General features: G+C 44.0%; 1 protein-coding gene across 4 annotated transcripts; it reads right to left on the bottom strand.

Annotated features, from left to right (window-relative positions):
* Positions 1-7,059: 7,059 nt before the first annotated feature.
* LOC123439274 (palmitoyl-protein thioesterase 1-like) lies at positions 7,060-54,322 on the bottom strand. 4 transcript variants are annotated; one of them, XM_045116017.1, is made up of 12 exons: positions 54,034-54,319; positions 53,848-53,932; positions 51,255-51,306; positions 51,153-51,173; positions 51,014-51,067; positions 50,629-50,679; positions 50,168-50,230; positions 48,904-48,969; positions 48,769-48,807; positions 48,468-48,590; positions 47,362-47,454; positions 7,060-7,265 (listed from the first exon to the last, which is right to left on the bottom strand). In XM_045116017.1, the coding sequence occupies exons 1-12, from the start codon at positions 54,140-54,142 to the stop codon at positions 7,077-7,079; spliced, it is 945 nt and encodes a 314-aa protein (XP_044971952.1). In that variant the 5' UTR covers positions 54,143-54,319; the 3' UTR covers positions 7,060-7,076. The 4 variants fall into 4 exon arrangements, with proteins under 4 accessions (XP_044971952.1, XP_044971966.1, XP_044971945.1 ...); XM_045116010.1 differs by lacking the exon at positions 7,060-7,265 and adding an exon at positions 46,660-47,169 and having other exon boundaries at positions 54,034-54,313; XM_045116031.1 differs by lacking the exon at positions 47,362-47,454 and having other exon boundaries at positions 54,034-54,322.
* Between the last annotated feature and the right edge of the window lie 17,767 nt (positions 54,323-72,089).

A 72,089-nucleotide genomic window follows, 5' to 3' on the forward strand; every position in this document is an offset into this window, starting at 1 on the left:
AGACATACGTGACACTTCAATTTTGTCAGAAATCGTTAAGATTTATGCAAACCAAAATAGACAGAGATTAAGACGCGTGAATGAAGTGTAGAGATGGTACACGTGTGAATGTTATCATTTGGGTAATTTATTTATCTTAACATACAAGCATGGTATATCATCACATATTTATGGATGACATAAAAGACCCACCTCAATATGCAAGCATGCATGGAAAAAGACCCGTCATCACATGCAACCATGCATGAAAAATATTTTCATTCAGTTTTTTATTTGTATTCAATAAATATCTTAGAACTATACATAATCAAATATAATAAATCATACATATTTTAAATTTTGGTTCATATATTACTAAATTAAATATTTATATTTCACACAATCAAATCAAAATTTAAAAATATACTACAACCGACTTCTGCATCAATGTGTGAAATATCATCTAGTAGTCATAACAATCCCAACTAGCTCCTACCCGCAGGAGAAAAAGAATAATTTTGCTAGCTATGCGATGTTATTTGGAAGAAGAAAAATAAGTTGAGAAGGAGAAATAAAACTGAATAGCAAGAAGAGCCGCTAGAACAGGCAGCCAGCGTTCCGTGGTGCTCGCACACCGGCACGAGTAGACGGAGGCCGAGAGCTAGTTAGGGCGGTTCTGTGACTCTTAGTGATTAGTGGTGCTTATTATACTATCTAAACAATAACTCCCACATATGTGACATGAAGTAACATGGTTCACATGTCTTCATAATCATTCATCTTATCACATCAAACATATGACATTAGCTAAATATTTTTGATTATTTTAAACTTAAAAATGGTTTATCTCTTAAATAAAAAATTCAATTAAGTAATTGTTTTCATCATTAAATCCGTCTCGACGATATCTTCAAAACGAGATCTCATATTGATAAGTTCCGACGACCTTTTAAAGTTCATGATGTTTACATTGAAGTTGTCATAGTGTTTACAATAAAATTGCCACGACATGTTTCATCTAGTTTTTCTTCTAGATTTAAAACTACCATTGTATTTCAACTATTTTTAATGGCAATTTTAATTAATTGATCATCACAAATTTTAGTAATTAACCACGACAAATTTAATTTATGGATCATGGTAATTTTTAATGATTTGTCATGGAAAATTGAGTTTACAGATCATGGCAATTTTAATATTTTGAACATAAAAAATATTTTTTGTATGAACCACGCCAAATTTTAGTGCATGTATGATGGAAAATTTAAGTAATTCATCATGGCGATTTTAGTTTATTGTTCATGGCAATTTGAATCATTGACCATGCATTTTTCAAGTGATTATCGACAAATCATTGACCATGCATCAAAATTATTTCATGGATCATGACAAATTTTAGTAATTCGTCATGGCAAGTTTAGTTTCTTAATTTTCTTTTTTATACCATGTCAAAATTTACTTTAGACGTAGAAGAAATAGTAACTAAAATATATCATGGCAACTTGAGTGTAATCATGATGGCAATTTATGTGCAATGGTAACATTTAACGAACAAAAAAAATCAAAGAAACATATCGACATGAGATCTAGTTTCAAAAATCTTGCCGCGACGGATTTTAACGATGAAAACGGTTTTTCAATCAAATTTTTTATTTAAGGGACAAAACATTTTACAAACTAAAAGGACAAAGCATTTTTGTTGGCATCATTAGTTTCGTTATTTATGCGTGCATGCGATGACATGACCCAATCTATGATCATGGAATGTGTGATCGGGTGTTACTCTCGTCACAAATGTGATGGTTATCGACGTTCTTATACTAATGTTGAGGTCCTTCCATCAGAAGAAAGCTTAGCCCACCACCATAGGATGTGCACTGGTCGATCAGAAACAATGAAGAGCAATATGCACTGTTATTTTTATAGGTTGCTTATATGTGCTTTGTTGTCCTCCGTTTGATCAGTCTATTATTTCTCTTAATAAATACAAGCTCTGTGAAGAAATATAAAGGCGTTTGGAACACTACTTTTTATAGAGAAAGTAGTATTGGAATCTTTATATTTGGTTACAAAGGGAGTCCCAGATACAAGTTGCTCTTTGATGTCTTTTTCTAGAGGAAGGAAAAAAGTTGAACGCTTCGAATCTAGGATCCAAAAAAACTAGGTAGCAATCTTTAATCCCTATAACTAAAAGGTACAATAAAATACTTTGGAGGCATTTAGTCCGTGGCTCCGTGCTATCAATCTTTACAAGATGAAATACTGTTAAGATTTCAGTATCTGTAGAGAACCTTTTTCTAAGCTGGTGCCACCATTTGAACCTATATATGCTGTTTAGTGTTTACTGCCGCGAAAGACGATGTTTCTAAGGCGGTGCCACCAATTGGATCTACTTTCTGTTTGTTGATGCGCTCTTTTTTGCTTCTTCTTCTTCTTCTTCTTGCTGAGGATGCACCTAACAGGGATGTTGTCATTGTGGATGCAAGACGCCTCCTCTAGCGCACTCATCTTGACCTCCAAGCCCTTGACCCAGTCATCGCCGCGAAGCGTCCTCTCCTCGTGGAACACGGTGCGCTCCCAGCTGTCATCTAGGATTTCTATGGAGACGGTGATGCCAGAGGGAGGGTATCCCTTGACCGCCGCAACGACGACACGGACGGACCTAGGCACTCCCTTGCTGAAACCCGTCGGATCAACCGTGACCTCCCAGACGCGGTCGCGGAAGCGAAATTTCCGGACCAGAGTCCACGGTGCTCCGGGGGGCATCAGCTTCAGCTTCGAGTAGCCGGGGATCGCGAACAGCTCCGTGATGGATTCCGCCATGGTCTTCCGTGATCTGCAATCGGTTACAGAGGTACGTAATACTAGCGGCTGTTTATACACCAGTATATATACTACTCCTACTAAGCCTGCCGACAAAAAAAAAGAGGAAACCAGATCAAATTCTGACACGATCTGTCCCCAGCAAGTCTCTCCATCCAGCACGGCCGTAACTGTCTGCCTTCCACACGGTAAATCAGCCGACGTGTCTCACAACCAACCATCATTAGGAAACTGGCATTACATTAATCACCACGTGTCTTTCATAAGGATGGTCTAACTCTCCAACAAATTAGACCTGGACTCATAGGGGGAAAAAATCCTTCACATCTGCTCCCTTTTTGGGGGGAAAGACTCATTTTTCTCTTGAAGAACAACATCTGTATAGAAAAAGTTCAGAAAACAATGTTTCCACACAATATGTATTCACGCAGATAAGTGATGTTATGATATTCCGTTTCCACAGTAGCTCGACCCCATGCTAGGATCAAACTGCCAGTCACAGCATTTTCGCATACTGATTCCATGATGACCGGAAAATGAGATCATTGCTGCAAACTCGCGAGTCTATTTACCCCGAATGCAGCAATGTCATGGTTCCACTCTGTTTCGCCAATGCATTTCTATACTACTAATAAAAGATCAAACGAAAATTTCTCTAAGTACAGACAACTATTACCCTCAGAAAAACAAACACCAATCACCACCACACCATTAGTCAACAAATTACAATCTAACGGCCTTCCACCATCCATTCAGCCCGACGGTGTGCAGTTACCAAATTAACAAAGGCTGAACGTGCTCCACCTCCTCCTACAGCGAACAAGTGTTGCGAATTCGGCCGCTCGGTCCGCCCCCGCCTCGCTCAACCGCCGTTGCCCCCGCCACTCGCACCCGTCCGCACCTCCCGCCCGGCCCGTCGCCGCTCGCCTCCGCCTACATCGCTCGCTCGCCCGCTCGGCCCTGCCCCTGCCTCGCGCAGCCGCCGCTCGGCGGTCTCCCCCGCACCGCCGGATCGGCCCATCCTCGCCAGTTCTGCCGCTCGCACCCGTCAGCGCCGCCACGCGCCAGCGCGCCCCGATGTCCCCGCCACCGTCGGCGTTGTTCGATCCCCCACTCTGGCGAGCCTGCCGCACTTCCCTGCTTACTCTTCGTAAGCAACGCCGAGCGCTCGTATCTGGTAACTGCGGCATCCCAGCTAGCCTCTCACGCCGCTTTCGCTGTCCGCCCTCCTCTGCAGGAACCCGAATCGCTGGCGACGCGGCGGCCGCAGCTCTCGCGGGAGGAAGATCGGTGCGTACTCCTCGTGCTCTCCCGGGTAATCCTCTAGCTTGGATTTTAGAATTTTATTTACTGCTGCTTTACATTTTCCGTTCTCCCGTTCTTCCCATGATTTTTTTAGACTTTCCGTTCGTTATTAATTATATTATAGGTAAATAAGGCAATTCGAGGATGGGACCACGACAAGGTGGACGATGGGGAGCAAGGGTGCGCATCGAATCAGGTATTGCTTCGGATTTCAGTTGCTTATGTTTTGGTCCCTTTTGACCTCTTCGAGTACTACACATTATTCTGAAGCTTCTGAAACTCAATGACTCTGAACTGAAAGATGAATTCATTTGCCTGTCCATTTATCATATTCAGAAGTTACATTGGGATCCTGGTTACCAATTCAATGCGGGGAAAGTTGTAAGCCTTGTCACGGATGACCGACATAGTTTGAGTAAAGATTCTGCACAGTTTGGAATTGTGTCAGGCAGTCTCCTCCAGCTCTTGTGCTCTTTAGTTGAGCAAAGTGACATGGAAGACATGGACCGACGAGATGTATTTGTGAAACTTGCAGATGTCATTCCTAGATTAGCAACTTACTTACAAGAGCAACAGCATATCCCAAAAAGTCTCTCTCAGTATTCAAATCACAAAATATTGGTAGTTTTCATACATCCAACAATCTTTTGTTACGAAGTTGAAACAATCTGTAACCAAGTACTCATCAGCCATTGCTTTCTCAATGCAGATGTTAATGATAAGGCTTAAGCCTCACATACAGCAGAACTGCTCACATATTGTTTGTTTGCTGAAATTACTTCGACACCACTTTCAGAGTCTACTCCATGAACCTATGTTCCAACATAGCACTAAACTGGAGAATTGTTTAGAAGGATCCCCATTTTTATTGAGTGGTGTAGGTTTGGGCGAGCTTCAGGATAAATCTACCCGACACTTACAAAGACAGGCTATGTATTTGTTTCTTAGTTGTTCGATATTCTTGGCTTGCAGTGGAAATGATAGTAGACTGAATTGTTCATGTAAGAGCGATCACAAAGGGCAAGGCTGCACTGATAATTGCAACTATTTTGGCTTGTCAGAAATCTCGGTTTGGACTCAAAATCATCAACAGACATTGTTTTATGCTTTCTGTAGTTATATATGGAGGAGGTATGCTTCTGCTCTAAATACCAGAAAGCTTGTTAACTTTGTTCATTGTTCAATGGCAAAACGAGCTTCTGTTTGAGTAGGTCGATTTTCATTATGTCTTGTAGGTACTAGATAATTTGAGTTTTATCTTCATACTCATGCATTTCTGCTTCTGTTTGTCTTCATAAGTGATTGTTGTCACCTTTTGCGGGTAGTTTGTTTCTTTACAGTAGAGTATTTGGATCTATATTAGTGCACATTGCTAGGGAGTTGCTTTGTATGTTGAGTACATCTTGAGCATCAGTCAGATATCATGCTCATTATACCTCAGATTTGCTAATGTTTTTTTTCACATACAGTTCCTCTCCTCTCTTGTCCCCGTTTGTACAATGTAAATTGTACTTCAGGCCAAATGCTGAAGCCTTTATCTTCTCAATGCTTTGTTTTTTAGTGTTAACATGTATTCCTTGTGTTTGAGCAATTTTTATAGTATTGGGCATATGCTCCTTCATATTGCAGGACGATATGTTATTCATCATTCTCTTGCAGCTTTTGGATGCTCCACTTATTTCGTTGGCAATGTAAGCAGAAGATATACCATGCAACATTTCATAATGGAAAGTTATCCAGACTGTAGGTATGTTTATATAGTTATGACCTTCTGTCCAAATTTGCAGAGATAAGATGAAACTAAATGGACGTCTGAAATGATTGGTGCCAAACTGTTCTCCACCATTTTTGACCCAGTTTATATTTTTCATCAATGGCTTTCATTGCTGAGTCAGTCAACATGTTATACGTCTTATTCTGTTAGAGTTGCTAGATGTTTATTGATCTCTGCAAAGCAGTATTATGACAATCAGTTCTTGTTCATTTGATTGTGCAAATAGCTTCATACTGTCACGGTTTCTTGGTGTTGTGTTATCAAAGATGTAGCAACAAACTTCCAGTAGTTTATGCAGTACAGGATAGGAGATGCCATCCTATAATGATTTTTTGGTCGAGGAATTCTGGTTACTGCACTTCATAGAGTAAATTGGCAGTAATTCATTAGGGCTCTAATAACAATCAAGATAATAGGTCTGGGTAAGTGTACATCAGCTACCATAGCTAGAGGTAAATCATCTCTTGTTACTATCTCGGGGCTGTGGGCGGCGCGAGCCCCAGGGACCGCCGGAGAAGCGCGCCCGCGGCCCTCTGCGCCATGAGCTTCGGTGTCCGGGGTGGCCTCGAGAGAGGAGCGCGGACGGTAGGGGAGCGGCGGCGGCCGGTGGGGCTGGCTAGGGTTTCGCGCGGAGCACACCGGAGTGGTCGCAGTGCACTGAGAGGAGAGGATAAGGTTCGGGTGGGGAGAGGGCTGTGGTCGCAGTGCACTGAGAGGAGAGGATAAGGATCGGGTGGGGAGAGGGGGAGTGGGTGAGATTGTGTGTTTTTTTATATAACAGCGTGGGGAAGACTGTGAGGTTATTTTTTTTTTGAGGGAATTGTGAGGTTATTTTTGATAACGGGAGTGGGTGAGGTCTTTTTTTTTATAACGGGAGTATGTTCTTATTTTTCTTTTGTGTACTTTTTCTGTGTCTACCATGTTTATTTGTACAATACTTAAAAATATATTTAGGCACGGAGGGAGTATACATACAATAAATATCCCATATGTTCTTTACGGAGAAATTCACCATGTTGATTGTCTTGGATGTGTGATTTTTGCAAATTATGAGCAGGGAATTTTCACTGTACGGTTACTCGTGCGTTGCACGTGCATGCTTACTAGTATAAGGTAATAATGCAAAGAGACATGGTTGGGCTTACAAAGATCCAGAACAAGTGCAATTACAGCTGCAAGCGTGGTTTACCTATCCTCAATGTGACCAGATTCGACGAATTCTTTGCTTGGATGATCCACCTGACGGTGTCAAATAAGGCACTATGTACTTCTTCATGTCGCTCCTTGATATGCGGAGGTGACCTCCTGGCACCGACACAAACTTAACACGCCCAGCCTCATCCAAAGTCCTCAAGCCGATCCAGTCTTCAGTATATAGCTTTGTCTACACACGAGGCATTTTCTTAGCAGGCAGACACAAATGGTAATAACCATACGAAATAGCTAGAGCTTTTTTATGGCCCCCAGTTTGTGCACTACAAATCTAAAGTTGCTTTTCAAGGAGTTGATGCAATGCGAGGAATGATGAAGTACTTTTTGGTACAAAGAACGATCCAATTCGAAAGAAGCACGGTGCCTCCTGAGGAGGCAGCACGGGATTAAAGGCACCATCAGGATAATAACCAAACCATGCTGTTTCCCGAGGTATCAAGACTGCGTCGTCTTCAAACTGTTAGCAGTTTGGAAAGGCAAAGCGTGAGCTCCTCAGCAGACGAAGTGCCTCACAATGTGGAATCCAGAAGACAAATAGGGCAATTCGAGACAATGGAATTTTTAGTTGTCATTTTGTTATATCATGTACTATGATTGTTTAGTAGTATTGACCATATGTTCACTCTAACTCTTGTTTTGCACATTGAATATCGCCAAGAGATTAACCTCCGTGTTGTTAATCAGGGTTCCCTCAGTAACCTGGTTCTTGAACCAGATCTCGTATTCCGCATCAAAGGTATGCAAGGCTTTGACGATGATGTCGACAGGATTAAAAGCAATCTTGCGAAGGGAAAACCCTCTTGTTTCACTGTTGCTGATGATGGCGCCTTGTACTTCAAGGGTCGTTTATTCGTACCAACAAAAACGGAAAATCACCGAATGTCCGCAGCGGTGATGAAAGAAGCTCACGACACACCATTGTCTATTCACCCGGGTAGTACCAAGATGTACCAAGACATCCGTCAGAGATTCTCGTGGCCCAACATGAAGCAAGAACTTTGCAACCTATCTCTATTCCTGAGTGGAAATGGGACCATGTCGAAATGGACTTTGTCACTGGTTTTCCCAAATCTCAGAAGGGTACTGATGTTATTCTTGTCGTCATTGACCGACTTTCCAAAGTTGCACATTTTCTGGCCGTTAAAGACACAATTAATGCTAGTCAACTGGAAGATCTTTATATGCCCAGGATTGTTTCACTTCACGGTATTCGGTTGGTAATTAGCTCGGCCCGTGGCAGCTTGTTCACTTCAAAATTCTGGAAAAGTTTTCAGAAGGCTATGGAGACTCATCTGTCCTTCAGCACCGCATTTCATCGTCAATCCGAGGGACAAGTTGAACGAGTCAACCAAATTCTCGAGGACATGCGTCGAGCTTGTGTCATTTCTTTCGGTAAGAAATAGGAGGAATCTCTCCCGTATGTCGAGTTCTCCTACAACAATAGCTACCAAGCTAGTCTCAAGCTGCCCCCTTTCGAAGTATTGTATGGACGAAGGTGTTGAACTCCTCTGAATTCGTCAAAAACTGGGGAATGATCACTCTTCGGTCCGGATATTATACAACATGCCGAAGATCAAGTCCGCATTATTCATGAGAATCTGAAGGCTGCTCAGTCTCGTCGGAAGAGTCAGTATGACCTGATATGGTCTATCAACCTGGCAAAAAGGATTATGTTCGTGTCACACCAATGAGAGGCGCACACCGTTTTGGGATCAAGGGCAAGTTAGCTTCTCGCTATATTGGTCCTTTCATCGTTCTCGAAAGGCGTGGAAAAGTAGCTTATCAATTGGAACTATCGGCGAACCTTTCTCGGGTTCACGATGTCTTCCATGTGTCTTTGCTCCACTGCTGCTTCAAAGATCCTATTTGAGCAGTGGATCATGATATGCTTGAGCTACAACAAGACCTCTCTTATAAAGAGCATCAGGTCTACATTCTCGATTGGGCTGAACGTCAGACTCGTCGCAAAGTCACCAAGTTCTTTAAAGTGTAGTGGTCAAATCATTCTGAAGATGAAGCCACTTGGGAATGCGAGAATCATCTTCATGTGAATACCCCAAGCTCTTTCCTTCTACCTCTTAATTGTCGGGACGATAATTCTTGTTAGTAGGGGAGAGTTGTGACATCCTCAGCTTTTGCTACAGTAATGTATGTAATTAAGCTACAGTGATCCCACGCTGTTCCCACGTCACCATGATTTCTGTTGTTAAACTCTCGTAGGTTGAAACCCCGTTCAATTCCGTTACAAATTTATTTCGTCTAAAAAGTAGATTTTAAAAGTTCTGCGAAACTGAAAATAAAAATGTTGGATGGGTTGCGAATATTCCCTAAGATTTTATGAAATTGAAACCGGCATTTTTGGAATTATTTTAGTGACCCAAGTTATTTTAAAATAGACGTTGTTTAATTATGAAAAGAAAAAAAGGAAACCCCCCAACCCCCAACCGGGGCCGGCCCAGACAGCCCCATATCCCCAATCGGCCCATCTACGTGGGGGGTATAAAACCACCCTCCTAACCCTAAAACAGCCACAGCCCCCGCCCACTTCCCACCAGTGTCGCCACCTACCACAAGGGGACTGAGCCCCTTGTTCGCCCACCCCGTTCCGTGTGTCTCCCTTGCTCATCCCCCACCCCACGTCGCCATCGAGCCTCCCGCCCCTCGTTTCCCTAGATCGCTACCAGCCTCTCCCTCTCATTCCCCAGCACCTTCCATCGTGCTAGCCCACCACCGAGTAAGCCAGATCCTCCTCGCTCATTCTTCCCAGCTCCCCCACAAGTCCCCACTCCGGCCGACCCCTGCCATCGAGCCCTCCACCGGCCTCCTCCCACTTGGGGCAGGGGAGGCCGGCCCGAGCCCCCCACCACCGACCCTCCTGCGTCTCGTTCCGACCGCCTCCGTCACCGGAACCCCACCGCTGCACCGGATATGTTGTCCTCGCCTCCTCCACAACAGCTCTACCCAGCCTCGCCGAACCAGCTACCCTACACCGTTGGTGAACCCTCCCTTAGGCTCCTCCCTCCCCTTCACCTCTACCACCCTCCGGCCACACCATCCCATGTTCGCCGCTGCACCATGTCCTCGCTACCCCACTGTTGCGGCCCTGGGCCTGCTTGTGCCCCATGTTCTCGCGCGCGCACGCCTGCTTCCGCGCCGCCGTGACCGCGCACCACCGCGTCCCTGCCAGGGCCTCGCCCTTGCGCCTCGATTCCCTTACTAGCCACGGGGATTACCCCCATGTGATATATTTTTTGTTTATTGTTGTTTTAGGTATTTTGCCCTTCCCTCTCACACGGAGAGGGGGCCGAGGACACCCCCCCCTCTAAAACGGAAAAATAGGAATTAAAATAAAAGAAAAGAAAGGAAATAAATGTTAGAAATATATATATTCAAAAGAAAATATTATTAATAATAAGTAAATAAGTAATTATTTAAATATAATGTTTAATTAATTAACTTGAGGATTAATTAATTAGATAATATAATGTTTATTAGATTAGATATATTAATTAAGTAAATTATTAGATAATCTGTTAAGTCAAATAAATTAAACAGTATGACAGGTGGGTCCCACCCCACTAATTAACTTTATTAAATATTAATTAGCCCTAATAATAATTGTGTCTATGACGTATGGGACCCACTAATCAGTTTGACCAGTCAACACGGCTCTTGACTACTGATGTCATGCTGACATCATGCTTATGTCATATCTAATTATCTAATATAATTAAATTTGTTTTAATATCTGAAAATTAATTAAATCTTTGAAAATTAATATAAAATAAATTGTAAGTCAGAAAATATTTTGAACATGAAAGTTCATGTACAAAACCGGATACACTATCCGTTCGTCTCGCACGCGTCCCTAGCATAACAAACGTGGAACTTTTCCATTGTTTTTATCTGACCGGTAGTAGCCGTAGACCCGGGAAATATCATCTGATATTTTCCCGATCCGTCTATGACGGATAGCACTGCGTTAGCTCATTCCAAACCCTGCTTTGACATGTCATGCTTAGTGTTCGCATCGATGTTATATTTATTGTTTCTTCCCCCTCTTCTTACCGTGGACCCCGAGACTGACGCTGCTGCCGGGTATGAATACCCTCCTAACGACCAGCCCTTTGCCGCAGAGCAACAAGGCAAGCAACCACCCCCCCTTGATCATCCCTATATCGCCCATTTCTTTCTCCCTCATGCTTACATTAAAATTTTGCTACTCTTGTAGTTAGCTCCTATATCTGATGCATAGCCTGTTTATGATGAACTGCTACTTTCAGTACCGCACTTTAAACTGCTTACTATAGGTGGAGCAGTCATCCCCTCTGACCCCTTAGTCCAGTTGCCCCGCTTTATTGTCGATTCTCGATCCCTGATCGACGAGCCAAGACCCGACACAACACTTACACCCCCTTAGTTGTACGACGCTGCAGAGCTACCATCGGGTACCGAGCGTGACACCTCGCCAAGTACCCATGATGATACCACTGTAGTGTAGCTAGTCGGTCGTGGTTATCGAGGGTGATTCCTCCTTCAGCACTCCCGACGATGACTCTATCGTGCAACCCCTCAAGTGTGAAACCCTCAAGGGTGATTCCTCTAAGTCCACCTTTCATTCGGAATCCAATGAGGGTGATACCGCGGATTCCCCTGATGTTACAACCACATAGTTACTTGACCGTGTTACTGGGAACTTTGATGAACAGATGTTAGGCGGGTGGATTCCCACGTGGATGTGTCGATGAGTTAATTAAAATGTTAATGGATTTGGGTATTTGATCTGGGTTGATCGGAAGGCCTTATTACGCACTAACCATCTACATGTCAAGAATTATGGGTACTCGACGTCTTGGTATCAGCCGAACCTCTTCAGAAGTGAGTAATGGAGCGGCGCGTGCCCGAGTGGTCCGGATATGCAGAACTTGTAATAAGGGGTGCTAGGACTGACCTTGGCCGCCCATGCATCATGCGGGAGTGCAAAGGGTGCTGGGCCCATGACCCCTGCGGGCTTAGGATTTAGACAGGCGAGCTGGCTTCTCTGTTGAGTCTAGGTGGGGCTGCGACCAGAAAAGTGTGTTCGGCCAGAGTTTTATCGAGCGTGACGGGGAATATGTTGTGCACCCTTGTAGGGAAGAACTTATCTATTTGAATAGTCGTGTCCACTGTTACAGGATGACTTGGAGTTGTGCCTTGATCTTATACAACTACAAGTGTTACTTAACTGGAATAGTTGGTCCGAGATAGCTTCCTCGCAGGGAGTCAAGGAAGAATCTCTGGGCGTGACCTCATATTAATATTGTTGCAACAATATGACTATTATTTGTGTTATTTGTTCTACTCTCGTCTATTACTACAACACCCCTGAAGATGCTAGTCTTCGATAGGATTAGGCCTTCCCTCTCTTTCTCGCATTGTTGCAGTCAGTCCACATATAAACCCCTTCCTTTGATACTGATGCATACTTAGCATAGTTCTGATGTCAGTCTTGCGAGTACTTTGGATGAGTACTCACCATTGCTTTGCTCCCCCTTTGTCCCCTTGATCCGTTGCTGCGACCAGATGATGGAGCCCAAGACATGGATTATCCCGACGCCGACGACTGCTACGCCGACGGTTCCTACTACTATGTGGAGGCCGTTGAAGACCAGGAGTAGTTAGGAGCCTCCCAGGCAGGCGGCCTCGCCCCGTTCGATCGTTGTATATTTTGTGCTAGCCTTCTCTAAAGCACCCCATGTTTAATGTCTGTACTCAGATATTTGTTGCTTCCGGTGACTCGTGTGTTTATCGGGCTTTTGTATTCTAGCCCTCGAGGCCCCTGGCTTGTAATATGAAGCTTGTATGTTTTATTTCTATCTAGAGTTGTGTTGTGATATCTTCCCGCGAGTCCTTGAGCTTGGTCGTACGCATTTGCGTGTATGATTAGCGTACGATCAAATCAAGGGTGTCACATCCCTCCAGCCCCTAGGACGTGCATGGGATGTAAGGGGGCTTCCAAGCCTTATTGGGCTAGCCTCCAAGGGCCCATGCAGTTGGGAGGGAAGAGTCCCTAAAGGGGAAGGCACCTCCCAAGTGCCTTGGGAAGGGAGGAAACCTCCCTAGGCCCACACCCCTCCTTGGAGGAGGGTCTAGGGCTGCGACCCAACCATCCTCCTAGCCTCCTATATATAGTGGGGGAGAGGGAGCGGCTGAACGCATCAATTCCCATGCCCCGGTGGTAGCCCTACCTCTCCCATAACTCCGTTTTCTCCTCAGATCAGTTTCGGCCGCGCTTGGCGAAGCCCTGAAGTCACTGCTCCACCATCATCTCCACCATGTCGTCGTGCTGGTTGAGATCCCATCTACTTCTCCTTCCTCTCTTGCTGGATCAAGAAGGAGGAGACGTCATTGAGCAGTATGTGTGTTGAACACGGAGGTGCCGTCCGTTCAGCGCTAGATCGGGAAGGATCATGATGAGATCGCGGGATGGATCGTGATGAGATCGCGAGACGGGCTGCGATTTGGATCGCGAAGATGTTCCACTACATCAACCGCGTTATATACGCTTCCTCTTAGCGATCTACAAGGGTATGTAGATGCACTCTTCCCTCTCATAGATGATCATCACCATGGATAGGTTTTGCGTGTGCGTTGGAATTTTTTTGTTTCCCATGCAACGTTCCTCAACAGTGGCATCATGAGCTAAGTTCATGCGTAGACGATATCTCGAGTAGACACAAAAGACTTTATGGGCGTTGATGTTAAATTTGCTGCCCTCCGTAGTATTTTCTTGATTTGGCGGTATTGTTGGATTGAAGCGGCCCGGACCAACATTACTCGTATGCTTACGAGAGACCGGTTTTATCGACTAACATGCAACTTGTTGCATAAAGATGACTGGCGGGTGTCTGTTTCTTCAACTTTAGTTGAATCGGATTTGACCGAGTCGGTCCTTTGGATAAGGTTAAATAGCAACTTGCATGTCACCGTTGTGGTTTTGCGTAAGTAAGATGTGATCATACTAGATACCCATAGCAGCCACGTAAAACATGCAACAACAAATTAGAGGACGTCTAACTTCTTTTTGCAGGGTATGCATGTGATGTGATATGGCCATAGACATGATATGATATATTGGATGTATGCGATGATCGTGTTATAATAGTTAAATATCGACTTGCACGTCGATGCTACGGCAACCGGCGGGACCCATAGGGTTGTCTTTAATTATTTTTGCACTTGGAGATACTTTGCTTCATCACTAGTAGTAGCTTTAGTAGTAACAACATAGTTAGCATGACAACCTCGATGGCAACACCATGATGGAGATCATGGTGTGGCGCTGGTGACGATGGAGATCATGTCGGTGCTTTGATGATGGAGATCAAGAAGCACAACTTCATGGCCATATCATGTCACTTATGATTTGCATGTGATGTTAATCCTTTGATGCACCTTGTTTTGCTTAGGACGATGGTAGCATTATAAGGTGATCCCTCACTACAATTTCAAGATAAAATTGTGTTCTCCCCGACTGTGCACCGTTGCGGCATTTCATCGTTTCGAGACATCACGTGATGATCGGGCGTGATAGGCTCAACATTCACATACAACGGGTGCAAAATAGTTGCACGCGGAACACTCGGGTTAAACTTGACGAGCATAGCATGTACAGACATGGCCTCGGAACACGATAGACCAAAAGGTCGAGGATGAATCATATAGTTGGCATGATCAACATGGAGATGTTCACCATCGAAACTAATCCCAACTCACGTGATGGTCGGACTTGAGTTAGTGAATTTGGCTCATGTGACACTCGAATGACTAGAGGGATGTCAATTTGAGTGGGAGTTCTTAAGTAATATGATTAATTGAACTCATTATCATGAACATGGTCAAAAGGTCTTTGCAAATTATGTTGTAGCTTGCGCTGTAGCTCTACTGATTTTAATATGTTCCTAGAGAAAACTTAGTTGAAAGATGATAGTAGCAATTATGCGGAGTGGGTCCATAAACTGAGGATTGTCCTCATTGCTGCACAGAAGGCTTATATCCTTATTGCACCGCTCGTTGTGCTGAACCCCGAACGTCGTCTGTGGATGTTGCGAACATCTGACGTACACGTTTTTTATGACCACGTGATAGTTCAGTGTGTAATACTTAAAGGCTTATAATTGAGGCACCGAAGACGTTTTGAACGTCACAGAACATATGAGATGTTCCAAGAGCTGAAATTGGGATTTCTGGCTCGTACCCACGTCAAGAGGTATGAGACCTCCGACAAGATTCTTTGTCTAGAAAGTAAGGGAGAAAATCTCAATCGTTGAGCATGTGCTCAGATTGTCTGAGTGCTACAATCGCTTGAATCAAGTGGGAGTTGATCTTCCAGATGAGATAGTGATGGTTCTCCAAAGTCACTGCCACCAAGCTACTAAAGCTTCGTGATGAACTATAACATATCAAGGATAGATATGATGATCCTTGAGCTATTCGCAATGTTTGACACCGCGAAAGTAAAAATCAAGTAGGAGCATCAATTGTTGATGGTTAGTAAAACCACTAGTTTCAAGAAGGGCAAGGGCAAGAAGGGATGCTTCATGAAACGGAAAACGAGTTATTGTCTAGTGAAGAAACCCAAGGTTGAACCCAAACCCGATACTAACTGCTTTTGTTATGAGGGGAATGGTCACTAAAGCAGAACTACCCTAGATACTTGGTAGATTAGAAGGCTGGCAAAGTCGACAAAAGTATATTGGATATACGTGATATTGATATGTACCTTACTAGTACTCCTAGTAGCACTAGGGTATTAGATACCGGTTCAGTTGCTAAGTGTTAGTAACTCAAAATTATAGCTATGGATTAAACGGATACTAGCAAGGGTGAGGTGACGATGTGTGTTGGAAGTAATTCCAAGGTTGATGTTATCAACATCACAATCTCCCTCTACCATCGGGATTGGTGTTAAACCTAAATAATTGTTATTTGGTGTTTGTGTTGAGCATAGACATGATTAGATCGTGTTGATCGCAATACGGTTATTCATTTAAAGAAAATAATGGTTACTCTGTTTATTTGAATAATACCTTCAATGGTCTTGCACCTGAAATGAATGGTTTATTAAATTTCGGTTGTAGTGATACACATGTTCATAGTATTGATGCCAAAAGACACAAAGTAGTAATGATATTACCACTTACTTGTGGCACTGCCGCTTGAGTCATATTGGTATAAAATGCATGAAGAAGCTCCATGCTGATGAATCTTCGGACTCACTCATTTTTGAAACGTTTGAGACATGTGAACCATGCCTATTGGTATAAACGCATGAAGAAACTCCATGGAGATGGGTCATTTGGACTCACCTGATTTTGAATCACTTGAGACATGCAAATCATACCACATGGGCAAGATGACTGAAGGCCTCGTTTTCTAGTGAGATGGAACAAGAAAGTAACTTGTTGGAAGTAATACATTTTGATGTGTGCAGTCCAATGAGTGCTCAGGCACGCAGTGCATATCGTTATGTTCTTATTTCACTGACGATTTGAGTAGATACAGGAGTATTTGCTTGATGAATCACAAGTCTGAAATATTGAAAAGTTCAAGCTATTTCAGAGTGAAGATCATCATGACAGGAGGATAAAATGTATACGATATTATCATAGAGATAAATATCTGAGTTGCGAATTTGGTACACAGTTAAGACAATGTGGAAATTGTCTCACAACTAATGCCACCTCGAACACCATGGTGTGATGGTGTGTCCGAAAATCATAGTCGCGCCCTATTGGATATGGTGCATACTATGATGTCTCTTATCGAATTATCACTATCGTTTTTGGGTTAGGCATTAGAGACAACCGCATTCACTTTAAATAGGGCACCACGTAATTCTGCTGAGATGACACCGTATGAGTTCTGGTTTGGAGAAACCTAAGATGTCGTTTCTTAAAAGTTTGGGGCTACGACGCTTATGTGAAAAGTTTCATGCATGCTGATAAGCTCGAACCCAAAGTGGATAAATGCATCTTCATAGGACACCCAAAATAGTTAGGTATACCTCCTATCTCAGATCCGGAAGCAAAGTGTTTGTTTCTAGAAACGGGTCCTTTCTCGAGGAAAAGTTTCTCTGGAACGAATTGAGTGGGAGGATGGTGGAACTTGATGAGGTTATTGAACCGTCACTTCAACTAGTGTGTAGCAGGGCGCGGGAAGTTGTTCGTGTGGCGCTTACAGTAGTTGAAGTGGATAGCGGATGACGGTGATCATGAAGCTTCGGATCAAGTTACTACCAAACCCCGTAGGTCGAAAAGGAAATGTAATGCTCAAGAGTAGTACAGTACTCCTGTCTTGGAGGTCATGTTGCTAGACAAAAATGAACCTACGAGCTATGGAGAAGCGATGGCGAGCCTCGATTCCGATGAATGGCTGGACGCCATGAAAACCGAGGTAGAATCCATGTGTGAAAACAAAGTGTAGACTTTGGAAGGACTACTTGATGGTCATAAGGCTGTTGGGTATAGATGGATTTCTAAAAGGAAGACAAACGATGATGGTAAGTGTCACCATTAAGAAAGCTCGACTTGTCACAAAGATGTTTCTGACAAGTTCAAGGAGTTGACTACGATGAGACTTTGTCACTTGTAGCGATGCTAAGAGTCTGTTGGAATTATGTTAGCAGTTGTTGTATTATTTATGAAATCTTGCAGATAGGATGTCAAAACATTGTTTCCTCAACGGTTTCCTTGAGGAAAGGTTGTATGTGATACAACCAGAAGGTTTTCTCGATCCTAAGGATGCTAACAAGTGTGCAAGCTCGAGCAATCCTTCTACGGACTAAGGCAAGCATCTCAGAGTTGGAATATACACTTTGATGAGCTGATCAAAACTTTTAGGTTTATACAAGGTTTATGAGAAACTTGTATTTCCAAAGAAGTGAGTGGGATCATTTTAGAATTTCTGATAAGTATATGTGGTTGATATATTGTTGATCGGAAGTAATGCAGAATTTCTCAAAAGCATAAAGGGTTGTTTGAAAGGAGTTTTTCAAAGGAAACCTGGATTGAGCTACTTGAACATTGAGCATCAAGATTTATAGAGATAGATCAAAACGCTTAATAAAACTTTCAAATTAGTACATACCGTAACAAGATTTTGAAGGAGTTAAAAATACATAACTCGAAGAAAGAGTTCTTGGCTATGTTATAAGGAGTGAGTATTGAGTAAGACTCAAAACTAGGCCATGATAGAAGAAAGAGAAAGGACGAAGGTTGTCCCCTATGCATTAGCCGTAGGCTCTATAGTATGCTATGTTGTGTACCGCACCTGATGTGCGCATTGCCATGAATCTTTCAAGGGGTACACAAGTGATCCAGGAATGGATTGCTGGACAGCGGTCAAAAGTTATCGTTAGTAACTAGTGTACTGAGGAAATTTTTCTCGACTATGGAGGTGATAAAAGAGTTCGTCGTAAAGGGTTACGTCGATGCAAGCTTTGACACTAATCCGGATAACTCCGAATAGTAAACCGTATTCGTATAGTGGAGCAGTCATTTGGAATAGTTCCAAATGGTGCATGGTAGCAGCATCTATGGGATGACATAGAGATTTTAAATCACACACGGATCTGAAAGGTTCAGACCCGTTGACTAAAACCTCTCTCACAAGCAAGACATGATCGAGCCCCAGAACTATAGTGATGTGAACTAGATTATTGACTCTACTGCAAGTGGGAGACTATTGGAAATATGCCCTGGAGGCAATAATAAGTTGTTTATTATTATATTTCCTTATTCGTGGTAATCGTTTATTATCCATGCTAGAATTGTATTGATTGGAAACTCAAATACATGTGTGGATACATAGACAACACACTGTCCCTAGTGAGCCTCTAGTTGACTACCTCGTTGATCAAAGATGGTCAAGGTTTCCTGACCATAGACAAGGGTTGTCACTTGATAACGGGATCACGTCATTAAGAGGATGATGTGATGGACAAGACCCAAATTATGATCGTAGCATATGATCGTGTCGGTTTATTGCTATTATTTTCTACATGTCAATGTATCTGTTCCTATGACCATGAGATCATGCAACTCACGGACACTGGAGGAATTCCTTTTGTGTACAAACGTTGCAACGTAACTGGGTGACTATAAAGGTGCTCTACAGGTATCTCCGAAGGTGTCTGTTGGGGTTGCATGGATCAAGACTAGGATTTGTCACTCCGTGTGACGGAGAGGTATCTCGGGGCCCACTCGGTAATACAACATCACAATAAGCCTTGCAAGTAATGTGACTAAGGAGTTATTCATGGGATCTTGTATTACGGAACGAGTAAAGAGACTTGCCGGTAATGAGATTGAACTAGGTATGGAGATACCGACGATCAAATCTTGGGCAAGTGATACACCGATGGACAAAGGGAACTGCATACGGGATTGAATGAATCCTTGACATCATGGTTCAACCGATAAAGATCTTCGTAGAATATGTAGGAACCAATATGGGCATCCATGTCCCTCTATTGTTGTCACGCCCAAGATGTGACCCTATCCTCAATTTGGCACGAGGGCCTCGTCAGGGATAGAAGCGCATCTCGTCGTGTCGCAAGAATGGATAACTTACAAGTACATGTACTGAAAAGAAGAGATATATAGAATTGCCTTACACTCGCCACAAGCTACATCAGAGTCACATCAATACATTACGTAAACACCAAGAGTAAGAGCAGGGTCCGTCTACGGACAAAAACAAACGGGAAAATTAGAACGACGTCCATCCTTGCTATCCCAGGCTGCCGGCCTGGAACCCATCCTAGATCGATGAAGAAGAAGAAGAAGCAACTCCAAATGAACAATCAACGCGCTCGCGTCACATAACCTTTACATGTACCTGCAACTGGTGTTGTAGTAATCTGTGAGCCACAGGGGACTCAGCAATCTCATTTCCAAAGGTATCAAGACTAGCAAAGCTTAATGGGTGAGGTATGGTTAAGTGGTGAGGTTGCAGCAGCGGCTAAGCATATATTTGGTGGCTAAACTTACGAGTACAAGAAATAAGAGGGGGAAGATCTACGCATAAACGGGCGTGACTACTGATGATCAAAAGAATGATCCTGCACACCTACCTTCGTCACACATAACCCCACCGTGTCCTCGGTCAGAGAAAGAACTCACGATAGAGACAGTCACGGTTACGCACACGGTTGGCAAGTTTTATTTAAGTTAACTTCAAGTTATCTAGAACCAGTGTTAAACAAAGTTTCCACATTGCCACATAACCGCGGGCATGGCTTTCCGAAAGATTTAACCCTGCAGCGGTGTTCCAACTAGTCCATCACAAATTACCACAAGCCGCATAGAAATCCTCAATCACGAAGCTCGCGATCTCGTCGGATTCCCTATTGGAAAACCTCAACTCTGAGATTACCCAAAGCATCACCGGAATCCCGATGCACAAGATATCTCGTCAAAGGTAAAACTAATCCAGCAAGGCCGCCCGACGTGTCGACGTACCCGATAGGAGCCGCGTATCTCGTTCTCAGGACACGACGGATGGAACTAGCTACGAGTGCCAAACCTCGAGTTTCCTCGCGGTGGCCCCGCAGGCAGACCGTTTGGGACCAACACATCAGCACTGGCCCCCCTGTTTATGTAAAATTACTCCTCGGGTAGCGCTAACTCCCTATGCATTTCAGTATTATCAAATTATTATGTTGGGCAAATGTAAAACCAATGTTGGGCCTTGCCAGACCAGCTTTAATCTAAAACTAATTATCAAGGGGGTCCCCATAACAACCCCGATCGTGTTAGGAGCGCTCAATCATGGAATATAACACCGGTAGCCGAAACTAAGGGGGCAAAGGTGGAACAAAACATCAGGCTAGAAAGGCCGAGCCTTCCACCTTTTACCAAGTATATAGGTGCATTAAATTAAATAACATGTAATAGGGTGATATAACAAGGGACCCATGTTTTCACATGGAAGCATCTGCACCTGCAACTAGCAGCGCTACACAGGGTTAAGCAAGCGGTAACATAGCCAATCAGTGGTTTGCTAGGTCGAACAGGTTGAAGGTTATCATGGCATTGTTGAGAGGCTGATATTTAACACGTGGTAGGCAACGAGACATAAACGATAGAAGCGGTAAAACTAGCATGGCAATGATAGTAATGGTATCTGGGGAAATGATCATCTTGCCTGAGATCCCGCTTGGAAGAAGAATGCCTCCGTGAAGCAGACGAATCGACGTAGTCGAACGGGTCCTCACAATCCGGCACGCTGCGGAACTCTATCGAGATGAAGCAAACCGGAAACACAAATCAACACACGGAATTCACCACACGATGCACAACACATATGATGCATGAGCAGCTGAATATATGCAAGTCAAGGCATGGCAATTCACAACAACCAAATACTACACATTAAGTGAAGTTCAATTTGCAACGAGTTGCATATCGACGAAACTCCACGTTAATTATTTAGTTCTATCCCAATTAGATACACGGCAATATTAAATATGATTAAACAAGGCAAGAGGTGTAGCGCAATTTAAACTACCTATCTAGGCATTTTAAGTGAGGTCGGAAATCACATATAGCATCTCTGAAACGACCTCACATGTTAATTACAATTCTGTCCAGATCTGAACTAATGCATTTAATTAGTTGTTAAACAGCAAAACAAATAGGTTCACATGATTCTTCGCGTCAATACAAGCAATTTACACATAAAGAACATCTCCAACGGAGCTACGGTTCAAAAGATACAAGCACCGCAAGATATGATGGCAAGAATACAATATGTGTGCAACGGAGGCTACGAACACTTCTAAACATACAACCAGCAAGAGAAAATGAAACTACACGAGATTCTAAGCAAGTTTCATGTAGGACAAGATCAAATCGGACCTACGGTTCAACAACTACGAGCAAAACAATGACTGACTACAATCTGCCAAAATCAGCCACATAGCATCTTCTACGCCCCACAACTACGGGCTACACAACTCCGATAAACTCAAGCAAGGCATGACACGAAAGAGGGCAAGAAGCACTACTACAAACAACTAACAACAACTAGCATGGCATCAAGGAACACTAGGGAAAGAAGACACAAAATGGCTTCCCACACACTATTTCAGACTTAGTGAAAATTACACCTCATGAAAGTGCAGTTTTCGATCTGAAGCCATGTTGATAGCAGAAAAACCATAAGATACAGGACTCCAAATGGCATGAAAATTCACAGCATGCTAGAGAAACACAAGGGCTACAATTTACTCCATTGGACCAACCTCAAAAGAGCTACAGATCACAAGATACAAGCAAAACAAGACAGCAACAAAATATAACAGATTCCAGACTTCGAAATATTTGAGCTCCTCCAAATCAGCACTATTTCTAGCAACTAGACAGCAAGCAAACCACACCTAAACATGCATATCTATTGCAACCAAAAATACCAGGGGCTAGACAAAACACCCAAGATCAACTCTCTAGTTGACAACTCCTTCAAACGCAGCACGGAATAAATCATACGAATTAAACAAAAAGGCATCACGGCAAAATATCGTGCGAACTAACTTACTCAAAAGCTAAAACTAATTTCACAGAAAAATCCATGGGATTTTTCTACCCCGAAAACATATAAAATATGTGGGGTTGCACAACAATATAATGCCACACAAAAATGCGAGAAAAATAACCTATACGCGGGAAAATAAATTAGCGGCAATTCCCTACACGCAAAAATACAAATGACTGCACTAAAATACATGAAAAAAAGGTTCCTAAAACATGGGCATTTAATCTAAGGCATACGGGCTATCCGGGCACTCGCGAAAAATAATACGGGACGCAAACATTATAGGACAGCACGTTAATCCATGCATACGGCACGCCAAACGACGTCAAACAAATATGCTTATTTTATAATCGGATTCTACCGAGAAATTACAAGAAAAACATATCTAATACGTTCCGATCCGACTTACGGATATTAAACTACGGACGTTTTAATAATCATCTATTTTTTCTGGAATTTAAACAATTCCGAAAATAACCTAATATCTAATTGGCCTGATCTACTACTAGGCCCAACACAACTAGCACAACAACGGAAAATAAAATAAAATAAAAAACACAGGCGCAGGGGGGAGAGGCTCACCATGGGCTTCGGGGTCGGCCTGGTGGGAAGGAGGAGCTGGGCCGCGGGGCGACGGGGGTGGAGCTGGGTCGGGGAGGCCGACTCGGCCGTGGGGCGCTCCTGGCCCACCCGACGGTCGCAGCACAACGAGCAAGAGGAGCGACCTCCTCGAGCTCTCATGCCGGCGACGGGATGCAGGCGGCGGCGCTGGCTCCGTGGTGGCCGGAACGGCACGGGAACGACGGGGTCGACGGATCCATGTTCGGGGACCCTAGATCCGGCGACGGGAGAAGCTCGGGCGGCCATGGCGGGCAAACGACGGCGGGGCGGCGCTTCGAGCTGCAAGAGGATCTGGTCGCGGGCCGGCTGGCTGCAGCAGCTCGCTCCGGCGACCGGGGTACGGCCGGCAGCGGGAGGCGGCCGGGGACGGCGCGGAGGCCGAGGGGGCGGCGAGGCGGCGCGCTAGGGCGAGGGGCGGCGCCGGGATGCGACGGCGATGACACGCTCCGGGAGGCAGGGAGGCGCGGTGGCGCTCGGGCCCAGATGGGCTTCGGGCGGGCCTGACCCGGGCTCGGCGGGCCCGACAGCTGGGGGAGGAGAGGGGAGGTTGGAGTGGGGCTGGTTGTGCGGATTTTGAGGAGGGGCTAGGGTTTTCCTTTATGGGTAGGTTAGGGGTGTTTAAATAAGGAAAAGGGGGCTAGGGTTATCCGAATCCGGCCCCGTTTTCGCCCACGCGATCGGAATCGAACGAACTCGAACGCGGGGTCGGCTAAGTGACCGTGTAGAGTAGGCTAGCCGGGGAAGAGAGTGAAACAGTGCGGCTCGGCAACACGATTTTAAAACACCGAAAAACGTCCGACGGTAGACCGAATACGGTGCCGCTACGGTCGACCGTTCGGGTACCAGACGGGCTCCGATCGCGACGAAATTCGACAGGCGGCCTACCTATAACTAATAAAGACCGCGCGTCAAATCTCAACCCGAACGGAGAAAGTTTTACGCACACTTTAAAAAACAAGATTCGAACGATGCCGCGGGCGCGTGCGAGTGCGGTCGGGCTCAGAACGGACAACGACGTGAACCGGCAACTAACAACGGATGCAAGTTTTGAAAACTAGCGGCAAAGAGATGACGATGCAATGTAGATGATGTGAATGATGCGATGATGATGCGACAACAGAAAATAGACACACGACGAAAACAGAAAGAAAAGGGGAATCTTCTGGAACGCCGGCATCGGGCTGTCACAATTGTTTATTGACCGTAGAGGTGTTTCCTTCATGTATGCATAGTTCTCGAACCCGCAGGGTGTGCACACTTAACGTTCGGTGACGCTAGAGTAGTATTGGGATATGTATGTTGGTTACCGAATGTTGTTTGAAGTCTCGGATGAGATCCCGGACATCACGAGGAGCTCTGGAATGGTTCGGAGGTAAAGATTTATATATGGGAAGTCCTATTTTGGCTACCGGAAAGGTTTTGGATTTTATCAATATTGTACAGGGAAGCTTTTGGAAAGTTCCAGAAGGTTTCGGAGGAGTCCGGAAGGGTCCCTCCAGCCCCTAGTACGTGCATGAGCTATAAGGGGGCTTTGAATCCTTGTTGGGCCAGCCCCCAAGGGCCAATGCGGTTGGGAGGGAAGAGTCCCTAAAGGGGAAGGCACCTCCTAGGTTCCTTGGGAAGGGAGGAAACCTCCCTAGGCCCACACCCCTCCTTGGAGGAGGGGCTAGGGCTGCGACCCAACCCTCGTCCTAGCCTCCTATATATAGTGGGGGAGAAGGAGGGGCTGAACACATCAATTCCCATGCCCCGGTGGCAGCCCTACCTCTCCCATAACTCCGTGTTCTCCTCAGATCGGTTTGGGTCACGCTTGGCGAAGCCCTGCTGGCACTGCTCCACCATCATCTCCACCATGCCGTCGTGCTGGTTGAGATCCCATCTACTTCTCCTTCCTCTCTTGCTGGATCAAGAAGGAGGATACGTCATTGAGCCATACGTGTGCTGAACGCGGAGGTGTCGTCCGTTCGGCGCTAGATCGGGAAGGATCGTGATGAGATGCGGGACGGGCTACGATTTGGATCGTGAAGATGTTCCACTACATCAACCGCGTTATATACATTTCTGCTTAGCGATCTACAAGGGTATGTAGATGCACTCTCCCCTCTCATAGATTATTATCACCATGTATAGGTTTTGCGTGTGCGTAGGAAAATTTTTGTTTCCCATGCAACTTTCCCCAACATGGGGATGTCATTTTTAGTTGTAAAGCATGGCAACTTCTCTCTTTTGGTTAACTATAGTTGCCATGTATAATTAACGGCAGTTGTCACATGTGATCAAACCATAGTTATCACATATGGTCAACAAGGGTTGCCATGTATGATTAACTAGTTGCCACTTGTGGTCAAATCATAGTTGTCATATATAGTCAACCACTAGTGGGGACGGGGCCTTTAGCCCCGGCCCGTAAGGGGCTTTAGTCCCGGTTCACCAACCGGGACTAAAGGGGCGGGACTAAAGGCCTAACCTTTAGTCCCGGCCCTGTTACAAGCCGGGACTAAAGGTGCTCCACGTGGGCGCCTCTTAGCGCCCCAGGGGCACGACCTTTAGTCCCGGTACGTTACACGGACCGAGACTAAAGAGTTTCAGATTTTGCTTATTTTTGGGGTTTTTTTTGAATGAAATTATTTTTTAGTTTTAGGGTTTTAGGGTTTAGGTGTTCGGGAGATTAACGTGATGCCTCGTTTGGTGTTCGGGAATTAGTTTTCATATAATTTAAATAGAAATAATTATGCATATATATATATAAGATTAACTTATCTTACAAGCGAGCATATATATACAATTATATGGAGATCTGAATTATCGGGACTAGAGCCCGTCTATTCGATTACATGGACGAACATCAGTAATGGCCCCTAGCTACACTAAATCGTCCTTTGTCATCTATAGCTTCCGTCCTCAGAAAGGTCGCAAGCTCCTCTGCAACAGCAATCGCGCGTTGCTCTGGTAGGACCTTCGTCCTCATGGCCGTGTACTATATAAGAAGAGGAGATGAATATGAATATAAATCATGATAACACAGAATGACGGGTAAAAATAGAGGTGTGAATGTTCATTGCTTACGTCGAATCTGTGATCCTTGTGCTCAGAGGTAAACGTGCGAATGGTCTCGCAAACATAGTATCCACATAGATGCGTTCCCCGTGGCTGCTGGTCGCACTTTACGAGAATAGAATATATATAATCAAAATAATAATCTAGCATCATAAATGTATTGAAAATAGAAGTATATCATACTACTACTTACCTGAGCCGCTCTAAAGGTCAGCTTCTCAGGAAAGTTACCGGGAGTCACGCACTTGAACCGCTTCCAAACCCTGCCCGACAAGGATAATGATTTGCTAAGTTTTTCATTAATTGATATATCAGAAAATCATCGAAAGAGACCGATAGAGCGCAAGAATGATTGAAATTACCCTTGGAGCATGTCCTGCAGGCTTTGGAAATGTTCCAAGGGTCTCGATAATGGGTCGAAGGCATCAACTCTTCCCTTATCAATTTGAATGTCCAACAGAATCCAATGGAAGCTGCACATGTGTGTGTATATATATATATATGTGTGTGTGTGTGTGTGTGTGTGTGTGTGTGTGTGTGTGTGTCAGTAACTTATCAATTACACTTATAAGTGAATGGACACAACAGAGTAAAGACCCTCACCTGAAGTTGTATGGAAACAGTATGTGGTCATAGAAATTTTGATCTGTTAGAAACCTTAGAAGGTTTTCCTCCATCTCCTTGGGTTTATCAGTTAGCGTCCCTATATGTATTTTATCTGGGTCAATAAACCCAATATTTAGGATGTTCTTACTTTTACAATCCAGAATCTTCATTCTGCATAATAGAGTACAAGTTATATATAGACAATGAATTGAAATAACTAAACAAGTTATATGTAGACAACGAATTGGAAAACTTACAGACAATAGCAACTCATAAGTGATTTGTCGAGGCCGTCGCCATTGTACATCTGGAAGAGTTCATCAAAGTCGATATGGATTTCTTCGGGGCGGCCGTAGTACTCCCGTGGGACACTCACCACGATCATCATTCTCCCATTCTTTGATTCACTTAAGTACCATGTATGCAAGTAACGCATATTTGTTGGGAGATCATCTTTGCTGACCAAAGGCTCTCCCATGACAAACTGTGGCTTAGGGGCTACCACAGCCTTGGGTAACCTGTCGTCTTGGGAAGCCAGAACATCTTCAACCGAGACACCCCATTCAGCCGCCCACTGCTTTGCTATTTCAAAAGCTTGCCCCTGCACCGGAGGGGGAACATTCTCGGTTAACACCTTGAGGGGTGGGATCGACTGTTTGGCCTGTTGTCCAAGCTGAGGAACGTCTGATTTTTTCTTCCTTGTAGTTGAACTTGATTTGCTCCCACTTGCACTTGCACGTGATCTGCTCTTTTTCACTTCCTTCTGCAATGTGCGTGTATAGTCATCAGGCTTATGGTGTAAGTCATACTGTGATGGAAGGGTCGTGAAGTATTTTGCATATGCTATTTGCTTCTCGGTGTATACCGGGCGGGGCTCGGGTTCCTTCTTTTTCATCTGCACATTATGATGTTCCTTTGCTATCCTGGCGTTTTCCTCGGGGGTACGATCATAAGGTCTGATAGGAAGATTAGCATGAGGTACCTTTGGGAGGGGCGACCATTTGCGCTTTGGGGGGCTCCGTCGCTTAGGAATCGTCGGCGGAGCGTTCTTGGTGGCACGCTTCCGCTTAGTATCATGTGCGGGCGGCGGCGGAGACGGACGACCCAAGTCCGGCGGCGGTGATCGAGATGGACTCGTGTTGTGCTGGCCGACGTCATGTGGAGGGCTTGGAGGTAATGGAGGTGTAGGTGACCTGCGACGACTCGGAGGCGGTGTTGTCCTTGGGGCCGAGCCTGGAAGCTTGATGTAGTTCTTGTCCCATAGGATGACTCCACCCAGTACTTCTCCGAGTGTCCTCTCATCTTTGGGTCCAGCTATGTCGAGCTCCATATCATGAAACCCCGCCATGATTTCATCCACCCCGACTTTAGCAAAGCCAGCTGGAATCTCACGGCCATGCCAGCGTGCATCAAGGCCAGAAGGTAAAGCTTGTCCGACGGCCACCTTCATGGATATATTCTTGAATTTCTGATGGATTTCACATGATGTTGACTCCTTGATTCCATCCACAGGGTAGTCGGGACCGCCCTCGATCATTCTTCGTGCATCATCGGGCGGGGCCTCAGATTCAGTCACACTGCTTTTCCGCTTAGATGGGGGCGCCGGTAATATCAAGTGCATGATCTTCGTGGCGCGCTACTCCTCTAAGCTCATCAATCTGCTTTTGTTGCTCGTTAATCCTGGCAAGCAACTGGTTGAACTTGTCATTCTCCTCATCCCGCTGCCGCTTCTTTGCTCTCTCTCAGCTTCTGTAAGTGTCTTGGTCTCTGGCAAACCCAAGCCACCACGGGTAAGAAGGACCGAAGCCTCGCGTTCGTCCTCCATGTTCGTCATTGCCGAGGACCAGTGTGAGCAAATCTTTCTCTCTATCTGCAGTGAACTTTCTTTTCCCCTCCTTAATTTCTTTCACTATCCTTTCCCAATTCTCCCTGGGTATCCTAAGACCGTCACTGCAGATGAGGTCCCCTGTTTTTTCGTCGTACGACCCACCATGCGCAAGGAACCAATTTCTTGCTCTCAATTCCCACTCATCACGGAGTGGTTCAGGTACGATGCCTTTATCTAGCAGACCTTGCTCTTTCTTATCCCACTTTGGGATGGCAGTCTCATAGCCCCCTGGCCCCAGCTTGTGGTGATATTTCTTCTTGTCGGCATTTATCTTGTTCTTTTCTGATAATGCCTCGGCATCTTCTGACTCCTTGTACTCTTGAAATGCCTTCCAGTGATTCTCCTGCTTGGCTAGATACCCCTCGAATACTGGCACTTTCTTTGTCTTCAGATAGTTTTTCCATAGCTTCTTCTTCCAGCTACGGAACAGTTCAGCCATCTTCTTTAGAGTCCACTGCTTGACTTTGGCCCTCAGTTTGTGTGCGGCGTCTTCATTCTCACATTCTGGCAGGTTGAAATGTGACATGAGATCATTCCAAAGATTATCTTTGTACCTTTCGGCGACATAGTCACTATCGGCTGCCCCTTTGCGCTTGTTCCACTCCCGAACGCTGATCGGGACGTGATCCCTAACGAGAACTCCGCATTGCTTCTTGAATGTGTCAGCAGCATTCTTATGAAGCTTGGGTTCGCCCGTAGGCAATATCACCTCAAAGGTGTAATGCGTCCGTGCATCCAACTTTCTAGTCGGGCCTCGTTTCGTAGCTTTGCTCGATGTGGAGGCCTAAGAGGGAGAAACATTCGTCATATGAATGTATATGTATACAATATAGAGCTATCTCCAATATTTTTCACATATTACAAGTGATTGTCGAACTTCATATGTATACCTCGCCGGACTTTATTATTTCTTCACCGGCTTCTCCATCAGTGGAGCTATCACCTTCTCCGTCATTGGACCTATCTCCTGCCCCATCGGCTTCATCTTCGTGTCGCTCGACCTCCATTCCATATCCGTAGGGGTTTATATATGACGACGGAGATTCAGCTGGTTCAACGTCGGGGCCGTCTTTGATTATATCTTCGAGAAGTTCTTCCTCTTCGAGGTTCCTGATATGTGGATCCATAGTTCTGCAAAAAACGGATTCTCTTAACCTTTGTACCAAAAAAGAATTATTCTATCAGGAACTCCGTTCCAAAACAACTTTAGTCCCGGGTCGTGGCTCCACCCGGGACTCCTAGATTTCTGCATAGTATTCAAAGTAGGAGTACTTTTCCAATTTGAGCATTCAATAAGCAAAACCAAATTGTAAAATAAAGTAGTATTCAAATTAGCATGCATTCAATTATAAGCAAATACATCATATCTTTTGTCCGTACATCGTCGAATATTATCACTAATACTCCTCGAATACTATCATACATATAGCATCACTGATACATCTAGAACCGTAGCGCCCGACGGGTATCGGCGCGGGCGATGGACACCCAAAGAGAAGGAACCATCACAGGATCATAGCTCCAGTGAGATCCCCGAAGAACCTGCCAGGTATGCTCGAACCTGCCCTCCAACGCAACCATGTAGCGACGGACGTGCTCATCCTCCTCGCTGACACGGTGACGTACCACCTCTGCGGTGTCTGGAAGCCTCGGCACCCTCACTGGCCCACGCGACCGCCACCAAACAAGGATCGGGTCAACGACGGGCTGGCTCCTCACCAACCTACGCCCCCCGGAAGGTAGCACCTCCCAATACCAGCTGGGCGGAGCCCAGTCCCGGACAGGGCCCCTCTGATCAAGCAGGTGTCCTCCGCCGAGTCGACGACGAGGATGCGGGATAGGCATCGTAAAATGAACTAAAAAATAAACTAGTTCTATTAATTTTCTTGCTAAAAATAAACTATTAACACTTAAGCATATACAATAGCAAAATTAAACTATTAACACTTAAGCATATACAATAGCAAAATTAAGCAATAATCTAAGAAACACTATTAACACTTAAGCATATACACTATACAATATTTTTTCTTCTTGTAACCCTAAACTAATTTTTCCTCTTCTTCTATTTCTCCTCTTCTTCTACTTCTTCTTCTTCTACTTCTACTTCTCCTCTTCTTCTACTACTTCTCCTCTTCTCTTCTTCTACTTCTCCTCTCCTCCTCTTCTAATTTTTTCTCTTCTTCTACTTCTCCTCTTCTTCTATTTTTCCTCTTCTTCTCCTCTCCTCCTCTTCTTATTCTCCTTTTTCTTCTTTTCTTCTCCTCCTCTTCTTATTTTCCTTTTTCCTAATTCTAAATATTACTAACCCTAATAATCTAGCACAAACCTAATAACAATAGGAATTAAATGACAAAAAAAATCTTTTTCTTCTTTTCTTCCTTTTTTCTTCCTTTCTTCTCCTTTTTCTTCCTTTCTTCTCCTTTTTCTTCCTTTCTTCTCCTTTTTCTTCTTTTCTTATCCTTTTTCTCCTTTTATTCTCCTTTTTCTTCTTTTCTTCTACTGGCCGGAGTGTTGGGGAGGAGGGGGCGGGGGGCTTATCGGCCGGAGGTGTCGACGGCGCGCGGCGAGGAGGACGGCGTGGTGCGAGGAGGGCGGCGCGCGGCGAGGAGGACGACGGTGACGGCGAGGAGGACGGCAGGCGGCGGCGAGCAGGACGGCGGGCAGCCTGACGGCGTCGTTGAGTTCGTCGCTGTGCCGCGCCGGGCAGGAGAACGAGGAAGAAGGAGAGAAGGAAATGCGATTTGGGTTGGAAAATTTCTAACTCCCGCTTATATAGGTGGATCTTTAGTCCCGGTTCAGGGCTCGATCCGGGACTAAAGACCCCCTTTAGTCCTGGGTGGAGCCACGACCCGGGACTAAAGGCCCTTTTTCGGCAGACGAGAAGGCGGAAAGCAGGGGCCTGTAGTCCCGGCGCGACGCTCCAACCGGGACTAAAGGGGGTCTTTAGTCCCGGGGCGTGGCTCCACTCGGGACTAAAGCCCCTCCTCGGCTGCACGATAAGTTTAGTCCCACCTCGCCCAGCGAGGGGGACTAATACTTGTTTATAAGCCCCGTCGCAGCTTCTCCATCGAGCTCCTCTCTAAAGCAGGCTTACGGGCCTAAACTCAGTGAAAATTGAAACTATATTCGAAATTATGGAGAAAATTCAACCTGAATTCAAAGTGAGTTCACTTTGAATTTAGATTGAATTTTCTCTATAAATTCTCATATAGTTTCAATTTTTTTCTATTTTCATAATTAATAATTTTGACTATCCAAACTATTATCTATTTTGTTATTTTCAATTAAAAACTATGTTTATTAAAAATTCTTTTTGCATATTTGAGAATTTGACAAAACTATGATAATAAAAAGTGTTTGAAATTGAATAAATAATGCAAAACTATTTTCTATTTTCAAAAGTAATTATTTTGACTGTCCAAACTATTATCTATTTTGTTATTTTCAATTAAAAACTATGTTTATTAAAATTCTTTTTGCATATTTGAGAATTTGACAAAACTATGATAATGAAAAGTGTTTGAAATTGAATAAATAATGCAAAACTATTTCCTATTTTCAAAAGTAACTATTTTGACTATCCAAACTATGATCTATTTTGTTATTTTAATTAAAAACTATGTTTATTAAAATTCTTTTTGCATATTTGAGAATTTGACAAAACTATGATAATGAAAAGTGTTTGAAATTGAATAAATAATGCAAAACTATTTTCTATTTTCAAAAGTAATTATTTTGACTATCCAAACTATTAACTTATTTTTTTTGAGCTAGTTGACCCTGAAATTGAAAAGCACTACAAATGAACTCTGAAAATGTTGAAATTTGGCATGCTATCATCATTTCACCCACATAGCATGTGTTAAAAAGTTGAGAGGGCTACGACAAAAACTGGATGCACTTCGCGTACAAAACGGACAATCTCTCTCGAAGTATCAGCGTTTCGAACGAGAACTCATCTCTTACAAAGGGATTTCATTTTTTTGAACTTATTTGAACTCCATACTTTTTGTGTGTTCAAAATGCACCATTCAAAGGCACATCACAAAATTTCAACAATTTCTGACTTCATTTGGTATTCTTCGTGCATTTACTTTTTTTTGAGCTAGTTGACCCTGGAATTGAAAAGCACTACAAATGAACTCTGAAAATGTTGAAATTTGGCATGCTATCATCATTTCACCCACATAGAATGTGTTAAAAAGTTGAGAGGGCTACGACAAAAACTGGATGCACTTCGTGTACAAAACGGACAATCTTTCTCGAAGTATCAGCGTTTCAAACGAGAACTCATCTCTTACAAAGGGATTTCATTTTTTGAACTTATTTGAACGCCATACTTTTTGTGTGTTCAAAATGCACCATTCAAAGACACATCACAAAATTTCAACAATTTCTGACTTCATTTGGTATTCTTCGTGCATTTACTTTTTTTTAGCTAGTTGACCCTGAAATTGAAAAGCACTACAAATAAACTCTGAAAATGTTGAAATTTGGCATGCTATCATCATTTCACCCACATAGCATGTGTTAAAAAGTTGAGAGGGCTACGACAAAAACTGGATGCACTTCGTGTACAAAACGGACAATCTCTCTCGAAGTATCAGCGTTTCACAAGGAGAAGAAGGAGAAACGACCCCCCACAGCAAGAGTCGACATTCTTCTTCTCTCATGTATGGTGGACACTCCCTCACCTGATTTTTTGACCGTCGATGATGGTCACTATTCCTTCTTTCCCTAATGCATAACAAATATCTAGCACAAGGAGAAGAAGGAAAAGCGACCCCCACAACAGAAGTGGTTCCGCGGCACGCCACGTGGTTCCGCTGCACGCCACGTGGGACTAATGGTCTTTCATTTTTAAATGACTGTTTTAATCAAAAACAGATATGTTACAAAAGGGATTTCATTTTTTGAACTTATTTGAACTGAAGACTTTTTGTATATATATGTGGTCGAAATGCATGATACCATGAAGTTAGAAAGGGCTAAACCATTCAAAAGTAGCAAATGAAGTTAGAAAGGGCTAAACCATTCAAATTTGGAAACTATAATGGCACAAACAGAAACTAGACATATATAAATTGGGAAATTGGTCTTCATATCACCATATTCCTCGTCGATCAAGGCAACTGCCATATGAGCCATCGAAGTCCTGACATGTCGAAGCCTGAATACCGTTTGGAGATCAATGAGGCAACCAGTTGGTATCTCAATACCGAAGCTGTACCTCATCTTCAGCTTGTCGTTCGTTATGTCAACGGTAGCAAAAGTGATGTTGCTGTGAAGGAAGTCCATGAGTTCTGGACAATGCTTGTCACTACTGCAACAGAAACAAATTAAAATGGAACAAATGTTACATACTGCTGCAATAAGGAAACATGTTTCACTACAACTAAGAGAAAATTATCTTTAGGATTCAAATAGAACATATGCAATGGAACCTAGAGAGATCACTATAGCTATCCAATGGAACCTAGAGAGATCACTAGCTATATGCAATTTTCATGACTATGACATATCATATTGCTATCCAATGAAACCTAGAGAGATCACTAGCTATATGCAATTTTCATAACCTTGGATCAAAGAACACCGCATAAAATTGTATCACTACAACTATGATTTCAATGGAACATATTGAACCAATCAGATTTTTCAGATTGTGGAACACTATTCCAATCAGATTGTGTTCCCTTCAACTAATCAAAATTGTTTCACTACAACTATTTGAAGCGAACCAACTATGATTCCAATGGAACAAATTAAACACTAGTTGATTCTAATACGATTTTTCAGATTATGGAACACTATTCCAATCAGATTGTGTTCCCCTTCAACTAATCAAAATTGTTTCACTACAACTATTTGAAGGGAACCAACTATGATTGAAACAAATAAACTTACAATGTCATTACCTTGGATCAAAGAAAGCCTCAAAACTTACCTCGCCCATTGGAAGGTCAAGACATGGTGTGCGAATCATAGTTGGATGACGGCGACACCGCGTTGATCGGCCGTGTACTCCAGATCAAGCCCCAAGAACTTCTCATGATCCATTGCGGCGTCAAGCCATCGTTCCTTCAACTGTTCAAGAAAATACGGTATCTCCCTGCTCTCGTTCGTGTACACGACATCGAGCATGGTCGTGCCATGTGAGAGAAGGGAAGGGAAGAAGAGAAGGGAAGAAGAGAGGAGAAGAACAGAGAGCGAGAGCGAGAGAGAAGAAGAAACAGAGAAATGGCGACTCTGCTTCGGTTCGTGCTTTTCATCGCCCGAAACGACGCGGGATGCAAACCGTTTGGGCCTTTAGTCCCGGGTTGAGCCACCAACCGGGATTAAAGAGGTATACCAACGGTTGCCGCAACTACGGCAGGCCACGTGTTAGGCCTTTAGTCCCGGGTTGAGCCACCAACCGGGACTAAAGGGGGATACGAACGGTTACCACCACCACTGCCCACCGCGTAGCCCTTTAGTCCCGCTTTGGGACACGAACCGGGACTAAAGGCTCCTTATGGGCCGGGACTAAAGCCTCGAGGGAGGCATTGAGAATTGGGGCGGCGTGGCCGGGCCTTTAGTCCCGGCCCACAAGCAGGCCGGGACTAAAGGGTCCCGGCCAAAGGCCCGTTTTCCACAAGTGAACCATAGTTGCCATGTGTGAATAGCTAGTTGTCACGTGTGGTCCAACCATAGTTGCCATGTAAGGTCAACCATAGTTGCACGTGTGATTAACTAGTTGCCACATATGCATAACTATAGTTGTCATCTATCACCGTACGAGCCAAGTGTGGGCGAAGCGCAGTTCACCCACACGATATGGGCCGGATGGTGTCCGTGTGGGCGAGGACCGGCTTACCCACACGTCGAAGCTGTTAACCGTGCGACGCAAGTCATGCAAGGCCGTGTCGGAAAACGCTCTAACCCCACACAACACACTAGACCTACGTGACACTTCAATTTTGTCAGAAATCATTAAGATTTGTGCAAACCAAAATAGACAGAGATTAAGACGCGTGAATGAAGTGTAGAGATGGTACACGTGTGAATGTTATCATTTGGGTAATTTATTTATCTTAACATACAAGCATGGTATATCATCACATATTTATGGATGACATAAAAGACCCACCTCAATATGCAAGCATGCATGGAAAAAGACCCGTCATCACATGCAACCATGCATGAAAACTATTTTCATTCAGTTTTTTATTTGTATTCAATAAATATCTTAAAACTATACATAATCAAATATAATAAAGCATATATATTTTAAATTTTGGTTCATATATTACTAAATTAAATATTTATATTTCACACAATCAAATCAAAATTTAAAAATTATACTACAACCGACTTCTGCATCAATGTGTGAAATATCACCTAGTAGTCATAACAATCCCAACTAGCTCCTACCCGCAGGAGAAAAAGAATAATGTTGCTAGCTAGGCGATGTTCTTTGGAAGAAGAAAAATAAGTTGAGAAGGAGAAATAAAGCTGAATAGCAAGAAGAGCCGCTAGAACAGGCAGCCAGCGTTCCATGGTGCTCGCACACCGGCACGAGTAGACGGAGGCCGAGAGCTAGTTGGGGCGGTTCTGTGACTCTTAGTGATTAGTGGTGCTTATTATACTATCTAAATAATAACTCCCACATATGTGACATGAAGTAACATGGTTCACATGTCTTCATAATCATCCATCTTATCGCATCAAACATATGACATTAGCTAAATATTTTTGATTATTTTAAACTTTAAAATGGTTTATCTCTTAAAAAAATCAATTAAGTAATTGTTTTCATCATTAAATCCGTCTCGACGATATCTTCAAAACGAGATCTCATATTGATAAGTTCCGACGACCTTTTAAAGTTCATGATGTTTACATTGAAGTTGTCATAGTGTTTATAATAAAATTGCCACGACATGTTTCATCTAGTTTTTCTTCTAGATTTAAAACTACCATTGTATTTCAACTATTTTTAACGGCAATTTTAATTAATTGATCATCACAAATTTTAGTAATTAACCACGACAAATTTAATTTATGGATCATGGTAATTTTTAATGATTTGTCATGGAAAATTGAGTTTATAGGTCATGTCAATTTTAATATTTTGAACATAAAAAATATTTTTTGTACGAACCATGCCAAATTTTAGTGCATGTATAATGGAAAAATTAAGTAATTCATCATGGCAATTTTAGTTTATTGTTCATGGCAATTTGAATCATTGACCATGCATTTTTCAAGTGATTGTCGATAGATCATTGACCATGCATCAAAATTATTTCATGGATCATGATAAATTTTAGTAATTCGTCATGGCAAGTTTAGTTTCTTAATTTTCTTTTTTATACCATGTCAAAATTTACTTTAGACATAGAAGAAAAAGTAACTAAAATATATCATGGCAACTTGAGTGTAATCATGATGGCAATTTATGTGCAATGGTAACATTTAACGAACAAAAAAAATCAAAGAAACATATCGACATGAGATATAGTATCAAAAATCTTGCCGCGGCGGATTTTAACGATGAAAACGGTTTTTCAATCAAATTTTTTATTTAAGGGACAAAACATTTTACAAACTAAAAGGACAAAACATTTTTGTTGGCATCATTAGTTTCGTTATTTATGCGTGCATGCGATGAAATGACCCAATCTATGATCATGGAATGTGTGATCGGGTGTTACTCTCATCACAAATGTGATGGTTATCGACGTTCTTATACTAATGTTGAGGTCCTTCCATCAGAAGAAAGCTTAGCCCACCACCATAGGATGTGCAATGGTCGATCAGAAACAATGAAGAGCAATATGCACTGTTATTTTTATAGGTTGCTTATATGTGCTTTGTTGTCCTCCGTTTGATCAGTCTATTATTTCTCTTAATAAATACAGGCTCTGTAAAGAAATATAAAGGCGTTTCGAACACTACTTTTTATAGAGAAAGTAGTATTGGAATCTTATATTTGGTTACAAAGGGAGTCCCAGATACAAGTTGCTCTTTGATGTCTTTTTCTAGAGGAAGGAAAAAAGTTGAACGCTTTGAATCTGGGATCCAAAAAATACTAGGTAGTAATCTTTAATCCCTATAACTAAAAGGTACAATAAAATACTTTGGAGACATTTAGTCCGTGCTATCAATCTTTATAAGATGCAATACTGTTAAGATTTCAGATTTCAGTATCTGTAGAGAACATTTAGTCCTTGATGGATTCCGCCATGGTCTTCCGTGACCTGCAATCGGTTCGGTTACAGGGGTACGTAATACTAGCGGCTGTTTATACACCAGTATATATACTACTCCTACTAACCTGCCGACAAAAAAAAGAGAGGTATCAAATTCTGACACGATCTGTCCCCAGCAAGTCTCTCCATCCAGCACGACCGTAACTGTCTGCCTTCCAGACGGTAAATCAGCCAACGTGTCTCACAACCAACCATCATAGGAAACTAGCGTTACATTAAGGAAAATTCTTTAGGCAACGCTACGCGTCCACCGGCGAATTATTTTTAAATATCCACCACCTTCACAACCGTTTGATTTGATGCATCCCAGCCGTTTGATTTGGCGTGGTTGTCCGATCCGCACGCGGGGCTTCGGCCGGTCCTCCAATAATTCCTGAAACGAGATCGAGTTGCAGAAACAATCGCTTTGTTGCAAAAAAATAAACTTTGAATCCATTAATTCCTAAAACAACGGTCGAGTTTCAGAAACAATCTCTTTGTTGCAGGATTTTTTTTCGTCCGTCTGTCTGCAACATAGATATTGGTGTGGAAGAAATTTTTTTGCAACAAAGGTCATGTTGCAAAAAGCTTTTTTTGTCATAGGTACTGTTGTGTCGTATTCCTGCAACATGACATTCGTTACAAAAATATCTTGCAACACAGATGATGTTGCAGAAAAAGAATCTTCCTCCTCCTGCTCCCGGCGACGGGCTTACTCCTTTTGCTCCCCGCAACGGAGCTTGGACCGCCTCCTCGCAAAGAAGACGAGTGCCACGACGACTGCAGCCGCAACCCCAAGCGCTAGCCACCGCCAGTTGCGGCAGAGGGATCTTGGAGCGAACTGGTGGAGGCGGCAGGCCTGGACGGGGGAGCGCCGGGGAAGGATGGCGGAAGCGACTGGGAGCTGGACGGGGGCGGCGGCGGTGGCGGGAGGGGACCGTGCGGGGGCTGGCGAATCCTGCCAGATCTGGGCGTCGGTGGGGCCTCAGGGCGACGACAAGGTGGAGCAAATCAGGGCAGCCATGGCAACGGCTGCAGCTCCGACGAGGGCTGTGCGGCACCAGGTAGACGGCGGCGAGGTCGTCGGGGCCGAGTTGGATGCGCAGCATGGACAAGTGAGGAGCCCCAGCTTCAAGACCATTTTCTGAAACAACAGGTCAGTTACAGGAAACGAACGTGGCTTTGACAGACGCAGGATGTTGTGCGACCATCTGATTAAACCGAACGGCTATGGAGCTGGCGGACGGCCGCGCGCGATCGGCTGATGGAAGATAATCGTTTTCCAAACTCTTTCCATCAACCGACTGATCTTTGCATTGCGTAAACCGCGTCCCGAGCCATCCGATGAAGCTCCATCGTGCGGTACACCCTTCTTACTCATGCCACACTTTCCAATGGACCCACCCACGTAATCTCAGCCTTATCCTTCCACGCAAGCATGTGAGTATGGCGCGCGGCGATCCGGCACCAGGAAAATATCACCGGCAATCGGCACGGTCCGCCCGTACGTGGCGGTTAGCGTGATTGTCGGGGCGACTCCCGAGGCGATCGGATCTCAAGCCTGTCTCGCCGGAGCCAAGTCGGTCGCCGGCTGATCTCACCCCACCCTGGTCTAGAGAGTCCTCTTCGACCACGACAACAGTCTTGCCCCTGCCACCTAGATCCCTCCACATAAGCCTTCCGTGTGATTCTAGGGCATACGGTCGTAAAACACTCCCAACCCTAGGTGTCTGTGTCTGGTCTTCCTGATCCCGTCCTGGGCTTCCCCTGGCGAGGGTCATGGAGGATGTCGAAGGGATGCTAAGGGGTCTGAAGTTGTCGGCGGCGGAGAGGAAAGGCCTGAAGGTAGGGGAGGAGGAGAAGGGGAAAGCTGCGAGGTGGGAGCAGGATGATCCGCGGGCAGTGGGGAAGCTGTTTTCCGAGAAACTAGTTCATGCAGTCGTCATTGGACATACGATGGGGAGGATCTGGTGCCCAATCAAGGGACTCCGATGCAGCAAGCTGGAAGAGAACATATTCATGTTTACGTTCAAACAAGCCTCGGGATGGCGACGTGCATTGGAGGATGGCCCATGGTGGTTTGATAAGGAGCTGCTCATGATGGAGGACTTTGACCCTGACAAAACGGTGGACGAATATGAATTCAGTATCATCCCAATGTGGATCAGGGTGTATGGCCTCCCACTGGGATCAATGAACAGAGCCATGGGGGAGAGAATCGGCAAAGACTTCCCAGAAACTCTGGATGTGGATGTGGGCTATGACGGCAAAGCAATAGGAAAGTTCCTTCGAATTAAGGTGAAGCTGAACATCAACACCCTCTGATGAGGGGTTTTGTACTGGAACGTGAGAGCGACAATGAGCGGATGGGGGAGGAGGAAAATCAACAGGACATTACTAAAAAAAGAAAGCTGAGATGGTGTCGTTTTGAGTATGAACACCTGCCGGATTTTTGCTATACCTGCGGGGTTATTGGACATAGGGAGAAGGAGTGTAAACTCAAGCCAGCAAAGAATGAAGCACCGCAATTCGGTCCATGGATGAGAGCTGAGGAGGAAAACAAGAAATATGTGGAGGGAGGTAGAGGAAAGGGGATGAGCAGCAGATCGAGTGAAGAAAGCATGGGGCGGTGGGATATAAACAAAGTGGTCCCGAGAGGCGAACGTATCAGTTGGGACGTGGAGGTGTGGGCAAAGGGAGTGCAGCCCTCTCGTGGCGTAAAGATGGTACAGCCTCACGTAGTAGTGGGCGTCATAGCCAGGAGGGGGAGAGGGAGGTGACTAGTCCACTCAAAGCTACAACCAAGGATGATGGTGGTGGCTCCAGGGGTACAACGAAACAGTTAAGCTTTGTTGAGAAAGAGCAGGGGTAAACAGACAGAAGGTTGAAGGAGAAACCGTAACAGTGCCCCCTTGTGAAGAACACAATAAGTTGCAGAACCACCAGCCATGTCCTAGGGGTAGGGACAAGAAGGAAAAGGAGGGCATGAAGATTGAGGCCGCTACAGGAGGGAAGAGTGGCAGGAAGTTTAAAAGAAGAACACGTGAACAAAGCAAGGAAGACCAGGAACACATTGGTATCATGATCGGGAAGCGGGCTGGGGGAGATAGAGACGGGATCGCAACAGGAGCAGAAGAAGGGCAGAATGCTGGAGGCTACAGAGGGAATGGAGATGAACCAAAACAACCAAATGTATGCGAGGCTGCCGGAGCAGTCCTGCAACCCCCAATGAAGTTGATCGCTTGGAATTGCCGGGGGTTGGGGAACGGCCCGGCAATTCGTAGCCTTCTGCATACCCAGAAGAAGGAGGACCCTGACATGCTATTCTTATCGGAGACGAAGCTGGATGCTAGGAGGATTGAGTGGTGGAAGTGGAAGTTGGGAATGACTAGCCTGGTGGTGAAGGACTGCGAAGGGAAGGGAGGGGGTTTAGCTATGTTCTGGAAAAGCTCACTGAAGGTTAGCCCGGGCATGAAATCACGGTACCATATTGATACTGAGATCACAGAAGATGACGGTTTCGTCTGGCGATTCAAAGGAATATATGGGGAACCCAAAATGGAAGATAGGGAAACAACCTGGCGGCTAATGCGTAATATAAAACATCACAGTGACAAACCATGGATATGTGTGGGGGATTTCAATGAGATTCTAATGCAGGGTGAAAATGAAGGGGGTGTGACGACACCTCAAATTTACATGGACCATTTTAAACAAGCCCTAGAAGACTGTCACCTCCATGATCTTGGGTTTGTTGGGGATCCATTTACCTGGCGCAGTAACAACCATGATGCACAGCACTACATTCGCGAGAGGCTGGACCGAGCAGTGGCGACTCCCGAATGGTGCAGCTGTTTTCCTGAGTACCGGGTAGTGCACGGCGACCCTAGACACTCCGATCACCAGCCGATCATAGTGCATATGGATCATGAGTCCTTTCACCATAGGACAAGGAAACGTAGGGAAGGGGCCAGTTTTAAATTTGAAGCGAGTTGGATGACGGAGGAGGCCTATGGTGCTGTTATTGAGAATGCTTGGAAGAGAGAAACGGCAGCCAGAGGAGGCACAGTGGTGCAGGCACTACGAGGTGTGGCAGGTGACCTTCAGCATTGGAGTCGCATATCACTTGGGGACATGGAGAGAAGGATCGCAAAGCTGAAGAAAGAGGTGGAGGTTTGCAGGAAACGCACTCTCACACAGGCCACGGTGAGCAAGGAAAGGATACTGAGATACAAATTGGAACGACTTGAGAACCAGAGGGAGATGTATTACAAGCAACGTGCACATGTTACATGGTTACAGAAAGGAGATCGAAACACGGCATACTTCTAGAGGTTCGCTTCGGCTCGTAGAAAGAAGAACAGAATAAAGAGGCTGAGGAGAGAGGATTGAGGGTGTGCGGAAGAGAAGGAAGAAAAGGAGGTGATGATCAAGGAATACTTCGGGAAGCTGTTCACTCCGACGACCACTACCAAGATGGAGGAACTCCTCGTGCATGTGATGCCAAGAATCACTCCGGATATGAACGAGATGCTCACAAAAAACTACACTGCTGAAGAAGTCACTACAGAGCATCGGCAATCTTAAAGCCCCTGGTCTTGATGGTATGCCGGCGATATTTTATAAAAAGTATTGGGAGACAATTGGAGAGAAAGTAGTGGAGGAGGTTCTCAGTGTACTGCATGGGGGAGCGATGCTGGAAGCATGGAATGACACCTGTGTAGTACTGATCCCTAAAGTACCCAATCCTGAAAGGATGAAGGATCTATGACCTATCAGTTTGTGTAACGTGATCTACAAGCTTATCTCGAAGGTTGTTGCAAACAGGCTAAAACAGATCCTGCCGGAGGTGATAGCTCCAAATCAGAGTGCCTTTATCCCAGGGCGTTTGATCACGGATAATATCTTGCTCGCCTATGAAGTCACCCACTTTATGCAGAATAAAAGATCTGGAGAGGGGGGTATGCGGCGCTAAAACTCGATATGAGTAAGGCATATGATAGAGTCGAATGGGATTTCCTGGAGGCGATGATGCACAAAATGGGCTTTGCGAATGCATGGGTACAACTAGTTATGAAGTTCTGCACTACAGTAAGGTATACCTTCAGATTCAATGATACTACCACGGACATACTTGAGCCGGGGAGGGGGCTAAGACAGGGGGATCCAATATCACCTTACTTGTTTCTGTTCTGCGCGGAAGCCTTCTCATCTCTACTCAACAGCGCCGAACAAGAAGGGAGACTGGAGGGAGTTAAAATTTGCCGCAATGCCCCGAGCTTTAATCATTTAGTGTTTGCAGATGACTCGTTGATTCTTCTGAAGGCTACAGAAGATGCTATACTTCACCTGCAAAACATCCTGAAACTATATGAGGAATGCTCGGGACAAACTATAAATGTTGACAAATCGGCCATAATGTTCAGTAAGAATACCAAGCGGGATACCCGGAGGAAGCTGCTAGATCTGTTGGGATCAACACGAGAAACATGGAATGAGAGATACTTGGGGCTGCCTGTGTTTGTTGGCCAGTCGAGGACCAAAGCGTTTGCATATCTAAAGGACAGAATGTGGCAATGCATTCAGGGGTGGCTGGAAAAACTACTGACGAAAGCAGGAAAGGAGATCTTGATTAAAGCTTGCGCCTAAGCTATTCCAGTCTTTGCAATGTCGGTCTTTGATCTCACAAAGGGTCTATGCGAGCAAATGACATCAATGATTTGTCGGGTTTTTTGGGCATAGCAGGAGGATGACCAGAAGATTCATTGGATTTCTGCGGAAAAACTGACTAGATCGAAGAAAGAGGGAGGCTTGGGTTTCAAGGACCTGCACACTTTCAACCTAGCAATGCTAGCTAAGCAAGCATGGCGCCTGCTGGAAAACCCCAAATCGCTATGTGCACATGTAATGAAAGCAAGATATTACCCAGCTACGGACATACTCAACGCCGAAGCCAAAGAAGGGATATCATATGCATGGCGCAGTATACTGCAAGGAGTGGAGGTGCTCAAGAAGGGGCTGATCAAACGAGTTGGCGATGGCACTACGGTCAAAATCTGGGAGGATCCATGGATCCCATGCAACTGGGATAGACGCCCTTTCACCCCTCGGGGCCAGACGATCATCTCAACTGCAGCAGAACTAATGGATTCGTATACATCCACATGGGACGAGCAGCTTGTTACCTCCATCTTCTGGGTCCCCGATGCGCAACTGATCATGATGATCCCTGTTCAGGAGGACATGCAGGACTTTTGAGCTTGGCACCCTGACCACCGAGGCGCCTTCTCGGTCAAATCGGCCTACAAAGTCTGCAAGAAATTGCAAGAGGTAGATGCAGGAGAGATGGGCAGCGCAGAGCTGGATGGCGACGGTTTCAACTGGGCAGCGATCTGGAGAGCACCATGCCCGTTGAAGATCCAACAGTTCCTCTGGAGAATCGCTACTAATAGCCTACCGGTAAGAGTCAACCTACAAAGGAGGGGCATCGAGGTAGATACCCGGTGCTCGGTCTGCCAACGACGCGATGAAGACGGGAGCCACCTTTTCTTCCAGTGCAAGGGCTCTAAGCAGCTGTGGCGGAATCTCGGGTTAGAGGAAGTGAGGCGTGCATGCATGTTGCTACATGATCCGAACAAGGTGGTACAGGTGATGCTAGCTGGATCTCCTGCACAAACGACGACCGCCATCGCACTGCTATGGACCTAGTGGAATGCCCGTAACAAATTCAGAGTGGAGCAGACACAGATCAATACACAAGCGTTGGGCTGGCAGACACGACGTACAGTTGACGAGTACATGGAGTTCTTTGGCGGGAGCAATCAGAACCAGGAAACAGCGGTCACTGGATGGACCAAACCAGCAGACGGCACTCTGAAAATAAACTCTGACGGGAGTTACAATAAGGATACTTTGACAGGAGGATGGGGGTATATTATCAGGGAACATGAAGGAGATGTCGTGGTCTCGGCTGCGGGGAGGCTACACCATGTCTACTACACACTACAAGCTGACGCTGAAGCATGCATCCGTGCTATCTACAAGGCGCAGGAGTTAGGCATTGGGAACGTGGTGATGGAAACAGATGCCTCCACTTTGGTTTCGGCGATCAAGACATCAAGATATGATCTGACTGCAAATGGCAGTTTGTTCCAAGAGATTAAAGCTTTTGTTTCTTTAAACTTTATTTCTTTCGACATAGTTCATTGCCCACAGGCTTGTAATAAGGTTGCAGACGCTCTTGCGATGCATGGGTCGAAGATGGTGCTTGCTCCCCAAGCCGTATGGTCGGGTCTTGCTCCTACCTTTTCCCAAGGTCTCCTTGCCGCCGACTATGGCTGGCGTGGTGATTAATGGAATGAAATGTTCCCGATTCAAAAAAAAAGCATGTGAGTATGTGAGCCGCTCGTCTTCTCTTTTCTTTCCGCACAAGCGTGATCCCCTTTTTTCTCCTCTAACTGTTCTTGCTCCAACGCAGCATCTGTCGTCGGAACCGTTGTCGTCACCGCGTGCTGTAGCTGCATCTTTCGTCGTCACCACTACATACCAGTATGTGCCCCCGCCGCCATGTGTTGCTGCCGCCGTGCGCTGTGTAGTAGCTTCCGTCACCGCGTTGCGTGCTGTTGCTGCATCCGCCGCCGCCGCAGCTGCACCACAGCATCCACCACCGTTGCGGCTGCATCGTAGCATACGTCGCCGCTGCCGCATAGCAGCATCCGTCGTCGTCGCCGCGTGCTGCATAGCAGCCTCCAATGGTGTTTCGATGAAGCATTGCCGAGGTGGTGGAGCTGCAATGAAGCATCATCGGGTTTGCCGGTGTTCTGATGTAGATTTGTCAGTGCAGCGATGAAGCACCCGCGAGACACCCGTCTTGTGATGTAGATTCGCCGGTGCTGCGATGAAGCAAGCATCGTCGGGGCTCTGTTGCTGCGTTAGAGCATTGCCGGGGAGACTGATGCCTTGGTATGATGGCGGGGTGCCGGGGTTGCTGAGACCAGAACGAGACTTCGGCACATGATAGTGCTGCAATACCTGTCGGGGAGGGGCTGCTGCTTCCTACGACTATGTCGGGGAGGGGCTGCTACTTCCTACGACTGGGCACTGGACACTGCGAGAGAAGAATGCGAAGGAAGAACGAGACTTCGGCACATGATAGTGCTGCAATACCTGTCGGGGAGGGGCTGCTGCTTCCTACGACTGTGTCGGGGAGGGGCTGCTTCCTACGACTGGGCACTGGACACTGCGAGAGAAGAATGCGAAGGAAGAAGAGAAAGACACGCTATTCAGAGCTGATCTAACGGCCACATACCCCTAAATCAGACGGCTACAGAGGGGGCTGATCTTTTCTAAGATCAGTCGGCTTATGCGTAGCAGCCGCCTTACATTAATCACCACGTGTTAATTAATAATGTAAGGACATCAGACTTTGAGATTATAGCTTCCACATGTCTTTCATAAGGATGGTCTAACTCTCCAACAAATTAGACCCGGACTCATAGGGGGTAAAAATCCTTCACATCTGCTCCCTTTTTTGGGGGAAAGACTCATTTTTCTCTTGAAGAACAACATTTGCATAGAAAAGGTTCAGAAAACAATGTTTCCACACAATATGTTATTCACGCAGATAAGTGATGTTATGATATTCCGTTTCCACAGTAGCTCGACCCCATGCTAGGATCAAACTGCCAGTCACAGCATTTTCGCATACTGATTCCATGATGACCGGAAAATGAGATGATCATTGCTGCAAACTCGCCAGTCTATTTACCCCGAATGCAGCAATGTCATGGTTCCAGTCTGTTTCGCCAATGCATTTATAAGGTAATAATGCAAAGAGACATGGGTTGGGCTTACAAAGACCCAGAACAAGTGGAATTACAGCTGCAAGCGTGGTTTACCTATCCTCAATGTGACAAGATTCGACGAATTCTCTGCTTGGATGATCCACATGACGGAGTCAAATAAGGCACTATGTACTTCTTCATGTCGCTCCTTGATATGCGGAGGTGACCTCCTGGCACCGACACAAACTTAACACGCCCAGCCTCATCCAAAGTCCTCAAGCCGATCCAGTCTTCGGTATATAGCTTTGTCTACACACAAGGCATTTTCTTAGCAGGCAGACACAAATGGTAATAACCATACGAAATCGCCAGAACATTTTTATGGCCCCCAGTTTGTGCACTACAAATCTGAAGTTGCTTTTCAAGGAGTTGATGCAATGCGAGGAATGATGAAGTACTTTTTGGTACAAAGAACGATGCAATTCGAAAGAAGCACGGTACCTCTTGAGGAGGCAGCACAGGATTAAAGGCGCCATCAGGATAATAACCAAACCATGCTGTTTCCCGAGGTATCAAGACTGCGTCGTCTTCAAACTGTTAGCAGTTTGGAAAGGCAAAGCGTGAGCTCCTCAGCAGACGAAGTACCTCACAATGTGGAATGCAAAAGACAAATAGGCCAATTCGAGACAATGGAATTTTTAGTTGCCATTTTGTTATATCATGTACTATGATTGTTTAGTAGTATTGACCATATGTTCACTCTAACTCTTGTTTTGCATATTGAATATCACCAAGGGCAGTTTTATTTGCTGGTTAGTATTGTCTATAGAATACAATGAGTGGGGTACACTAGTGCCCAATATCAAATAACAAAAATGAAACTGACTAAGAACCTAGTTCTGCTCTGATCCCAACCACATATCTCTTACAAATGAAATTCAAGTTGTACCTCTGTCCTAAGTCAAACTGTTATGTTTGACCTAGTCTAGATATTAGCACATTAACTATTTGTGGGACACCTTAACCCCGCTTCTTCTTTCCCCTGTAATCTGATTACAGGGGAAAGAAGAAGCGGGGTTAAGGATACAGGAAGGAGGAAAAAGAGGTTTCGACACCCTTGTCATTTGCACGTGTGGTCGCTGTGGAAACAAAGAAACGCCCGAGTGTTCAATAGAACGGAGCAGCAGATCGGCATCCAAGCTCTAGTGGACAAAATCTTAGAGGAAATCAAGGATTGGAAGCAAGCAATCAACAGTAGAGGAGGGATACAACGTTTTGTGAGAGAGCAGCCTTAGTCTTTTCGGAGTGGTGTGGGTGTGTCTTTGGGCTACTTGTACCCCAACAAACTCTTGTATTATTGTCTTGCTCTCTTCTATAAAATTAAGGCACACGATTTGCGTGCTCTTGAAAAAAAATGCTCCTTCTTAATATATAGGCAGCTCGGCTGCCATTCCCTCAAAAAAGATATTAGCACATTGCTCTGTAGACTTGGTCAATATAGAGAAGTTTGACTTAGGACAAAGCTAGAGCTCCAATTAATTTCGAATGTAGGGACTACCCTTGAGTGAAAGTGGGTAAAACAAGAATAGTATGTTTGCTCAACATACCATGATCAGTACCAAGTTCTCCAAGCTGCTAAATCTTTCTTTATATGTAATGTTTCTTTCACTTGGTATCTCATTATTAAGCTTAGGAAGAAATTTGCAACCCTTCAAATAATCTGTCATATCCTGGAAAAGAAAGGGAGATTGTTGTCATTTAACAGACCATTGGATAAAAGTATTCATTGAAGGTATAGTACTATCTTTTAGGATAACAGAACACAGCTGTACAAGTAAATAGGTTGAAATCAAACAGTGATCCTGATGGTCCGGATATGCAAGTGTCAATATAGCATAAAGAACTCACAGTGGGAATCTTTAGGTAACCGCTAGGGGCAAGATGTGCCTGTAAATTTCACCAATATCAAGTTATTCAGAGAAAGATTATGTGTCATGTCTAATAATGATATCTGTGACCAAATAACAGACACTACATACAAACCTGCACATAGTTTGAATATATCTCCAGTTGAATCAGCACATCAACAAGAACGCAAAGAATACCAGACTGCCAAGAGAAAATATTTAATAACACAGTAACAACAGGTGGAAACTGTCTAAATCAATATCACTACCCTGAGTATTCAAGTTCCTTGTACAGCTAAATATAATACGGAGTACAAAACATGAGTTTAGCAGCAACAACATTAATGAAAAAAATTACATGAATCATACTTCATGCAAAAAATGATTGGAGGTATATATATTCCTACACACAGACAAAACAGGGGGACACTGTGAAAGCAATCATAAGTTAACAATTTGTTGCTAGGATATGCAGTGCTGTTTGCTCTAGTGACTCGCACCAAACTAGCTTAACCTACAATGGTTCGTTGCTTCTACAGCATAGAAATATAAATGTTGGCCAATTTTATACCATCTGAAAATGATTTTACTGCAGGGTAACATTGCCTCGTCTTTTCATAATTCGTAACTCACATCCACCAATAGGGTAGACGATATTAAACATCTAGTACACTCAGATACAAGTGCAGATAGTTACATGCATTAAATGAAAGAGGAAGTGTTTGCTTGTACTCTACATGCAAGTAGCCCCATTGAGACTATACCAGCAAATTGACAATCTAGACAACTGTAGTGAAATCTTCATGTTATATGACGGGGGTAGCCCCAGAAAATTTCATGGAGAAGGAAGACTAAATCATAAAAAGTGAAAACGCACATGATTAAGAACAAAATATGAGGTAGACCAACAAAACTTCATGTCATATGACGGAGGTAGCCCCAGAAAATTTCATATTGTATGACATACTTTCTTCAGTCAAATTTTAGTGGCATTCAAGTTACATAGGTTCTGGTTTGCAAATACTGCTCATTATGTTCTTTTTTCAATTAACTTTTCCCATCAAATGTGTATACTAGATGAAGATTTCTTCCCTGCTCTATATGAAGAACTGGGAGGGGGGACTATGCAAAGAACTTGGGACTAGCTTTTATCGCACTTTAGTGTATTCTATTACATGGAGCTAAATCAACATCTATCTTGGATGAAAGAGAACAATCCATCTTAACGGTGATGGGATTTGGTGTCTACCAGTAGTTAGTAGGTATCTAGAAAGTCATGAGTGCCTGTTGCCCTGTTTATTACTAGTATTAATCCATTAGTAAGCTTACACCACAAAGTAAGCTTACTCTTTAAATATTGACTGATCAAATATAACTAGGAAAGGACAGAGTAAGCTTACACCACAAAGTGGCACTGAAGCAGTACCAGCATGAGGGCCCCCAATTGAGATGAAATTCTTTACCTGTTACAATCAATAAGATATATAGTTTCCCCAGAAGAAGTGAAGACAATATCATATAAACTACAAGGGGTACAGTACAGGAAAGGCACTAATCATCACTCAGAGTAACAAATATAATGATTCGAAAGAAGTCTCACAGCACTACTGATACACATAATCATGAAGTGAAGCACCTAATCAAAACATTAAACATCGTCATCATTTGTTATACAATAGATGGATATATATACTTAACAAACTACAAATGTTCTTCAGTATTCCTATCACCATGATCTTCTATCTCCATCATAACATGTTTGGGTACTGGCCAAAATGTTAACTTCCTTATGTAGCAGAACAAATTAGGTTACTGTTACACTGTTACTATTGCATAAAGGCAAGCAAATAAATTCGCTCACCGGTGGTCCACCGTCACAGTACTCAATTACTGCCCGCCCAATTAAGTTCCCCTGAAAGGTAAGAGATGGTTTAGCACACGGTTTTAACTCTTTAAGTCAGAGTAACTGATTTTGTGAAAGTACATGGAACCATCGGTAAGATCTTCCTAAATCAACAGCCAGTAAGAATTTATCACAGAACATCCCAACTTTACGGGTAGTCAATAGCACTAATTTGGGCATCATCAGACTTTAGAATTACGTAGCTTTGGAAAGGCATTTGGATTATAAGTAGAAACGACATAAGAGCACAGTAATACAACAAGTATAGCACAGAGAATATATGCACATTATGACACTGTATTGTTGCCATGAACCCAATTATGGCACATCAGCATGACCGCACCTGAGAAAGACCAATTATGTTGTAACCTTCACGAAGTTCTTCCATTTCCTTTACCTGGAAAACCAGTTTCAGCAATGATAAAGTACCATGACGACTCTGGATACTATACAGAAAAGCAGCACTGAAGAATCTGCATCACCTTCTTGCAAACCACATTTGCCTGTAGATGACCGTGCGATCTTAGAAACTTCTACAAGGAACAGTTTATTTAGTTAAAGAAAATTAAGAGTAAAAGCCCGACCTGATCTTGAAGTGGCATTAACCAGGAATCCCATGATCCTCTCCCAATTTCTCTGTACAGGAAGATGTTCAAATTTCAACAATAAACTCCAGAACAACTGCCATGAGCTTAATTATTTTAGTACATTCAAACAAGAAGAGCCACACCAATCCTACTATGGGGTGTAGTAATGGTACTGACTACTGAGAGCTAGCGGACATATCATCTGGCAGAAGCTGGTACATAGATTGGTCAGGCTCTTAATTTCTGAAGTTAAAGCCTAATTAAATCTACTAATATCTAAATAGGAGCCCCCCACTACTTGATTTCTCTGCCTTCTCATGCATCCACGTCACCATAATTATTTTCGGCCATTTGATTCACCACGGATGGCTCAGATCTGTTGCTCAAATTGATCCTGGTGCTTCACGCGGTCACGCCCCTCGGCTTGACTCCCTAGTCGACCCACGGAAGCGGAAACGCAAAGTGAACCGTCGGAAACATCCTTCGTTCAGAAACGCTCGCCGTCTCTTAATCCCCATCCGTCGCTCTCCCCAACGACACAACACCCCATGGGGCGACTGCCGCAGCAGAACGCAGCTTCATCTAGGGTTTGCAGCCACCGTCAGGGGGTAGAACCGGCGACCATGGTGGGGATGGCGCGGCAAGATCGCAAGGCGATCGATCTAGAGGATGGGTGGAGCCGCAGTTCAGCCGCATCAACAAACTTAAAACCAGCCTCGAGGGCAAGCTGGAGCCGCAGTTCAGCTCAATCTGAGGAATCGTGATTCTCTAGGTAAGTCGCCTCTCTCCCCGCCTCCCTCCGGCCATGCATAGGCTGCCCCTTTTTGGATCTGATCTACCCCCCAGGTTCGTCTCTTTTTGCAGCGCAATATGGTATACAAACAACAACACAACCACTTCTGTTCTATCCTTGCCAAGAAACAAAGGAGAGGCTACCCTTCGGTTCTATCCTCTGGGTCACCCACTTCTGTTTACACTTTACCTATTTTATTACCAATTGGGAAAGCCTCCGCTTCTGCTATGTTACATGTATGGGAATGATCTGTATTTTATGATCTAAGTTTCGTTTAGTTTTTTCACAGGGCCTTAAAACATCGAAGTTTCCCATCTGGAGGCTGCATTGAGTGGCAGCGATCTAAATGACTCCCAGTCCGAGCCCATGAAGCAGTGTGGTTGCCAAGCATGGCATGACTTAATGCATGATGATTATTGTGTAAAATCAGGTAGGTCCATGCCCAATCTCGACTCTACTATTATAATTTTTTGGTTGCTTTTCTGCATAAGTTTTTCTTGATATATTATTGTTGTTGCATAAATTTTAAGAAACAAATTTGATCTTGCAGCAAATACTATATCTTCGATATGTAGATTATTGGAACGTATAGGAACTGCTCGATATGACAGCTTAAACAAGAAGGTGCATTATGATTTTTTGTAGGATAAACATTCTCAATGTTTTAAGCTGGGACAATGTCGAATAACATGTTGTTGGACCAACTATGGTCTTGAGGTTTGTGCCAATATAATATGATCTCCATTGTCTGTTAATCTGTTACTGATATTATCATGACAATTCTTGCTTATTAGGGCTGATATATAATTATGCTTTAGTACTCATTTTATCACATGTCGTTTGTTATCCTGCTAAAGGAGAACATAAACATCTTGCAAAAGAATCATTTTTCCATGTGCTATCGTTGGAATACACTACTAAGCAAGTTGAGCCTAAGTTTTCCCCTCCTAAATTTGTGGTTGTATCTCTTTTCTCTCATATATCCATCTCTTAGTTTTTATCCATTCCCTTATTTGTTCCGTACTTATCTGATAATTTTCACTGTTAGAGACAAAGATTGAAGCAAGGGCGCATGTATATGTGAGCGTGAATGTTAATCAAGATGTACATATAATCTTTTCAGCTAGCATAAAGTTCAAATGTGTTCTATATAGTTATATCTGATGATATATTGATATAAAGATAGCCAAATTATGAATGTAGTTCCCCATGCTTGCCAGACATGAAAAAACTACGGGGTTTGTTGTTCTATTGTATTAATTTCAATAACTAGCAATTACCAGTCGTGAGTTCACCTTTCATCTGACATGTTTCATGCTAACATGCTTAGAAAAAATAATGTTATCCCGCACCAATGTCCCGCGGCAACGAGCGGGGCATCACCTTGTTAACATTACTAATGTGGGGATCCATAATTATTGGCATTAACATGGAAACGAAAATAACGTTTTATGCTATATTGTATAACACAGATCATAAGATTTAACTCACATAAGTTTTACACCACATATTATCGAGGGAGGTGGGATGTCGCAACATCCACATACGGACAGTACATATTCGTTGCTTAACACGCGGACAACACACCAAACAAAAAAATCGACAGAGTTCAAATCAGCAAGCCCAACACACAGAGGTTCACAGACCGTCATTGGCTTATAATAACTAAAATCAACATAACTGCATAACGGTAGAGAATACTTCTCCGCGCTGTAATCAACATAACTGCATGAGCACACGGACAACAAGAACAATCTGCGAGAAGCGGGGTAAGGGAGTAGGAGAGAAGGCCATTACATGCAGTATCCCTTGGATCCCGACCACTCCGCGAGCTCGTCGGTGAAGGAGGCGATCCCGTTGTTCCCGCACTGGTCCCCGATCCCTGCGCCCGAGCACAGCCAGCCAGCAAAAGCCTCAAGACGAAACCCTAACGCCAAAACAGACCTAGAATCGATACGATAACGGGGACCCCGGAACCCTAACCGTGCAGGACGATGAAGGGCACCGCGGAGGCCACCGGCGCGAGCGCCGCGAAGACGGCGGCGACGACGAGGGCCAGCAGGAGGGAGACGACGGGGGACAGCGCGGCCATCGTCTTCCGGTCGAGGATCTAAGGCTAGGGCTTCGCCCTCTCTCGCGCTCCCGCTCCGGCCCACCCTCGTCGCCGCACGAGGAGTGTGCGGCCGCGGAAATGGTGAACGGGGCGGAGGGGAGAAGGGGGAGGAGGACTAGGAAGAGCAGTTGTGGCCTTGTGGGTGAACTTGCTGCTCGGGGCCCCCGTGTCAGAGAGGTTTGGTGCGACCGTTGAGAGCTCCGACGCTCCAAGGCTCGACGCGCTTGGGCCGCAGACAAGTGGGCCCATGAATAACTATCCCGCCGGTATTTTCCTTTTAATAATTTAGTTATTTACAAAAGATTCTGTAGGGTTGTTGCCGTGTTGCGAGTGGTTGTGTTTAGCTCACGGGTGATGACATGCGGGTCCCACGTTAAGAAGGGCCCCAAAACCAGTGGCATAGCTTCTAAGCTGTCATAGTCCCACCCGATGGCTGAAGCTATTGCTTGCAAGGAAGAAATAGGAGCTCTTGCTTTATCTTAAACCAAATTCAGCAATTGATTTCTTTTCTTTCTTTGCAAGTGAATACTTGTACACATACGCTTCTATGTTGCCTATTTTTTTCTAGAGAAGTTTATGTTTCTTAGGTGGCATAACTTTCCCTTTGAGGCCTCTTGTTTGATAGGAATTGGAGGTACTCTTCATCCATGGTTGAAAGGAACAAAGCAAAGGAAACTCTAAAAGTGATGAATTCTTACATTCATCTTAATTTAAACGACAAAAATGTACTAGGAATTTTACATTTCAACCGGGCTTTGCAAAGAGGTGACTAGGCCCGGATAGCAAAGTTTCCACCCCAAAGATGACGATGTCAATGTGGAGCCCGTGTGGGGCTTTGTTTTTTTTCAAAAAAAGATGACAATGTTTGAGGTAAAAAGGCGTCATCAACTCGAAAACTATAACAGCCTGAGATCGACGCTTCAGAAGATTACCGTTTTATTTTGTTGTCGTCGTGTGATTCGTTTGTTTGTCGGATTCATCATCGCATCATTCGCACCATCCGCATTGCATCGTCACTCTGTTGTGAGCATTTTTGAAAACTTGCATCCGATGGTAGTCGTCGGTTCTCTCTGTTCGTGTCGTCAGCCATTTCGAGACAATCACACACGCACGCGCCCGCGGCATCGATAAAAATATTGTTTTAAAGGTGCGTATAAAATATTCCTGGATTGGGCCGAAAGTTGTTGTGCGGTCTTGTTTTATTGTAGGTAGACCGCATGCCAAATTTTGTCGCAATCCGAGGTCGTTTGGTACCCTAATGGTCAACCGTAGCAGCGCCGTATCGGTTTGTTTATCACACGTTTTCGATGTTTCTAAACAAACCTGTCACGGGCCCCAATATCCCCTCATCTCAGCCCATGGCCTCTCTCCATAGCCCTTGGCCCACCAAACCTTGCCCCTCCAATCCGTCTGTCTGATCGTGATCTTACGGTCGAAATCGGCCTAAAAAACTCCAAACCCTAGCCCCAACCTATAAAAGGAAGGCCTTCCTGGTACGGGGCAAACCCGTGGGTGGCCCGATCTTCACGAATTGGAGGTGGATTTGGGGAAGAACGCGAAGAACACGAGAAACACGAGGGGAAAACGTGGAGAAATCAAAGGGGAAAACACTCTATTAGATAAGATCCACACCAAGTACTCCTCAATCACAAGCAATACAAGAGGTGCATCAAGATCCAAGTACAACTATGGAAATAAGGATACATAGGTAGTTCATCCCAAATCCCAAAGGGAGATGGGATCTTGAATCCACTAGGGATCTTCCCTCGGAATGGGCCTTGACATCCACTAGGTGATCTTCTCTCATAGAGGCATCTACTCCATGGGAGAGGTAGTGGAAGGAGCTAGGCTTAACTAACTATGAGCTAAGCCATTGCTAACCCTAGAATGAAGGTGGGGGAGGAGTATATATAGTCCTAGTCATGAAGGGGTAAGTCGAGATACAAGGACATAGACCCACGGCCGCGTACAAGAGGCTCTGGACGTCTGGAGGGCATAAGACGTCTGACGGATCGCGAATGTACGGACGTCCGGACGGTGTTGGTCGTCCCGAGGCTGGGAAGTGTCGTACGTACAAAGGGCGTCGGACGTCCGATCGATGTAGAGTTATGCTCGTCTTCTGGCTGGGCTGAACTCCATGCATCGGACCTCCGGAAGCTATAGACTCCGCACCTCCGTCTTCTTCTGCATTCACATCCATGATTCCCTTGCGGATGGTGTAGTCGTACACTTCGCTCGCACTCCTACTTGTCATACGTGATGCCCCGGCAATACCTATGCATGCACACGGGTGGAGTGTCAAGTAGTATGCCATCCTCGAAGGGTTCAAGTGAACACGTGTAAAGGAGAAGATTCATCTTTATGTATGTGAAGTAGATGCCACACGTGTCACTTGCCAAATGGTCTCTTGTCACGGTTATGTCCATGGGATGCTCCACATCATCCCTCCCCCTTGGGAAAGATCCGTCCTCGGATCAAGATCCAAATCACCATGGGAAGGAAATGGCGTCATCGTGTAAAAGTGGACGATCACCAAGCTCTCATCATCATCAAGCTCTAAACGGGCACTCTCCAATGTTGCACTGTCTTGGAGCAAAGACAACAAGCACTTGGAAAAACAAATGTGGTTAGCGTTAGTGCATAACCAAGCATTCAAGTGGTGATTCACCGCACAAGTGTTGTCATCATGCATATCATATGGTGTGACAAGGGATTGTGGCATGGCATGTGAGCATACAAATTGAGCACAAGCAATGCAACTATGGAACCAAGTATGCAAAGGTGAGGTAGGGATGCAAATATGCGTGACAATATAACACGCATCTTCCTCGTGGTCATAGAAATCATGCACACAACAATTAACAAACGGTCTATCATAGGCATAGGAGTCATTCACAACACCAAGTAAAATGTAGTGTCTATACACATGAGGCAACCCAAAGTGCAAGACAATGCAAGCATAATGTGCACATGGTGTAGTGAATATAGTGATGCACTCAACACAATAGAAAGAGCAATCGGTCATCATGTGTGAGGCAAGCAAGTCAAGCATGTAGCAAGCAACATGGCATGGTAAATGTGAAGTATAGGCATTGTTGCAACCAAGCATATGATATGAGAAAAGAATCCACAAGTTGGATGCAACACACAAGGCATATATGTCATGAGGTATGGAAAAATAGCAATCAAGAATGGAAGCAATATCTCTAACATGTGTGCAAGTAAGTGGTCCAAGAAGACCCATATATGTCATGTCACAAGCAACACAAAGTAGGATGAGCCACAATATCCATGTTCAAGAAGCATGTCACCTCAGAAGCGTGACCTTGTGCATTCTTCACAATTACGATGCGCAAGCAAGTGCCATAAATGTGTCGGTCTAGCAAGGCTCGCTATCAAGAGCTTGAATTGTCAACTCACGTGAAGTGGAAGTTATCATGTAGTCGAAGTATCCTACACATACACACAACAAAGGAAATATTGTATGTGCATAGTAGACAAACACATCATCCATCATGATGGTTCTCTTCTCTTGCACATAATAATTAGAAGCAAAAGTGCATGAATAATATGATGCAACAATGGCTATATTCATGGCACTAGGCATATGGTGGAAAGAATGAAGGATATCATGCTTCACATGAAAGATGTCAAAAGCTCCAATAATATGAGAGAAAGCTATGGGGGCAACCTCATTCACAAAATTCCTGGCATTGTTGCATTCAATACATGGCAAATCTAGCATGAAAGAGGCAACACATGGAGATATATGACAATATGCAATATCAATCATGTGTGAAGCATGGCAATGGTTGCCATCAACCGCATGAAGTGAGCAAGTGTGAATCATTGGTGATGTAACATAGGCAAGCATATTGATCATGTCGTGCAAACTAGTAGTGCGAAGATGCAACATACTAGAGGAAGTCATGGCAATCATGTCACGTGAGAAAATAGTGGACGTAGACAATGCACATGACATATCGCAAGCAGGAAACTAAACATGACCAATATATCATCATAGGAATGGGGTACATAGCAAACATGGCAATAGCAAGTAATATCTCCACCAAGCTTGCAAAGACACATACAAATATGAGAATCAAGTGTCATGTGAGATGCAAGGCATGTGTCACAAGTGCATGTCAAGGGCATATAAATGATTATATCATGCAAAGTGAACATGGCAATTTGGGAAAATGATATATAATGGACAATAAGTCATAACCATGTGAGAGCCATGTAGAAGAAATGCACGAAGAATTTGTGAAAAGAGGGTGGGTGGAGGGAAATCACTCCATGGTGGCGCACGTCTTCGTTGCTCTCTAGAGCTCGTTTCATCAACTCGTGCGGTTGCGAGGTTGATGAAGAATCATGTGTACCTACACAAGAAGGAGACACACGAAACAAAGTGTGTGCGTGGTAAATATACACATCATCCATCATGATGTGTATGTGTGTGTGAGAATTATCTCAAGATAATCAATGCGCAAAGAAATTTTAGGCATCGTATAGGAATACGTCATCCATCATGCAATGATAGTTATTATGCTCAACATGAGTGCGACGCAAATTATAGCAAGTGCATAGCACAAGCATATCATCCATATCAATGCCAAGCATATTGTGCACACAAATATGAGGATCATGCAAAGTGTAGGATGAATCAAAATCTGCTAATAGATATGAGGAAACTATGGGGGTCTCCTCATGTGCAATAGCGGGAGCATAGTATGGAAAATATGAACAACATCCAAAACAATGCATTTCCAAAGCATGGTTGTCATGGCATGGTATATGTGAACAATTCCGTAAATGATGCAAAGGAATCATGGAAATATTATCACAAGAAAAGCAAACGCCGATAACCATGGGTTTGTCATTTATGCCATATGTGCAAATTGGGTTAATTTTAATGGCATATGCATATGTACTACGATGAGCTTGCAAAGATGCAATATGGGTGATCTCATGCATAGCATATGACAAGTCAAGCGGATTATCAAACATGATGTGACATATAGAGTTCTCACAAGATATCCTATGAAATATAGCATCACAACTAATAGACTCCACATCAGAATCGTCAAATGCATCATAAATGGCTAATTCATCACATGTGAAAGTCGCATAATCATGAAGCATGGCAATAGGGGAATCATCATCATGCAAGCAATCAATGTCCACTAGTGGGACAAGAGCATCACCTTCGCCTATGTTACCTTTGTCATTTCATATGTGTGGTGTAGGTGAGGTGGCATAGACCAACTCGTGGTCCTCGTCGTCGTGATGGAACCATGTGGGGGTGCATCATACCCCACCATGGCCATCGTCTTGTCCAAAGGGAGAGCGAATTTGTCCAGGATCGGCGCGTCATTGTATATGGGACCTAACACCAAATGAGAAGACACAATAGAGGTAGAGGTTAAGTTGCTAGAAATAGAAGTGGCCTCACATGCCCTATCTGTTGGAGAACGGCGCATGTGAAAACAAAAATTCCTACGCGCACATAAGATGTATCCATGGTGATGACCATCTACGAGAGGGGAGAGTGCATCTACATACCCTTGTAGGCCGCTAAGCGAAAGCGTATATAACGCGGTTGATGTAGTGGAACATCTTCGCGATCCAAATCACAACCCGTCCCGCGATCTCACCATGATCCGTCCCGCGATCTCATCACGATCTGTCTCGCGATCTCATCACGGTCCTTCCCGATCTAGCGCCGAACGGACGACACCTCTGCGTTCAGCACACATACGGCTCGATGATGTCTCCTCCTTCTTGATGCAGCAAGATAGGAAGGAGAAGTGGATGGGATCTCAACTAGCACAATGACATGGTGGAGATGATGGTGGAGCAGTGCCAGTAGGGCTTCACCAAGCGCTGCCAGAACCGATCCGAGGAGAAAACGGAGTTATGGGAGAGGTAGGGCTGCCACCGGGGAGTGGGATTGATGTGTTCAGCCCCTCCCTCTCCCCCACTATATATAGGAGGCTAGGAGGACGGTTGGGTCGCAGCCTTAGCCCCTCCTCCAAGGAGGGGGCATGGGCCTAGGGAGGTTTCCTCCCTCCCCAAGGCACCCAGGAGGTGCCTTCACCTTTAGGGACTCTTCCCTCCCAACCGCATTGGCACTTGGGGGCTGGCCGAACAAGGCTTGGACTCTTCCTTACAGTCCATGCACGTCCTAGGGGCTGGAGGGATCCTTCCGGACTCCTTCAAAACCCTTTGGAACCTTCCAGAAGCTTCCCGGTACAATACCGATAAAACCCCAAACTTTTCCGGTAGCCAAAATAGGACTTCCCATATATAAATCTTTACCTATGGACCATTCCGGAGCTCCTCGTGATGTCGAGGATATCATCCGGGACTCCGAAGAACATTTGGTCACCAACATACATTTCCCAATACTACTCTAGCGTCACAGAACGTTAAGTGTGGAGACCCTGCGGGTTGGAGAACTATGCAGACATGACCGAGACACCTCTATGGTCAATAACCAATAGCGGGACCTGGATACCCATATTGGTTCCTACATATTCTAAGAAGATCTTTATCGGTCGAACCATGATGTCAAGGATTCAATCAATCCCGTATGCAGTTCCCTTTGTCCATCGGTATGTTACTCGCTCGAGATTCCATCGTCGGTATCTCCATACCTAGTTCATTCTCGTTACCGGCAAGTATCTTTACTCGTTCCATAATACAAGATCCCGTGACTAACTCCTTAGTCACATTGCTTGCAAGGCTTATTGTGATGTTGTATTACCGAGTGGGCCCTGAGATACCTCTCCGTCACACGGAGTGACAAATCCTAGTCTTGATCCGTGCCAACCCAATAGACACCTTCGGAGATACCTGTAGAGCACCTTTATAGTCACCCAGTTACGTTGCGACGTTTGGTACACACAAGGAATTCCTCTGGTGTCCGTGAGTTGCATGATCTCATGGTCATAGGAACAGATACATTGACATGTAGAAAACAATAGCAATAAACTAACACGATCATATGCTACGTTCATAATTTGGGTCTTGTCCATCACATCATTCTACTAATGATGTGATCTGTTATCAAGTGACAACCCTTGTCTATGGTCAGGAAACCTTGACCATGTTTGATCAACGAGCTAGTCAACTAGAGGCTCACTAGGGACTGTGAGTTGTTTATGTATCCACACATGTATTTGAGTTTCCAATCAATACTATTCTAGCATGGATAATAAATGACTATCATGAACAAGAAAATAAAATAATAACCAATTTATTATTGCCTCTAGGGCATATTTCCAATAGTCTCCCACTTGTACAAGAGTCAATAATCTAGTTCACATCATTATGTGATTATAATGAATCTAACACCCATAGAGTTATGGGGTTCGGTCATCTTGCTTGTGAGAGAGGCTTTTAGTCAATGGGTCTGAACCTTTCAGATCTGTGTGTGCTTTACAAATCTCTACGTCATCCTATAGATGTTGCGTCATTTGGAACTATTCTACATGAGAGCTCCACTATACGAATCCGATTTACTATTCGTAGTTATTCGAATTAGTGTCAAAGCTTGCATCAACGTAACCCTTTACAACGAACTCTTTTATCACCTCCATAATCGAGAAAAATTCCTTAGTCCACTAGTTACTAAGGATAACTTTGACCGCCATTGAGTGATCCATTCCTGGGTCACTCTTGTACCCCTTGACAAAGTCATGGCAAGGCACTCATCAGGTGCGTTACACAACATGGCATACATTAGAACCTATGGCTAAAGCATAGGGGACGACCTTCGTCCTTCTTCTGCCGTGGTCAGGTTTGAGTCTTACTCAATATTCACACCTTATAATACAGTCAGGAACTCCTTCTTTGACTGATCCATTTTGAACTCCTTCAAAAACTTGTCAATGTATGTATTCATCAAAAGTTTTATCAAGCGTCTTGATCTATCTCCATAGATCTTGGTGCTCAATGTTCAAGTAGCTCAATCCAGGTTTTCCTTTGAAAAACACTTTTCAAACAACCATATATGCTTTCTAGAAATTCTACATCATTTCCAATCAGCAATATGTCAACCACATATACTCATCAGAAATTCTATAATGCTCCCACTCACTTTCTTGGAAATACAAGTTTCTCATAAACTTTGTATAATACCAAAAGCTTTGATCACTCATCAAAGTACTTATTCCAACTCCGAGATGCTTGCTCCAGTCCACAAAAGGATCGCGGGAGCTTGCATACTTGTTAACATCCTTAGGACCGACAAAACCTTCTGGTTGTATCACAAACAACCTTTCCTCAAGGAAACTGTCAAGGAAACAATGTTTTGACATCCATCTGCAAGATTTCATTATAAATAATGCAACAATTGCTAACATAATTCCAACAGAGTTTAGCATCGCTACGGGTGAGGAAGTCTCATCGTAGTGAGCTCCTTGAACTTGTCAGAAACATCTTTGCGACAAGTCGAGCTTTCTTAATAGTGACATTTACCATCATCGTCCATCTTCCTTTTAAAGATCCACCTGTACCTAACAGCCTTACGACCATCAAGTAGTTCTTCCAAAGTCTACACTTTGTTTTCATACATGGATCCTACCTCGAATTTCATGGTGTCCAACCATTCGTCGGAATCCAGGCCCACCATCGCTTCTCCATAGCTCATAGGTTCATTGTTGTCCAATAACATGACCTCCAAGACAGGGTTACCGTACCGCTCTCGAGAAGTACGTGACCTTATCGACCTACGAGGTTTGTAGTAACTTGATTCGAAGCTTCATGATCACTATCATCAGCTTCCACTTCAATTGGTGTAGGCGCCACAGGAACAACTTCCTGCGCCCTGCTACACACCGGTTGAAGTGACGGTTAAACAACCTCATCAAGTTCCACTATCCACCCACTCAATTCTTTCGAGAGAAACTATTTCTCGAGAAAGGACATGTTTCCTCAAACAAACACTTTGCTTTTGAATCTGAGATAGAAGGTATACCCAACTGTTTTGGGAATCCTATGAAGATGCATTTATCTGCTTTGCATTCGAGCTTATCAGGCTGAAACTTTTTCACATAAGCGTCGCAGCCCCAAACTTTTAAGAAACAACAGCTTAGGTTTCTCCAAACCATAGTTCATACGATGTCATCTCAACGGAATTACGTGGTGCCCTAGTTAAAGTGAATGCAGTTGTCTCTAATGCCTAACCCAAAAAATGATAGTGGTAATTCAATAAGAGACATCATAGTATGCACCATATCCAATAGGTCGCAGCTATGACGTTCGAATAAACCATCACACCATGGTGTTTGAGGTGGCATTAGTTGTGAAACAATTTCCACATTGTCTTAAATGTGTACCAAACTCGCAACTCGGATATTCATCTCTACGATCATCTCGTAGACATTTTATCCTCTTGTCACGACGATCTTCCACTTTACTCTGAAACTATTTGATCCTTTCAATAATTCAGACTTGTGTTTCATCAAGTAAATATACTAGTATATAATCAAATCATTTGTGAAGTAAGAACATAACGATATCCATTGCGTGCCTCGGCACTCATTGGACTGCATACGTCAAAATGTATTACTTCCAATAAGTTACTTTGTTGTTCCATCTCACTAGAAAATGAGGCCTTCGTTCATATTGCCCATGTGGCATGATTTGCACGTCTCAAGTGATTCAAAATCAAGTGAGTCCAAACGATCCATCTGCATGGAGTTTCTTCATGCGTTTACACCAATATGCATGGTTCGCATGTCTCAAACGATTCAAAAATGAGTGAGTCCAAAGATCCATCACTATGGAGCTTCTTCATGCGTTTTGCACAAATATGACTCAAGTGGCAGTGCCACAAGTAAGTGGTACTATCATTACTACTTTGTATCTTTTGGCATCAAATATTGTGAACATGTGTAATACTACGATCAAGATTCAATAAACCATTCATATTAGGTGCATGACCATTGAAGGTATTATTCAAGTAAATAGAATAACCATTATTCTCTTTACATGAATAATCGTATTGCAATAAACACAATCCAATCATGTTCATGCTCAACTCAAACACGAAACAACATTTAGGTTCAACACTAATCTCGAAAGTAGAAGGAGCGTGCGATGGTGATCACATCAATCTTGGAAACACTTCCAACACACATCGCCACCTCGCTTTAGCTATTCTCCGTTTATTCCGTAGCTTTTACTTCGAGTTACTAACACTTAGCAACCGAACCGGTATCTAAAACCCCAGTGCTACTAGGAGTACTTGTAAGGTACACATCAATATCATGTATACCCAATATAGTTTCGGCGACTTTGCCAGCCTTCTCATGTACCAAGTATCAAGGGTAGTGTCGCTTCATTGACCGTTCCCCTCATATTAGAAGCACTTAGTCTCAGGTTTGGGTTCAACCTTGGGTTACTTTACGAGAGCAGCAACTGGTCTTCCATTCATGAGGTATCCCTTCTTGCCCTTGCCCTTCTTGAAACTAGGGGTTTCACTAACCATCAACAATTGACGCTCCTACTTGATTTCTACTTTCGCGGTGTCAAACATCGTGAATAACTAAGGGATCATCATGTGCATCCCTGATATGCTATAGTTCATCACGAAGCTCCAGTAGCTTGGTGGCAGTGACTTTGGAGAACTATGTCAATCACTATCTTATCTGGAAGATCAACTCCCACTCGATTCACGCGATTGTAGTACCCAGACAATCTGAGCACATGCTCAATGATTAAGCTTTTCTCCCTTACTTTGTATACAAACAATCTTGTCGGAGGTCTCATACCTCTCAACACGAGCATGAGTCTGGAATCCTAATTTCAGCTCTTGGAACATCTCATATGTTTCGTGATGTTCAAAACGTCTTGGGTGCCTCAATTCTAAGTTGTTAAGCATTACGCACTGAACTATCGCGTAGTCATAAAAAACGTGTATGTGAGATGTTCGCAACATCCACAGACGTCGCTCGGGGTTCAGCACACCGAGCGGTGCATTAAGGACATAAGCTTTCTGTGCAGCAATGTTGACAATCCTCAGTTACGAACCTAGTCCGCATAATTGCTACTATCAACTTTCAACTAAATTTTCTCTAGGAACATATCAAAAACAGTAGAGCTACAGGCAAGCTACAACATAATTTGCAAAGACCTTTTGACTATGTTCATGATAATGAGTTCAATTAATCATATTACTTAATAACTTCCACTAAATTGACATCCCTCTTGTTATTCGAGTGGTGCATGATCCAAATTCACTAACTCAAGTCCAATCACCACGTGAGTCGAGTTTAGCTTCAATGGTGAACATCTCCATGTTGATCATATCCACTATATGACTCATGCTCGACCTTTCGGTCTCTTGTGTTCTGAGGCCATGTTTGTACATGCTAGGCTCGTGAAGTTTAACCCGAGTGTTACGCGTGTGCAACTGTTTTGCACCCGTTGTATGTGAACTTAGAGTCTATCACACCCGATCATCATGTGGTGTCTCAAAATGACGAACTGTCACAACGGTGCACAGTCGGGGAGAACACAATTTTATCTTGAAATTTTAGTGAGAGATCACCTTATAATGGTACCATCATCCTAAGCAAAACAAGGTGCATAAAAGGATTAACATCACATGCAAATCATAAGTGACATGATATGGCCATGAACTTGTGCTTCTTGATCTCCATCACCAAAGCACCAGCATGATCTCCATCGTCACCGGCGCCACACCATGATCTCCATCATTGTGCTACCATCGAGGTTGTCGCGCTAACTATGTTGTTGCTACTAAAGCTACTACTAGCGATAAAGCAAAGCATCTCCAAGCGCAAAATAATTAAAGACAACCCTATGGCTCCTGCCGGTTGCCGTAGCATCGACGTGCAAGTCGATATTTAACTATTACAACATGATCATCTCATACATCCAATATATCATATAATGTCTTTGGCCATATCACGTCACATTACTTACGCAAAGCCACAACGGTGATATGCAAATTTCTATTTAACCTTCTCCAAGGATCACCTCGGTCAAATCCAATTCAACTAAAGTTGAAGAAACAGTGTCACACCCTCCTTTCACCTCACTTTCTGTGTAATTTAAAAATCCGAGTTTCTTAAAAAAAATTCAAAAACCAATGTTGTGAGTGCCATGGTTGTCATTGTATGCTTGTATGCTTGATTGAGTAGTATCAAAAACCATATTTTTCATAACATAAATATCCCCAAAAATCTTTTTCTTATTTTTGACTATTTCAAAACCCTGCTTTAGGTTGCACTACAAGTCCTCGGCAGCAAGGGAGTGCTCTTACCCAAAGATGGTGATCTGGTTCTAAAACTATTTTAACTCTCCAAAACCATAATATAATTATTTTATGAATTATTTTCCTATTTTATTCGCATGTCCATTCCTGAGGCCAGAAATGATATTCCTATATGGAAAATTACTTTTCTACCTTACAAGAATCTGAGAAATTTGGAGATACTCAGAGGACATATATTTTCCATACATAAGATTTTCAACCCCTATTTATATTCAAAATATTTCAGAAAAGCCTTGAAAACCTATTAGGTCTGTTTTGATCTTTTAGAATATTTCCAAAGGAAATATTTCCAATAAAATCTTAGAAAATTCCAGCAACCTCCCCAAGATATCTTTAGTGGCCAAACCAAGTTTCACCTCATTATAAGGTGATTTGGTTTACTTAATAATCCTAAAACCCTGTGTGTCCAGAACCAAGTTGAAACATCTCTACATTGCAAAGTTTATCCAAATGGGTTGAAATTTGCAGGAGTGTTCAACACCCCAAATGAGGACTCTCTGCCAAAAATGGGATATGCACGAGGTAATCTACCCACATTCCCCTTGGAAGGGACATATCTGCCATTTGGGGGGTGATTTCAAGTTTGCATTACCAAACTTGTCCAATGAGGTTCAAATTTGGTGGAGTATCTTATTTCTTCATCAAAGTTAATCATGTTAACTCTCATCACCAGTGGTGAGGTGTTGCTATCCAAACACATGTCGAACACCTTCTGCCATATTAGTATATCAGCCCCTACCCCACTCCACACTTAAGATCCTCCCTCCAAACTCTTTGACCAAGCAACCAGAACCACTCCCCAACTGCAGGAGAGTGGCCCCTCTTTGAGTCCAAGCAAAAGGCCCCAAAATCCTCATTCTAAGATCTAAGCACGCTGCTAGGCGCATCCGAAGCTAAGGTGGCCAACCCCGGCCGGTTCGAGGCTCCCCCTGATGCCCATTCTATTCCCCGACCGTCTCTGTGTATCACAGCATCCCCACGACCCCTCCTCTCTCGCTCTGTTGACCGGAGCGACGCGTGCCCGCGCGCGCCAGATCCAACCAGAAGACCATGGCCATGCGTGCACGCTCCTCCTCGCTCTCTCTCCCTCTCAGTGGGTCACGCAGGTCCTAAACCACGTCCTCATACCATGGTTTCGACCCCGTGTAATCACTGCCCCGCCTGCGAGCAGCGGTGAAACCACCGGCTCGGTACACCGTCGGGAGCCTATAAGTAGGCCTCCCCCTCGCTCCAGCACCTCCATCCAACCTCTCTGATGACCCCCAAGTATAGGGGATCTATCATAGTCCTTTTGATAAGTAAGAGTGTCGAACCCAATGAGGAGCAGAAGTATCTGACAAGTGGTTTTCAGCAAGGTAATATCTGCAAGCACTGAAATTATCGGTAACAAGTAGTTGTGTGGTGAGATGATTCGTAGCAAGTAACAAAAGTAACAATGGTGCAGAAAAGTGGCCCAATCCCTTTTGTAGCAAGGGACAAGCCTGGACAAAGTCTTATAGGAGGAAAAACGCTCCCGAGGACACACGGGAATTTCTGTCATGCTAGTTTTCATCATGCTCCTATGATTCGCGTTCGTTACTTTGATAGTTTGATATGTGGGTGGACCGGCGCTTGGGTACTGCCCTTACTTGTACAAGCATCCCACTTATGATTAACCCCTCTCGCAAGCATCCGCAACTACAAAATAAGAATTAAGACAAAGTCTAACCATAGCATTAAACTAGTGGATCCAAATCAGCCCCTTACAAAGCAACGCATAAACTAGGGTTTAAGCTTCTGTCACTCTAGCAATCCATCATCTACTTACTACTTCCCAATGCCTTCCTCTAGGCCCAAATAATGGTGAAGTTTTATGTATTCGACGTTCACATAACACCACTAGACGAAAAACAACATACAACACATCAAAATATCGAACGAATACCAAATTCACATGACTACTTATAACATGACTTATCACATGTCCTCAGGAACAAAAGTAACTACTCACAAAGCATAATCATACTCATGACCAGAGAGGTAATGAGTAGCATCAAATATCTGAACATAAACTCTTCCACCAAGTAATCCAACTAGCATCAACTACAAAGAGTAATTAACACCACTAGCAACCTTACAGGTACCAATCGGAGTCGCGAGACGGAGATTGGTTACAAGTGATGAACTAGGGTTTGGAGATGAGATGGTGCTGATGAAGACGTTGATGGTGATGAGTCCCCTCCGATGAGAGGAGTGTTGGTGATGACGACGGCGACGATTTCCCCCTCCGGGAGGGAAGTTTCCACGGCAGGATCGTCCTACCGGAGCTCTAGATTGGTTCTGCTCAAGTTCCGCCTCGTGGCGGCGACGAATCCTCGAAAAAGCCTCCTCCTACTTTTTTCTGGAACGAAACCCTTCATATAACAAAAGATGAGCGCCGGAGGGGCAACAGGGGGCCCACAAGCCACCCAGGCCCGACCAGGGGGTAGGCCGGGACTGGCAGGCTTGTGGCCTCCTAGTGGCACCCCCCTGGTACTTCTTCCACTCGGTATTTTTCATAAAATCCAAAATAATCCCCCGTTGATTTTCATGGCTTTTGGAGTTGCGCGGAATAGGCATCTCAAACTTTCTACTTTTTCAGGCCAGAATTCCAGCTGCCGGCATTCTCCCTCTTCATGTAAACCTTGCAAAATAAGAGAGAAAAGGCATAAGTATTCTACCATGAAGTGAAATAACAGCCCAAAAAGCGATCAATATCAACATGAAAGCATGATGCAAAATGGACGTATCAACTCCCTCAAGCTTAGACCTCGTTTGTCCTCAAGCGAAAGCCTAAATCAATAAACATGCCCACATGTTTAGGGAGAGAGGTGTTGACAAAACAAGATACGAACATGCAGGCATCATGATCATGATCAGAACAGCAACACAAACATATAATCCTCATGCTAAAGTGACAATTCCTTCACAAAGTAAAGCATGGATCAAGAACCTTACCGAGAATTAACAACCGATGGCCTTTAGTCATTGAAGCAATTGCAATTTATCACAACATCAGGAAGAGTCAAATAAGAGCTTGTAAAGCAAATTCACATACTCAATCATATTTTCGTTCTCTACAATTGCTACAACTCACGTGGTACTCATGAGATCAAAGTTTCAGCTGGACATAGAGAAAGATAGGGGCTTATAGTTTCGCCTCCCAACTGCTTACCTCAAGGGTAATGTCAACAATAATAATTCATGAGTACTTACTTCCAAGTTGACATATGAATATAGATCTTTCCCTAGCATATGACGTTAGCCAAGATAAAGGCGAAAGAAGGAATTGGTGAGGATCACCATCACTCTTTCAAGGAAAAAAAAGTAAAGGTACAAGATAGGCCCTTCGCAGAGGGAAGCAGAGGTTGTCATGCGCTTTTGAGGTTTGGATGTGTGTCCTCTTAGTGTGGAGGAACGTCACTTTATATTGCCTCCTGTGATAAAGAACTTTATTATGCAGTCTATCGCTTTTATGTCTTCCTCATCACAAGTTCGTACAAAGCTTATTTTCCACACACTAATAGATCGTACATATTTAGGGAGCAATTTTTATTGCTTGCACCGATGACAACTTACTTGAGGGATCTTATTCAATCCATAGGTAGGTATGGTGGACTCTCATGGCAAAACTGGGTTGAAGGTTTGTGGATGCACAAGTAGTATCTCTACTCCGTGCGGGAGTTTTGGCTGATATGAGGTGGAAGCAATCGTCACATGCAAAGGGATCTCTAGTCATATAACATTGTTCGGAACCAAGCAAACACAATTCATTATGTTGTCTTCCTTTTCCAACATCTACTTCTAAGCATGCAATAGTGTAGTGAGTGTTCACAATCATAGATGGTGTCAAAAATGACATATTTATATGTGAACCTCCCCTTCTTTATCACTTCCTATTAATTGCAACAATGACCAAGGTCTACGTTTGTCTACCCTCAACAAGTTTCAATCATCATTCTTTTTATATGTGAAGCCATCACTTCCCATAAGATCACTACATGATCTTTCATGCTTTTGTTCTTTTCTCAATCTTTTGATCATGGCAAGAGGCAAGGCCCTTCAACTAAGACGCTCTTTATTATATGGCTCACAAGCTCGAATACATCGGGGGTGACACAAAGCAAGACTCAAGACTAAAATACTAAGACCTTTATTCTACTAGAGAAAGAGAAAACCGAAAAGGAACAAACTAAAACAAAGGTAAAGGCAAAATATGTGATGGTGATACGATACCGGGGAAACTCCCCCAAGCTTGGCACAAGCCAAGGGGATTGCCCATACCCATGCTTAGTTGTCTTCCTTTGGAGGTGATGGTGGTGGAGTTGTTGCAATCTTTGATTCCAAGAGGGCCATTAATCTTTGATTTATACCTTGGAGATCTGTGGTATGTTTCTCCAGCAAAACAACTTCATGAGTGAGATAAGTATTGCGAGCACGAGTTGTTTCACAAAACCTCAAGAGTTCAATCAAGGAGGGAGACAGTAGGTAGAGGTAGGGTTGGAGGAAATCCACTTCTTCAACTTCTTCCTTGTTGAGCACAGATTTCACTTTGTCCCATGCCTGATTCTTCGCCTTAGTTTTGCCCTTGGTTTCTTTAGGTAGCCTTTCCGTGGCCTCCATGGCCTCCATTCTTTTCAGATCAACATATACTTCTCCATAGACTTGAGGGAGATTGTTATCCCCCACAGATTCTGAGACGACATCTTGCTCTAAATCTGCGGCAGAAAACAAGCTCGAAACAAAAACAGAGGAAATCTGCATGATACAAGGGTTAGATCTTACGGGAGAATATATAATGATTTTTTCCAGACCAGAAGGAGTACTCCGCACGAAAACAGAGTCCGGGAGGCGCACGAGGTGGCCACAAGCCACCCAGGCCCGGCCAAGGGGGTAGGCCGGGCCTAGCAGGCTTGTCGCCTCCTCGTGCACTTTCCGGACTACTTTAAAATTTTCTATTTTTCTAAAAATTCCAAAACGAAGGAAAATTGCTACGGGAAAAGTTTTGGAGCCGGTTTACTTACCGAATCACATACCTCTTTGTTTTCGGAGTCTGAAACAGGCTCATAGATATCCCTTATGTACTCCTCCGGAGTTATGGTATTGATAATATTGCTTTCAACATTTATGGGAGTACCTAAGATATAATGTTTGATTCTCTGTTCATTTACCACTCTCGGACAATTACCTTCTGTGTTGTTGATATTTATAGCACCGAAACGATATACTTCCTCAAAAATATAGGGACCTTCCCATTTAGAGAGAAGCTTGCCTGCAAGGAATCTTAAACGAGAATTATATAGCAAGACATAATCACCTACATTGAACTCACGCTTTTGTATCCTCTTATCATGCCACCTCTTAACCTTTTCTTTGAAAAACTTGGTATTCTCATATGCCTGAGTTCTCCATTCATCAAGCGAGCTAATATCAAATAACCTCTTCTCACCAGCAAGTTTGAAATCAAAGTTGAGCTCTTTGATTGCCCAATAAGCTTTATGCTCTAGCTCAAGAGGTAAATGACATGCTTTACCGTACACCATTTTGTACGGGGACATGCCCATGGGATTCTTATAGGCAGTTCTATAAGCCCACAGT

The sequence above is a fragment of the Hordeum vulgare genome, chromosome 1H (assembly GCF_904849725.1).
Source record: "Hordeum vulgare subsp. vulgare chromosome 1H, MorexV3_pseudomolecules_assembly, whole genome shotgun sequence".
Lineage (NCBI taxonomy): Eukaryota > Viridiplantae > Streptophyta > Magnoliopsida > Poales > Poaceae > Hordeum > Hordeum vulgare.

What these genes read in the sequence shown, in the direction of transcription:
- LOC123439274 (XM_045116017.1), bottom strand. Translation starts at nt 54,142, where the DNA reads ATGGCCGCGCTGTCCCCCGTCGTCTCCCTCCTGCTGGCCCTCGTCGTC. An exon ending in TAATGCCACTTCAAGATCAG is followed by an intron (nt 51,174 to 51,254) that starts GTCGGGCTTTTA and finishes GGTCATCTACAG; the next exon opens with GCAAATGTGGTTTGCAAGAA. An exon ending in CTGTGCTGCCTCCTCAAGAG is followed by an intron (nt 7,266 to 47,361) that starts GTACCGTGCTTC and finishes CCTCGTGTGTAG; the next exon opens with ACAAAGCTATATACTGAAGA.